Source organism: Pteronotus mesoamericanus, unplaced genomic scaffold, assembly GCF_021234165.1.
Source record: "Pteronotus mesoamericanus isolate MK-2021 breed Mesoamerican mustached bat unplaced genomic scaffold, CSHL_Meso_final scaffold_651, whole genome shotgun sequence".
Taxonomy (NCBI): Eukaryota; Metazoa; Chordata; class Mammalia; order Chiroptera; family Mormoopidae; genus Pteronotus; species Pteronotus mesoamericanus.
Genome location: NW_026555325.1, coordinates 4789546 through 4861634, shown reverse-complemented (window position 1 = coordinate 4861634; position 72089 = coordinate 4789546). Strand labels below are relative to the sequence as shown.

The 72089-nt window shown below is 34.9% G+C and overlaps 1 non-coding gene across 1 annotated transcript; it reads right to left on the bottom strand.

Annotated features, from left to right (window-relative positions):
• Nucleotides 1–48989: 48989 nt before the first annotated feature.
• On the bottom strand, nucleotides 48990–49181 carry LOC129061984 (U2 spliceosomal RNA). Its single transcript, XR_008528232.1, has one exon. It is a non-coding gene; the product is annotated as a U2 spliceosomal RNA (small nuclear RNA).
• Nucleotides 49182–72089: the final 22908 nt, after the last annotated feature.

The window sequence follows — 72089 nt, the reverse complement described above, 5'->3', positions numbered from 1 at the left end:
TAACAATATTTTAAATTTAAAAATTTGTTAAGAAAGTAGATTTAAAAAAAAAGAAAAAAAAGCAAGCCCTGGCAGATGTGGCTCAGTGGATTGAGGGCTGGACTGCAAAACAAAGAGTCACCGGTTCGATTCCCAGTCAGCGGACATGCCTGGATTACATGCCTGGTCCCCAGTTGAAGGAACACAAGAGGTAATTACACATTGATATTTCTCTCCCTCTCCTTCTCAGTCCCTTCCCCTCTCTCTATAAATAAATAAATAAATAAATAAATCTTTAAAAAAATAAAGATCTCAAGTTGTGTTCTTATCACAGTAAAAATAAATAAGGAAGGAAGAAGAAAAATAAATTGTGATGTCAAGAATGTTCTATTTATTCTATTTCTATTTGGTAAACTGTGTTTACTAGTATTGGAACTTGGGTATATGTAGATTATATTTTGATTATAAGGAGGGAACATGTTTGTAATTATTTTGTTTATAAATTCTTCAAATCAGCTATGAATCAAATCAAATGTTAAAGCAACTTTGCACATCAATATTCACAAAGGTGAATTTGTTTGACCTAGCTAGCTTGCCAGGTTTACATTTTCCCTCTCCCTAGCCGTAGAAAACTATGGGTACTTTTTAAGAATTAGAAAAATAAAGAACACCAGCGAGCTGATCTGTGATCTCTGGCCTCTGGCCTAGCATCACATTTCCTGCTAGTTGAAAGCAGGATTGAGCTCACAGTTGAAAACCTTGGCAAGAAAGTAGATTACAGTTTGGGTGGCCTTCCTCCTTGATTAGGTAGGGTCAGGGAAACTAAGTTGACCACAGAAATATTAATAATAAAAAAATAACTCTCTGGTTACAGAAATTTCAAAAAATTGTCCACACATAACCTTCATGTATATGAAAACGCATTCCAAAATGGCAACCTGAACAGCTACGTGTGAAGGATAACCTCCTCTTAAGATCATTTAAGTTCAGCAACCTCCGTGTCTGCAGTGTTAATCTCTTGCTATGAGGTCAATTCTGCCTAACAGAAATCCATGCAGGACAAGAAGATATCTTTAAACTACAACAAGATTAAGCTTTAGCATTCAATGACCTTGTCTTTTTTATCCACCTATTCATTGTAAATGACTTACAAGATCATAGTTGTACATTTTCTTCTAATTACTTATTGAGGGAGAAATCATGTGCAATAAAGTGAGAGGTCCTCTAAAGGTTAAGAGGCAGTTCTGAGGCAGGGCAGAGGAAATGCCCCTGCCCTATCAGTGGGATCAGTTAAAGCAACCCCTGCATAGGGTCTTATGTATTAGAAAAGGAGTCACAGAGCTTTCCTAAAAGAGGAAAGAAAACTCAAGAAGCAGCTCCAAGAGCTGGCAGAAGGTGCCAGTGGCTTATCTGGGACAAGAGAGGTATGTCATCTCTGCGAGTCACTCAGGCTGGGAAACATCTTCCCTTCAAAATATTACTCTTCAAAAACAAATTGGTTATATAATTGGCTGAAAATATTTTTTTCTTTCTTCCATATGGATGCAGTTTTAAGAAAGTAACATCTAAATGAAACATTTTAATTATCTGTCAAAAGGGAAAGACACTAAAAACTGAGATGCAGAGGAGACACACTGACATAGCTGGGAGGCCAAAAACTGCAAAGGCCCAGAGGAGCCCGCCTGTGCCTTGTCAGCCTTCGTTGTCCCTATTTTGAGACCTTTCAATAGAATCCTCACTTTAAGTCATGATTTATTTTGTGAGGCTACTTTTTCCTGCCTCTTAAATTTTTTTTTAATCTTGGAAAGATTAATATCGTACAGCATGTGGATGTTCAAATGACCCTTCTTTAGTCTGTGGTTGAAACCACACTGACTGAACACCATTATGACCGCACTGACACACTAGTCTGACACTGTTGCCTCTTGTAGCCGCTTTCATCTTCCCCATTGTGATGGTTAGTTTTATATGTCAACTTGACTGGACCAAAGGGTGCCCAGATATTTGGACAAGTATAATTTTGTATGTTGTTGTCCGTGTGTTTTTGAATGAGTTTAACTTTTAAATTGTTACACTGAGTAAACCAGATTGCTCTCCTTAATGTGGATGGGCTTCATCCAGTCAGTTCTTAAACTGAATGGAACAAAAGGAGTTACTTGTCCATGAATAAAAAGGAATTTCTGCTGCCTGACTAGCTTGAGCTGGGATTTTTTTTTTTTCCTGCCTTTGGACTCAAACTTAAACGTCAGGTCTTCCTGAGTCCCAAGCTCATCAGCATTTGAACTCTAACTACACCATTGGTTTCCTAAGTCTTCAGCTTATCAACAACAAATTTTGGGGCTCATGTGCCACGACATCATGTGAGTGAATTTCTAAGAATAAATTATATGTACATATACATATTTGTATATAGAATTCCCTCAATATCTGTGGGGGATTGATTTCAGGTCCCCTTGTAGAAACCAAAACCTGCAGGTTTTCAAGTTTCTTATATAAAATGGCACGGTATTTGCATATAACCAACACACATCATCTCATATACTTTAACTCATCTCTAGATTACTTTTAATACTTAACATAATGTAAATGCTATCTAAGTAGTTGTTATACTATATTGTTTAGGGAATAATGACCAAAAAAACCACTCTATATATATTTAGTACAGATGTAACCATCATAGACTTAACTACTCATATTTGCCAGGTATAATGCATGCTTTTTCACCCCAATTTTTGAGGGAAAAATAAGGATGCACATTGTACCTGGGCAGTACTAATTCCATATCTGTATAAACGTTTTCAATTCTTTTATTTATGTTTATGCATTAGAAGTGTAACTCTAGAAAGCATTAATGATATTCATATACAGGATAATATTTTGGAATACAATAATTGGTATTATACATAAATAAAAAATTGATTTAAAAAATTTAAAAAAATCTTCTGGCCAAGATGGAGGTGTAGGTAGATGCCCTTTTCTTCCTTGCACAACCAAAAGGAGGACAACAACAAATTTAAATACAAAAAATAACAAGAACTGCCAGAAAATCGAACTGTATGGACGTCCAACAGTCAAGGAGCTAAAGAAGAAACATTCATCCAGATGCGTAGGAGGCGTGAAGGCAGTTCCTCCTACCCATCTGGGCAGAAAGGTCGAATGGCAAGGTGGTGGCTGGAGGACCAGGGTGGGGGAGACAGTGGCTGGCATTCCCACATTTGTGTGTGGATAAATCAGGAGGAACAGCTGGGGAGTGAGACACGCCACGCAATCCAGGGTTCCAGTGCAGGAAAAGAAAGCCTCAAAACCACTGTATGTAAAAACCTGTGGCAGTTGCGGTGCTGGGAGAAACTTCCAGCCTCACAGGAGAGTTCGTTGGAGAGACCTACAGGCTCCTAGAATGTACACAAACCCACCCACCTGAGAATCAGCACTAGAAGGGTCCAATTTGCTTGTGGGTAGTTGGAGAAGTGATTGAAAGCTGGCTGAGAGCCGAGCAAGAGGCAATGTTCCTTCTCTTACCCCTCCCCCACATACAGTGCCATAATGCAGCGATGCAAGTTGCGCTGCCCTGGTGAATACCTAAGGCTCTGCCCCTTACAACAAAACAGGAGAGCCCAGACAAATAAATATGGCCCAAATGAAAGAACAGATCAAAACTCCAGAAAAAATACGATAAAGTAATGAAGAGATTGCCAACTTATCAGTGACACAGTTGAAAACAATGGTAATCAGGATGCTCACAGGAGTGGTTGAGTATGATCACAAAATAGAGGAAAAAAATGAAGGCTATGCAAAAAGAAATAAAGAAAAATATACAGGGAACTAACAGTGAAGGGAAGGAAACCAGGACTCAAATCAACAATTGGGAGCAAAAGGAAGAGATAAGCACTCAACCAGAACACAATGAAGAAACAAGAATTCAACAAAATGAAGAGGCTGAGGAACCTCTGGGACAACGTTGAATGTTTCAATGTCCAAATCATAGGGGTGTCAGAAGGAAAAAGGAAGAGTGAGAAATTGAAAGCCTATTTGAAAAAATAATGAAGGTGAATGTTTCCCATCTGGCAAAGGAAATAGACTTCCAGGAAGTCGAGGAAACTCAGAGAGTCCCAAAGAGTTGGACTCAAGGAAACATACACCAAGGCACATCATAATTACATTACCCAAGAATAAAGATAAGGAGAGAGTCTTAAAAGCAGCAAGAGGAAAGGAGACAGTTACCTACAAAGGAGTTCCCATAAGACTATCAGCTGATTTCTCTGAAGAAACCTTGCAGGTAAGAAGGGGCTGGAAAGAAATGTTCAAAGTCATGAAAAGCAAGGACCTACATGCAAGATTACTCTATCCAGCAAAGCTGTCATTTAGAATGGAAGGGCAGATAAAGTGCTTCCCAGATAAGGTCAAGTTAAAGGAGTTTATCATCACCAAGCCCTTACTATATGAAATATTAAAGAGACTTATCTAAGAAAAAGAAGAAGATCAAAACTATGAACAATAAAATTATAACAAACTCACAACTAGAAGACTTTACACCTGAAGAAACTAGGAAAAAAAAATCCAAATCTAAAATTAGGAGAAGAAAAGAAAGTGGAAAGCATCACACAGATATAAATGAAACAAAAACCAGAAAAAACAAAAACAAAAATATAAAAAAAGGAGCTTTTTTAGGGAAAAAATAAACCTTTAACTAGATTAAGATAAAAGAACTCAAAAAAATACAATCAGAAATGTTGGAGGGAACATTACAAGTGGAACCACAGAAATACAAACAATTGTAAGATATCTATGAAAAATTTTATGCCAACAAATTGTATAACTTACAGGATTGGATGAATTACTAGAAACTTATAACCTACTGGGACTAAAGATATAAAAGTGTAAACAGATTAATAATGAGAAAGGAGATTAAATTAATAGTCAACTATCTTTTAACAAAGAAATGCTTAGGACCAGAAGGTTTTCCAGATGAATTCTACAAACCATTTAAAGAACTAATACCATCTTTTTAAACACTTCCGAAAAATTGATGAGAACACTTTTAAACTCATTTTATGAGGCCAAAATTATGCTTCTGCCAAAACCAGGAAAGGACAGTAAAATAAAACTAATGGCTAATATTCCTTATGAACATAGGTGCCAAAATTTGCAGCAAAATATCAGCAAACTATTAGCAAACAAAACATTAAAAGTATTATAATCATTGATCAAGTGGAATTCATCCCTGAAATGCAAAGATGGGAGGAATATACATAAATATAGAGGGTCTTATATAATATGCCCACAGCTAACATACTCAACAATAAAAATTTGAATGCTTTTCCACTAACTTATGAACAAGACAAGTGTGCCAAGTCACATCACTCCTATTCAACATAATACTGGAAGACTTCACCAAAGCTCTTGGGCAACAAAAAGAAATTAAAATCATCCAAATTGAAAAAAGAAGTAAAATCCCCTCTGTTTGTATATGATTTGGTTTTATATAGAAATTCCTAATGACTCCATCAAGTAACCATTAAAACTAATCAGCAGATTCAGTAAATTAGCAAAATACAAAATCAACACACAGAAATCCATTGCATTTCTGTACATTAATAACGAGATATCTAAAAAAATAAAAAGACTTTTGGTCAAGAAAGTGGCATAGGCAGATATGGCTCACCTCTTTGCAAAACCACATCAAAATTACAACTAACACATAGCACAACCATTACTCAGAACCCTCAGAAATTGAATTAAATGGAAGTCTAACAACTACAGAATTAAAGAAACCACATCCATCCAGACTGGTAGAGGGGGCACAGACACAGAACAGGCTGGTCCCACATCCACATGTGGTAGATAAAAATTCAGGAGGGACATCTCTAGAACAAGGAGCCCCAGACCCCTCCAGGTCACCCAGCCCAGATATCCAGTGCTAGGAAAATAAGTCTCCACTGCTTCCGGCTGCAAAACCCAGCAGAACTCAAGACAGTGGAAGAAACTTCTCGAGCCCCAAGCACTTCCTCTTAAAGAACCCACACATGGGCTCATCTACTCAGACTTACCACCTCTGAGCCCCTGCACCAGGGTAACAACTTGAAAGGCACCAGTGGTACACAGGGAGAAACTGAAGTGTCTGGCATCAGGGTGAGCAGGGGCCATTGTCCCTCTTCTAAACTGTCCCCTCATAGAGTTGGCAAACTGGCGCCATACCTGAGACTCCATCAACTTGGCTGACACCGCTTGACCAACATTGGAGATCCTCAGAGACTCAGCACCCCCTAACTTACTGACTCCTCCAAGGTGCTTTACCTTATGAATGGCTAGTTTTGGCTGACACTTCTCAACATCCCAAATCCTATCAAAGAAATAATAGGTGTCCTCAGTGAGCCCCAAACCTGGCACTAGATTCACAGCTTGGTTTTGCCTGGAAATCTCAAAGCCCAGCACAAGTAGTAGCCATCTCAGATTGCTTTATAGCTCAGTCAGCGTGGCCCTGGACCAAACACAGATGGGTGCTGACTTTAGAATGCACCACCTGGGAATCCCCAGGCCAGCACACCCAGGACAGCTACAGACCACATCACAGCTCCACCACCTTGCCGCTCCATGGTGGATCCTCTACAGAGAGTAGAGGTTGATTCTAAGTGGTCATAGTCAATCCTTGCAGCTGATTGGCCTAGGTACACCGTCCCATTGATCTACCAAAAACAATCAAGTCTCAACTACAAGAGGAGAGTGTACTCAGCCCACATGGAGGGTGCACCTCAAGTACCCAGCATGGGTGATAGGGGAGTCTGTGCAATAGGACCTTACAGGAACCTTACTAAATTAGACCACATTACCAAGACACAGAGTCAAAGCAGCTCTACTTAATGTATAGAAACAAACACAGGGAGGCTGACAAAATGAGAGGCAAAGAAACATGGCCCACATGAGAGAACAGAAGAAAACTCCAGAACAAGAGCAAAGTGAAGTGGAGATAAGCAACCTACCAGATGCAAAGTTCAAAACACTGGTTATAAGCATGTTCAAGGAACTTAGCGAGGACTTCAACAGCAAAAAAAAAAAAAAAAAAAAAAAAAAGATCAAGTCAGAAATGAAGTATATACTAAAGGAAATAAAGGAAAATTTAGAGGGAAAGAATAGTAGTGTGGAAGAAGCCGAGAACCAAATCAATGATTTGGAACATAAGGAAACAAAAAACAACCAATAAGAACAACAAAAGTAAAAAGAATCCAAAAAAAAAAAAAAAGAGGATAGTATAAGAAGCCCCTGGAATAACTCCAAGAGGTCCAACATTCATATCATAGGGGTGCCATAAGAAGAAGAGAAAGAGCAAGAAATTGGAAATCTATTTGACAAAAAAAATTAAAGAAAACTTCCCTTATTTGGTGAAGGAAATAGACATGCAAGTCCAGGAAGCACAGAGAGTCTGAAAGAAGATGGATGCGAAGAGGCCTGCTCCAAGACAATTAAAATGCCAAAGATTAAAATTAAAGAGAGAGCCTTAAAAGCATCAAGAGAAAAGCAGTTAGTTACCTATAGGGGAGTTCCCATAAGTCTGTCTGCTGATTTCTTAAAAGAAACTTTTCAGGCTAAGAGGGATTAGCAAGAAACATTCAAAGGCATGAAAAGCAGGGACCTACAGTCAAGATTGTTCTACCTAGAAAAGCTATCATTTAGAATTGAATGGCAGATAAAGAGCTTCCCAGACAAGAAAAAACCTAAAAGAATTCATCATCCTCAAACCATTTTTATAAGAAATGTTAAAGGTGTTTATTTAAGAAAAAGTTGAAGTTTAAAACTCTGAACAATAACATGGCAAGAAATGCATATCTTTCAATATCTGAGTCTAAAAAACAAAGAAAACAAGAAAAACAGAGACAGAATCATAGATACTGAGAGTGTTTTGATGGTTAGCATATGGAAAGGGATGTGGGGGAATCGGTGAAGGAGTGAGGAAATTAAGAAGTACAGATAGTAACAGAATAACCATGTGGATGTGAAATACAGCACAAGAAATGGAGCAGCCAAGGAACTTATATGCATGATCCATGGACATGAACAATTGTGGGGAGATTGCTTGAAGGAGTGGAGATTGATGGGTGGAGTAGGCAAAGGGGGAAAAACCATGACAATTATAATGGTATAATCAATAAAATATAATTTAAAAAATAAAGAAAACCATCCCATGTATAATTGCATCAAAACAATAAATTACTTAATAATTAATTTAATTAAGGATGTGAAATATCGATACACTAAAATGATATAAATTTAAGAAAAATAATTGAAAAGAAACAAAAAATGGCAAGATATTCTGTGTTTGTGGATCAGAAGAACTGATATTGTTAAAATATCCATACTACCCAAAGACATCAATAGATTCAATGCAATCTCATCAAAATTCCAATTTTTTTTAATGAAATAGAAAATAATCCTAAAGTTTATATGGAGCCACAAAGGACCTCAAATGGCCAAAGTAGTCCTGAGAATGAAGAACAAACCTGGAGGCATCATACTTACTGAATGTGAACTGTATTACAAAGCTATTCTAATCACAGCAGTATGGTATTGCCATAAAAACAGACAGATTGACCAATGGCACACAATCAAGAACCCAGAAATAAATTCTAACATACTCAGTCAATGAATATTTGACAAGTGAGCCAACAATATTCAATGGGAAAAGGATGGTTTCTTTAACTAATGGTGTTGGAAAAACTGGATGACCACAAGCTGAAGAATAAAATTGGACCCCTGTCTTACAATCATCATGAAATTTAACTGAATCAGATAAAAATCTTAAATGTAATACCTGAAACTAAAACTATGAATAGAAAACAGAGCAAAAATACCCTTGATGTTGGCCCTGGAAACTTTTTTTTTTTGTATATTTCTATATTAGGCAACTATTTTTTAGATACGACACCAAGGAGATGAGCAACAAAAGCAAATTTCAGGAAGTGACACCACAGTAAACTAAAGAGCTTCTGTCCGGCAGAAGAAATAATCAATAAAATAAAAAGGCAACCTATGAAACTGGAAGAAATATTTACAAACTACATATCTGATAAAGGTTTAGTATCCAACATACATGAAAGACTTTAAACTCAACAGCAAAAAATACAATCAGATTTTTAAAAGGTCAGAGAAACTGAACAGACACAATTCCAAAAACAAATAGCCAGCAGGTATGTAAAAACATGCTCAATATCACTAATTATCAGAGAAATGTAAATGCAAATCAAAACCAGAATAAGAAGATATCACCTCACACATTTGAAGATATTGTCAAAAAGGCAATAGATAACACCTACTGGTGAGGGCCTGGATAAAAGGGAAATTTGTTCTTTGTCAGTGAGAATGTAAATTAGTGCAGCCATTATGGAAAATAGTGTGGAGGCTCCTCAAAAACTTAAAAATATAACATCCAAATAAGCAAGCCATTCCACTGATGGGTATACATCCTCCTCTTCCCACAAAACAAAATTAGTTCTTTAAGGGACATTTCACTTTCATGTTCATTGAAGCGTTATTCACAGTACAAGATCTTTACCGACTATTCATCAATGAACACGTAAGTTGCTTCCATATTTTGGCTATTGTGCATAATGTATGTTGTTAATACCACATACTGGATATAAACAATACAATATTCTTCAGCCATGATAAAAAGAAAATCCTGCCCTTTGCCACAAAGTGGATTTTCCTTGAGGAATTAGGCTAAGTGAAATAAATCAAAGAAAGACAATACTGTTTGACATCACTTATATATGAAATTTAAAAATGCCAAACTCATAAGAACAGAGAGTAAAATGGTGGTTGCTAGGGGCTGGAGGAGGAGGAATCTATGGATGTCATTCAAAGAGTACAAACTTACAAACTCCCAGTTATAAGATAAATAAATTTGGGAAATCTATTGTACAACATGGTGACTATAATTTATAATACTATGTTACATTTTTGAAACTTGCTGACAAAGATTTTAAGTATTTTCACCACATAAAAAATGGTAATTATGTAAGATGATGGAGGTGTTAACTAAGCTTACTGTGGTAGTTATTTCACAAGATATAAGTGTATCAAATCATGATATTTTACATTATATCTCAATAAGGCTAAAAAACCAACATTGGAGCATTCATTTTGTTAATAAGAAGACTCTCATAAACCTGGGATGGCAGAGCATGGAGAACGGATTACAAAGTCAATTTATATGACTCAACATAGAAAACTAAGTTGACCTGTGAACCAGTGGTTATTCATGTATGGGATCATTAGAAGAGTAATGGAAAAAAAAAACAGATTTTTTTTTAATGGTGATATGTAATCTAGTAAGCATTAGCTTCTAGGAGATAGACAATTAGAAAATTACTAGGGCTTTATTTTGAATATGGACCAGCAGGTTTTTAAATTGTGTGGATTATGTTTCTAAGGCTGGTGGTGCTTGCTTTCTGATAGAAAGATCCAGTAAGGTCTTTAGATGGTGTTTGTGGGCAGTCTCTCATACAGCCGCCTGGAAAATCTTCCCACCAGTGTGAGCAATCAGTCATGCTCAATACTGAATGGTGGCACTTGGATATTGCACGCTGATATGAATTCTTCCTTCTCTACCTTACTCCCGCCTCTCATTCCTGTTCTCTGGGATGGCAAGCACTGATAAAGTAGCAGTAGATTAAAAATTTTTTATATATTTTCTCTGAAGGGTGAGTATGAGGGAAAGGGTTTGGTTCTTTGAGGACAACTGCTGTTCTAGGGTCACGCTGAAATATGGATGGTGAAGGGCTAAGTCAGGGTGTGTGTAGGTGAGGATTTCAGTTCACCTGACTTACCACAGAATTAGGGCATCAAGGGAGTGTTGACTGTTATGACATATTTTTCCATGTACTTTCTTTCTATTGCTTGGAATAAAGTGCTTAAGCAAAATCTAATGCAATTTCCTCCTTTTTATTGTCCTAATTCAGCCTTAGCACCCGTGAATTTTCAGCAGGTGCTTTCGATTTTTATTCAGATTTGTTTCATGCAGGATGAGTTTGGGGACAAATCTAGTAAAAGGTAGTTCCAAAAGCATCAAATCTATGATATCTTCTGCTTCTGTAAATTAAAAGTAATATTTTAAATATATGAATGATTTCAAAATTTATTATCAGCATGAAGGAGAGAAAATAGCTCATTGGCTATACAAATGGAGCAAAAGCTCAACATGGAAAATCCCACATTCTGTGGTCTCATGGGTGCTGCTATTACTATAGAACTGTATCTATTTGTTGTTAAAGGGGCAAATTACCAGAATGATTTAAATGATGAAACATAACCACTAAATGCTTCAGAAAAGACCCAAGATGTAGTGGAAATTGTATTTAAGGTATTTAATTACCACAGGTTTTTTTTTCTTTTTTCCCTCTTATTATCAAGGGCATTTAACAGACAGGCCTGTAATCTAACAGTGCTTTAACTTTAAACCTGTTGATGTTATGTATACCGAAACAGCAACTTCAAGCCTACCTACCCCAAAGAGGAAAGGCTGGCTATAAATTGTCACTTACCTCATTTTCCAAGGTGCTTATGGATGTTGAACATTTCTGTCGTTCTATTACGTAAGTCAGGCCAGGGGTCCCTGAAAAGTTCCGTCTAACGATTTTCAGTGGGACTAAAAGCTTTACGCCTGTCTTTTTTGTTTTTTTCTTTTCAAGGAAGAAGGATTAAAATTCAGGGTGAGTAAAAAGGTAAGTATTTGAAAGAAACCAAACCGTTCACCACAGCTGTGTGTGGTGCTAATCCTTGTATCCATCTCTTTCTCAGGAGGGTGACTTGCCAGACACCCACTTACCCTCAGCCACTTTCTTAAGTCTGCTAAAGGCAGCTGTTGAGGAAAAATGTAGCTTTTCCATATATTTCAGCATATGCTGTCTCCATTCCTTAATTTTATCATTTTACTGAGACATTGGCACAAATTTTCATAGTTCACATTATCTGACTGTGGTCCTAATAACATACGGTCATATTTTTCTAATTATACTCCTTGTGAAATATCAAAAGAGCTCGTCTTCAGATGGCCATTTTAAGCAACACTACCTACCCACACTTTCCTAACATAAACATCTGTCTGAGATAGGTATAGTTTAACGTGCTATGCCTATATAAGTACACAAGTAACTCTACCTAGTAGGGTATTGTGACTCTTTTCTGTATTCCTCTTCAACATCTGTTTTAAAATGTTTATTTTACCAATAGCTTGGTTTTCAACTATGTTGGAATCTTGTTCTTTTAATTAAAATGAGATTTGATTGCATACAGATAATGTCCACTATCTATAATTTCATGGTACATCTTGAATTGACAGACTTGAGAAGTTTTGTTACTTGTGCCAAAACAGTAAGCTCTGCAAATATAACTCATTTCCCCACTTATTCTAATGTCTTTTAAATACTACTCTGAAGATTTTACTTCATTAACCTGTGGTTAGCTCTTCTTTTTTATGCACATCTAACCCTAGTTTTATTTGCATTTATTCAAACATTTGAAGCATTTACTTGTATTATTTTTAAATACTTAATATAAAGTAAAAGCCAAAAACCTTGCCTCACGCACTGTAATCCCCTATAAATAGTCTCAATATTCCTGGCAGAATTTTTCCACGATTTAGGCAAGTGCCAGATGCCATTTACCTAGAGCACCAACAAAAACAAGAGAATGTGAGTATGAAGAGATTATTATCCCTTGTTTTTAATATCTTCTTGGTAACTAATATACTATATATAATCTAGATGTCTTAATCACTCAAATATAATATCAAATATTCTATATATATAATCTAGATTTCTTAATCACTCCGTTGGCTTTGTTCATTTCAATAATATTGAGACATAACTTGATATAATACAAAATAACCTTTTTTGTGTGACTTAGTAATAAAGGTAGTATAAAAGAATTTTTTTTGTGATTTTGTACTAAAATTTCTACCTCAAATGTATTAATAAAGCAAAATATTAAATTAAAAAATCTTTATTGATGATCAATTACAGTTATCTCATTTTCCCCCCATTACTCTCCCTCACCCTACCCACCCCCACTTCCCATTCAATCCCCCCCCACCATTGTCTTTGTCTTTGGGTCTTTTACACATGTTCTTTGACCCTTCCCTTTCTTTCCCCATTATCTCTCTCCCCTCTCCTCTGGCTGCTGTCAATTTATTCTTTATTTCCATGTCTCTGGTTCTATTTTGCTTCCTTGTTTGTTTTGTTGATTAGGATCCACTTATAGGTGAGATCATGTGGTATTTGTATTTCATGGTCTTGGATTATTTCACTTACATAATACTCTCCAGTTCCATCCATGATGACATTAAAAAATTTAACAGTAAGTTACAATAAAGCAGAACAAGTATTAGAAATATCAGTAGGGCAGAGACAAAGGAAGTTCATAAATGGATTACGACAGGGACCAATACAAAAAAGGGCAGCTCGAAAGTACTTAGAGGCCACAGGAAAATGCTGTCAATTTAAATAATGAAAGATACTTCTAGTTAAAGATGCTATTGGATGAAGTTAATATAACATATCATTAGGATAAAGGAGTATAAAATACACACTAAAGGTGTTTTTTTAAAAAAAATAGGGACTGAAATATGTATTTCAACATTGTAACAAATTCATTGTCAGTTATCACAAAGAATGTGTCACTTTTTAGTTCCAGGGTTTTTACTGATAACTTGTATCCCACCCTAGGCAAGTTATATACCCTCTACAGGCTTCAGTTTTTCCCCTCTGTAAAATGACTAGGAGTTTAGGACTAAATATATAATGGCTAAGATTGCTTTCAGCTTTTTTTTTAAAATTTTAGAATAATTTTTAATTTACAAAGACTTGCCAAGTTCCTACAGAGAATTCCCATATACCTCACTCCTACTTTCTCCTATTGTTACCATCTTGTATTTGTGTGGTAGAGTTTTCAAAATTAACAAAACAATATCAATGCATAATTATTAACTAAAGCCTATGCTTTTCTCTAATTTCCTTATTTTGTAACTAATATCTCTGTCTATTTCAAGATCTCATCCAGGACACTGCATGTTTTAGCTGTCATTAATGCCTTTGACAGTTTTGAGGAGTATCTACCAGATATTGTGTAGAATTTCTTTTTATTTGGTCGTCCTAGCTCTCAAAAAATATTTTATTTATCAGTGATTTGTGTAAAACAATTGTTGGCACATAACAACTAATACATAGCCTGTGAATGAATGAACAAATGAATGAATGAATGAACAAGTAAAGGAATAAAAGAACAAAGGAATATACAAAGAAATGACTAAAAAACTGGATGTGCTGTTCATGTGTAAAAGGTAACACATTAATATTAATAGAGAAGTAATTCTTTGGGCTAGATTTTAATACCACATTGACAGTATATCATTCCAGTTTAATAAAAAAACAAACTTGAATATTTGATTATATATCTCTTTATAAACCAAATTTTGAAACATTTTAACAAAAATCTAACTTAGAAGCTTAATAAGAAAAAAATAAAATGTCATTGAAATTTATTTAATGGTAAGAGATGCAAGTGTGAGGAGGATGTTGAGGACATTTTTTAAAATAGTGAGTGATTCTCAAATTGCTATGATCATATCATCTTATTTCCCCATACAATAGAGAGAAGGACTGCAAATATGAAAGAAAAAATATACCAAAAGATAGAAGATTCTTTATTCCATTAGAATCAGGAAATAAATGAAATTAGATTATGCTGCCTGTAGGGGAACAATGTGTTGGAAATGGAGTTCTGCTAAACATAACCTTCCCAACCTTTATTCAAGGTAGTAGCTGAAAATATTTTTTCACATGTAATTTTATCATGCAATTATTTCAGATAAAAAACATAACAAATACAAACTTGACAGGCAGTACAATATTTTGAAGTAGACTTTTCTTTTTCTAAAAATCTGAGTCCACCAGATATAATTTCGGACTAAATATTACAATGCTAAATTCTCTGACAAGAAAATGGGTAATCACTATACAGGTTAACAATATATTGATAAATTTATTTTGCCCTAATTCACTTGAATTCAGTAATGTAATAGCTATTTACAAAGCATTTGCTGCATCACCATTACTTCATTTATGAGCTCAGGTTGGTAATAAAACAACAGGCTTTTCCTCAATGGCCTATTCATCCGTTTATGCAATTTATTTTAAATGTTAAATTAAAAAAAATAACTTGCCATCTTATTAGTTCTTTCAGGCTGTGATATTTTACCATAATATAGCAAACTAATAATTATTAATCCTTAAATGCCTATTTTTTGCAAATTAATTTCAGAAAAGCAATTTAAAAGTTTCTCCATTTTTCCCAGTGGACCACAAGATAATGTTTTTCTAATTGCAAGGATTGAATTGCCTGATACTTTCCATTTTTATTATACCATATTGACTTCTGTAATCATTATTCACTTTGCACTTTGCTACTGATATTTCCTTCACTGTTACTCTATTTCACATAAATTAAGGAACATTTATTCAGATTCACCCAAAAAATATTGTTGTGAGTTTCATTTGTGCCAGGTTCAAAAGTGCCCATTAAAGATACAAAGAGGTAGAAGTATCTTTTCTAGCCTTGCAACAGGGCTCTCATGGGCTCATGTAAGAGAAAAGGAAAATTTGTATCATAGAGCCTGAGACCCCTCCAATGTACCTATGTGACTCGTCTACAAATGCACACAGCTGATACTATTTAATATACATAAAAAGACAGAATTGAATTTTATATTAATTTTAATTTAAGTAAACTCGGTTGACTTTACTATAATTCATTCATTGTTTTATAACATAAACATGAAATAACATAAACTCCAAAAAAATATAAAGCATAAAGGGACAGTTTGGACCCCAAAATGTTGCTGTCCAGCAATCTAAAATTTTACCTATTAAAGAATACAAGAGAGAGACTAGTCATTAAATTAGAATCCAAGATACAGGAACATTCTTATGACCCCAGGTTTGCATGAAGAGTTACTAGAGAGAGTGATATGAACTAAGTGGTTTTATGATTGAAAATAATTAGCATGGGAGTACAGGAGAGTCTTATTCTCTCCTGCAAGTGCATCTCACTGATTTCAGGTGGGGTAATTCAGGAAAGTGGTGGGAAAGGTACCTGAAGTCAAACCCACTCAGAATAAAGCTCCTGATTAGAGGAAATATGGGACTTGAAACTAGTAAACTGGATCAAAAAAGACTAAGTGGAAATCATATGCAATTCAAATAAGGGCAAGGGGAATATCGTAAAGCTAGTAGTTTGAGGTTGCTGGGAATAAGGTTTGCTTTCTGCTGGAGCTCATACTGTGGTTTCATGGATGATGCAAAAGGACCTACAGGCAAGGAAGGGCAGAGTCATCATTAACAATGGCAGGACCAAGAAAAGCATTTGGTACTCAGCATTTCCAGTGATAGTTACATGCCTGCTCACATACAAATAATTAAAACCTAATTATTTAAGTTGATAAATAAAGCAAGTAATAGAAGATAAATCTTAACACTATATAAACTGGTGTTTTCTAACTCCTGAATCTAACATGCAAGTGATAATTTTTTAAAAATATTTTCAACCCTGTTAATTATTCATAAGTCAAGGTGATTTAATATGGGAATAGATTTTTGAAGGACTGAAATTCTAATCCCTAGAAAGTCTTGCGGTGCTTGCTCATTGTAAGGCCATAACCTTTTGGGCATCTTTCTTATTGGAAGAAACTTCTCACTTGGTGAAGTTGGATGGCGTATAATAAATATAGCACCAACTAAAATCAAGGGATTAGGGATGGAGAGGAAAGCAAACATGAGATAAGAGATATAATCAGAGATGTTCTTACTCAGAAAAAGTTCAGATACTCAGATCTCCCCAGAAAACCAAGTATTTTTGGGTCGGGCAACCCTAGCTTCAAAATGCAGATTTATTATGTCCTGTTATGTTCATGAGTAAGTTATTTACTTTTTTTAAAAAATTAAATCTATTGGGGTGATATTGGTTAATAAAATTATATAGGTTACAAGTGTGCATTTCTATGCTACATCGTCTGTAGGCTGCATTGTGTGTTTACCACCTAGATCAAATCTTCTTCTGCCATCATATATTTGGCCCTCTTTACCCTTTACTATCCAGCACCACACCTCCCCTCTGGTAACCACCATCCTGTTTTCTGTGTCTATAAGTTTTTGATTGTTTGTCTATTTGTTGCCTTCAGTTTTATAGCCCAGATATGAGTGAAATAAAATGAAGTTATTTACTTCTATGAATCTGTATTTTATATAAAAATAAAATTAATATTAATTTACCGATTATTTTATTGTGAGGATAAAACAATGTACATCAAAGTGCTCTGCACTAATGCAAGGATATAATAAATATTTTTAAAAGAATCTGTGTTTGTGTATTTATACTTTCCACATGTTGAGATATTATATTGTATTTATCAAAATATTTTTTTCATATTTTGGCCAAAATATGCTTTGTTTTACATATTTTCTTTCCATCTCATACAACTTCCTGTGATTATCTTTTAATCTTTCTGTAGTCAATACCTTAAATAACAATATACTGTTCTATAACACACTTGTGTGTAAGTTCTTTACTAAATGCTCCTAAGTTCCTATGACTTGGTTTCTTTGAATTAGCTTTAAAAATATTTTAATTAATGATTTCTGGACTACAAACAGTTTGTTTCAAATGATACACACCTTTAATTGTATTTATTCTTCTAATTGTACTTTCTAAATATCTCAAGCAAAATATAGTCTCCAAAAGAATAGCCTTCAAGCAAAGAATGCCAATTGCACTGTAAATAAAACTATTACCTTCAGACTATGGATTCTCAAAAATTATTAATGGAAAATCTATTGATTTTTAAAGAACCTAATTTCATATATTGTGATTTGGTTTTATCTATAAGGCTTAAGTAAAATGATTAATTTTTACTTCTATACATAGCCATTTATTATCAATATTGTGATGAAATTAAGATTCAAATCAGATCTAGTTAAGTTTAAGAACCCATGTTGTAAAACAGAAAGAATGTTGGGAGTATGGCTGATAAGATTAGTCACTTTGAACCAAAGGTACTTCTCTTACAAATACATGTGTTAGGTGTTGATTGAGAAACACAATGAAATAGTCATGCTATAATTGCTTGGAATCATTGTTAGAATGAACATATTCAATATTCTTACTAAAAATAATAAATGTGATGCTTAAACTTTCTGGTAAAGTTTATTTAACTTTTGATAATCAGGAAGAAAGAAAGATTCATTTTAATGTACAGTGCAAAAAAAGAAGACATCATTATAGCTTAGGCAGCTACTTAAAATGACATTTACCTGACATTTTCACATATATAGAAAGGCATCTTATGAATTTTTTTTTCAGGCAGTAAAGTTAAAGTGGTAATCATATAAACAAAACTATTCAAGAGTACTCTTTCTTCTAGAAAATGTCATTCAGGGGTTATTATATATTAGATGTGAACTATATTCTGACACCAAGTTTTATACACACACACACACACACACACACACACACACACACACCATACTTTAAAACTCTTGTATCATTGAAAACACAATAGAAACCCTTAGTTATGAAAAAGGAATTCTGTGAAAAATAGTAAATGTTTATGTATCATTGGTTCATTAGTTAAGGCAGTACACTTAGGTTACCTGGTTGTGGACGGCATAAATTATATGACAAAAACCAAACTATAAAGCCTAATAAAATCTTTTCAATTATTTTTATAAAACTGTATAACAGTAACACTGAAACATGACTTAGATATTACAGGAGAAATGTATAGTTCATTCTCACATATTAACAGATGTTTTTAAGCTAATTTAATTAAACAATATATTAAAGTAGTAAAATAAACATGAGAAAAATATTTTGAATGAATATATTTAATATTAAGGTACAAATTAATATAAGTTTGCAAATGAAAGGGTCAAAGGAGGAAAATGATAGAATATCTTTAGAGATGTGAAGAATGTAAACTTATAAACCTGACATTGCTGGAGCCAAGGCTGCAAGCAGTTCATTAATGCCTGTTTCAATGTGTTCTAGAATTTTTAACCCAATTAAGAAAAGCATGAACACTTATGAACATTTACAGGGTCATGTAAATTAACTGAATGGAACTGCATATAATCGGAGTGAAGATATCTAATTAAAGGCTAGTTAGCTACTGTTTTAAAGTCCAAAAATGCCCACGAAGAAAGAACTCCTGCAAGACACAGAAGTGAGCTCTAAGGCCTGAATAACCTTTCACTGTGACTGATTTTTCTTTTGTGATGGTAAAAATGAAGACTGCCAAACAGATGAACCTCTAACTCCATTTTAAAAGTACTATAAACACAAGAAAAACTTAACTTTCAGATGAAATGCTACAGGTCAATAATTTATAGCTGAAAACAAAAAGAAAGGAACAAACAGAGCCACCCATCATTTAGTTGTGCATGTGTCTGTGTGTGTGTGTTGTGTGCTTTATTCTTCTCAATTAAAACATGGGATATTAAAGAGTATAGTTATCTAAATCAGTTGGAATATTTTATTCACTAAAAATCCATTAGACCCAGCAGACAAGAATTTAAACAAATGGTCTGAAGATGGGAGTTAATGCTGTTCACTTGACAATAGTTCACACTACTGTAATTAAAGTGTACACTGTTTATAATAAATAAATAAATGAAGCCAATTAAAGCAATGAAAGTCTCAGGCTCTTTGTGCCAGCAGTCAATTATTGCCTGAGAAAAATCCAATAAAATATCTCACATTTCTTTTTAAAAAATAGAGTTTCAGCATGGCTTTCTTTCTGTAACAGCATTCTTAAGCACATTTTTATAGAAAATTCATCCTTCCACTCAAGAAAGCTGAACTAGAATGCCCTGTTACCTCCAATTTATTATATCCTGTGATATAGCAAAAGGTATCGTTGTTAAAAATGAGCTTTGGCCAATGTAGGTTGCAATACTAAAGAAGCTTTAGTCCAATGACTACAGAATTTTCTGACTAAAGCCTACACATTCACCTTCTCCTGCTTACCAGTGGAAAAAAATAATAATATGTCAAGAATTGGAAAGGAAGAGACATGAAACATATATTATTTATTTCATAAAAGAAGACTGTATAAGTATAAGCATGTTCACTATAATGACTGTTCAGTCAACTGCAAACCACATACAGATGACTGTTCACCACGGTTATAATGGAGTTGAATTTCCTGTAAGAAATAGAAGGAAATGTAGTTTAGGAGGCATTTTTTTTTTCTCTGATGGGAACAATATCTTTGGGGCTTGTCGACAGATTCGATCTCACTCACAACACCTTGGTTTTGAGTGAACAAGATAATACCCTAGTCAGTCATTGACCCATTACAGTACAGAGAAGACTCTTCTCCCAGCAGTGCATATTCAGAGAATGTTACAACCCTTCTAGATCTATCTTGATGGCCTCCAAGAATACATTGCTATAAATTACTTTTTGACAACCTAAAATCCTGTACAAGGACACAAATCCACAGGAGTTGCCTTAAAGATATTAGGTAACACTGTCATTTTAGCAAAAGCTTTCTGTGGTCATGTGGAGCTAGACTTGTAATTTGAAAATATTTTCAGGTTCTAATGACGTAAAGCATAAGTAAGTTTTACTTCTTTCATCAATTCAGTGCCAGAGCCTTTTGTGCCAAATAGGGTCAATGGAAGAAAAAGCAAACTCTCAAAGTACTGACTCCTCAATTTTACATGCTCTCTACATTAAACACCTTCTTTTAAAAAAATAAATAAATAAATACTGCAAAGTTCCCTAATCTGGCCACTGCTCCAACATGCAATAGCCAAACCACATTGCCATGACAATCCCTTATGTTCTTTCATGTCTCCATTATGATTTCTTATTCCTACTGATCCCCACTGTCTTTACACTGTCTCCTGACAGTCACTATGGTGGTGATTTGTGCCCTTCTCAGCAACTTTCTCCTTGAAATTTCCAATCAGCGCAACCTACATCCCTGTTAAATGAACAGCATTGACAGCTTTGATGCTCTATTTATGAGCCTGTTGGAAGGAGGCCAAGGGAAGACTGTGGAACAGGTGTTTATAAAGTCTGTAGCTGTGTAATGTGTAAGACCTACACATTCACTCACCACTCACTTGCTGATTCACCCAGAGCTATTTCCAATTCTGAAAATTCCATTCAGGGTAAGTGACCTATGCAAGTGTACTATTTTTTATCTGCTATATTGTATTTTTAAGCTACCTTTTCTGTGTTTAGATATGTTAGATGGTAAGTATTACACAAATATGTATCACTGTATTACAATTGCCTACAGTATTTAGTACAGTCACATGCCTCATAGTTTTATAGCTTGGGAACTTTAGGCTGTACCATATAACCTAGGTGTGTAGTAGGTTATATAACATCCATATTTGTGTAAATGCACCCTATGATGTTTGCACAATGACAAAATTGCATAAGGACGCATTTCTCAGTATGTATCCCCATTGTTAAATGACACATGAATATATTCACCTGAATATGAAAATAGTAGATATTTTAATTTTGCTTATTTTATTACAACATGCAAATCTATTTATATAGTTTTACTTATAGGCCTCATAAGAAAGAATCACTATGAGTAAGTTTTGGGAAATCAAGTTTACATCTGCGTTAGCAAGAGTGATATTGATCATTTATATTTAAAGAATATGTATATATTCATATATGTATAGATTTTTATACATATATGTACCTTGAAAGGTTAACACAGTGTAGGTAGAGGAAACTCCCAGGAAAAAGTCAACAGGGGGGCTCAGTCCAGTTTCCTTGTAACATGCTGGTGACAGACTTCTTGGAATTTAAAAAGAATATATATTACTAGCAGGGGAATTCCTATATATGTAAGGCTTTTAGCCTAATATAGCTGGGTTGTCCAGTTAGTTCTTGTTAAACCAGCCTGGAATCTATGTGTATATGGGACATGGCTCCCTGGAAACTACCCTCGCACGCCATGCATGTACCAGGCAATAAAATGGAGGTGTTTCATGGGATAAGCCTCCTGTTCTATCTAAGTAAGGGGACTACACTCTTCATCGAGAAAATTTATCTGTTAATCCAGCCAGAACAAGTTATAAGAAAACACTAAATCTGAGGGGAGGTTTGGATTAAAGGCTCAAAATACTTCCCTGATTCCCCTCAAAGTAAATACCTAAAATCTTAACATTGTTAGCAAAGTTTGGTACTGGCGGAGATCTCTGACTCTTGAGAGTCTGATTTAACAAACTGACCCTCTCGGTAATCTTGGATGTTTCCAAGGATGCTAAGTACAGTAGAGCAATCAGCCTTTTTCATAAGAAAAAGTTTTAAAAGTTGACTTATGAAAACCATACCTTAGTATCTCTAAAACTCACTTTGTTACTGAACAAAAAGGAAGTTCAGCTGCCTGTCACCAGAAAAGCCAAAGTCATGAGTTAGGAACTGGTACAAAAATAAAGAGGTTTTATTCATGTGTTGTACAACCAGGGAGACTGGTGGACTCCCATCTCAAAGACCATCTCAATCTCTCTGCTCAAGACTGAGGTTCTTACTGGAATGGGAGGGGAGGTTTAAAAATTTTTTTCCATCCAATTTTCTTTCTAGCTTTTGGTGTGATTGGGGCCCTATCCATTAGTCTTTCCAGCTTTCTGGCACTCAGTGTAAGAACCTACCCCAGTTGCCATCTTTTGGTCAATACAGTAGGTTCTACAGTGCTCCAACTGATTGTCTAACAGCAACAATTTGGTATATTACTAAAAATAAACATTTAGTTTTATGTAAAAGGTTGTACATTATTTACCCTTGAGAATTAAGTAGAAGGTTTGGCCTTTTTGAGTTAATTGGGGCATGCTTAGAATGACCCATGAGACTATTTATTTATGTATTATTTTTTAAATTCTCATGCTACGATATACTTACTGATTTTAGGGAGAAAAGAATAGAGAGAGAGAGAGAGAGAGAGAGGAGATATGATGTGAGAGAAAAAAAAGATCAATCTGTGCCTCCTGTACGTGCCTTGACTGGGAATCAAACCTGGAACCTTTTGATGTACAGGACAACACTTCAACCAACTGAGGCACCAGGCCAGGATCCATGCAACTTTTCGCTGCCAATGAGCATTATCAGATGAGATCATGCTGTGAGCATAAATTTTATAGCCAATTCAAGCCTCACATATTAATATAATTTTACTGACAGAACAGTGAAATTCAGATATTATATAAGATTTAAATATTTTACTACAAATATGAGTGAAGAGTCAGATTTATGAATTGAGAACATAATACTAAAATATTTAGTCAATCCTAACAACCATTCAAGTATTTATTTTTCAAAATATGCACATATCATGAAGCATTCAATATAGGAAATGGAAGGGAAAGTATCTTGGGCAGTAAGAGATATAATATTATACAAGAAATTGGGGTTAATCAGATCATTAGAAGGGATGGGAAAGAAGAAATATGCAGTTAATGGCATGATTGTACATAGAGTCAAGAGGCCAGGAAGTGGTTGCTGCCTCCCAGTGGTGAGGACAATAAAAGAAATTACTGTCAATTTTTTGACTGTCCCAAAGCCTGATTGTAGCTTTGTGGTGGTACATCTATATCAGCCTCCATAAAACTTTTCATCTGTTGGATTCTGCAAATCAATCTCCACTACTATTGAGTAAGGTCCTCTGTACCTCCTCTGTTTTCCAAAGCACATGTCAGTGTATCTCATTGGCAGATCCTAAATCTGATCTACCGCCCTTTTGACCAGAAAGTTTGGAAAATGTAGATTTAAATTTTCAGGACTATGAGATTTTTAATAACATTTTTGTATTTGGTAATAGTAGCATCTGCTTTATTATTATAATATTTATGTAGTACATTGGCTTACTCTAAAAGATTCCTTTTAATCAGCTTGTAGAACAAAAAAGCTGCAGAAATATATTCTCAAATATTCAATTCATAGCAATTAACATTTAAAAATTTTGTAAAAATGGTAACTTGTATAATAATATCTGCATTTAGAGTTAATAGATGTTAATTTTTATAGACCCATTTTAACTATGAATAATATTGATTAATTTTTATATTTAATTTTCTGAAAATATAGGTTTGACTAAAATGTAGATTTAAAAAAAATCTAGGAGAAACAGTGGATCTAAAGCAGGAACATGAGATTAAAGATATTTTTAGCTTGATTCCTGATTTAACATAAATGTGTCTTTCTGACTTAAAAGTCCCTTAACCATGTAAGTGTATAGCATAAAACAGTGCCTTTTGTGAAATGAAAAATTTAGTAGATAATTAATCACGTCAATTGTTTTAAGATGGATATTCACTTTCAATGCATAATTTGAATAAAAACTACTGAATTACAGAAATAACACATGAAATCATTGGCTTATAGGCATTTGGGGAAAACTAAAGAATAGCAATGAGCATAAAACATTCAGAAGAGATCACTTCAAAGGCTTTTTTTCCTCATAATAGGGAATTTCATCTTGCTTAAGTTCTGCTTGTATTCAACTGGCAAAAAACAAGTCTTGGGAAATAGGATATCCCAAAGCAAACAACCATGGCATGACTGAACACTGTGTGGATTAGGTAAAAACTGAGTAGGATAATCTGCAGTGTATATTAAAATTAGCAAGAATTCATAGATAAATGAATTTTATAGATAGCTATTGAAATGATAAATTATTGGTTTATCATTCTTAATTCTTGACATATTTTTATTGGTGTTGGTTTTTTAATAAGCATGATTTTAAATAGCTCTCTCTCTCTAAAAGAATCACAAACTTATGAAAAAGTTGGAAATACAGCTTAAATATTGTTTAAAACTTTGGTCCATCATCCCCAGATAGATACTTTAGTATTTTCTACAAGCAAGGGGATTCTTTTAATAACCACAATAAAACCATCAAAATCAGAAAGTTGCCCTTGACATGTGACCGTGTTCTAATTATCAGACTCTATTCATATCTCACCAATTGTCCCAATAATATCTTTTGTAGCAAAATGTTTCCATTTAGAATTACATGTTACATTTAGTTGTAATATTTTTCTTGTCTCTCAGTTTGGAACAATTCCTTAAATTTCACAAGATCAGTATTTTTGTAATAATTGTCAGTTTTCTCAGGTTGGTTTTTCTGATGTTGCCTTATGACAAGATTCAGGCCTGCTTCTCTGGTAAGAATATCACAGAAGTGCTGCCGTATTCTTCTTATTGTACCCTATGCAATGGCTTACCATTTCCATTTGTTCCATTATTGAGGGTGTTTAATAATTTGTTTAAGTGGGTGTCTCCTAGTCATGTTTACAATAAGGTAACTTTTTTCTCTGTGTAATTATAGGTATTTTATAAAAAGGTAATTTGAAACTAGGTAAATATCCTATTCCTTATCAAAATTTCAAATAATTTAGTTTTACCCTCTGTCACCTCATGGTTTCTTTTGTTTGTTGGATTATAATCTGTACTGTCATTTATTTGATTCTAAAATTATCTAGATTTGGTCAATGGGAGCTTATCAAACTAGGTTTTTAATTCTTTTATACTTTGTTATATTTTGAGCACTTTTTTGCCTACTGCCATAACAAGATATTCTAGGCTTGTTTTATATTTTCCCTCCCCCAGCCCTAATACCAGCTATTTCTGCAAGGTGCGCTTGTTTCTTTTAATGGAAAATGGTAAACAGAAACAAATATCTGAGTACTAGATATATTCATTGCTATTGGGTTAGCAATTGTCTCCCAAGACCACAGTGAATAGAACTTGGAAATACATGAATTGCTTTACATATATATTAGTTTATTATATAACTACCCATTCATCTATTCCCCCTCTATCTCTCCGTTGAGAAACCATGAGTTCATACTGATTCCTCCAATGCTAATTCAGTAGTACAGGGCTATTTTAGTTTCTCCATTTCCATATTTACCACTATTATCTTTAACAGTAAGAAACAAAAATATCTTCAATATTATTTAATATATTTACATATTTGATTAATAACTGTATTGTAACCAATGTCCACGTGCACCGCCATTCCATTCCCCACGTAGACGCCTTCATGTCCTGGCTCTGAAACACTGTTTCTTGGTCCTGCACTGTATTGCACCGCCTTCCTGTTATTTGGATCATGAAATCTTACACTAATGTGTTCCTCCATACAAGCATGCAGTTTCATTAGTAGTATAAGTAGCTTATGGAAGAAGTTTGTTAAATCTATAAAAATATAAAGTGAGTGCACCTCTTCTTGGAAACCTTTCTTCTGCTAAGAATTTAGCCTACATCAGTACTCATACAAGGCCCTCCCACCCCCTAAAAAACCCCACAGAATTATCTTCTGGAGGACAGCTCCCTTGTAGTACAGGCTTCCCCTACTAAGTGTTCTAGGAACCCATCTGTATCAGTGTATCCGCTGGTGTTGTTGTGAGAAGCTGCATTTGGCTTCAGTGAATTTTTTTTAAGACTCTTTCAATGTGTATGTCCATTTTATTATGGGTGATTTATGAGAAAACCTGCTCACAATACACTGAGTGCTCAGCAGTTTTTTGACCGAAAACGACATGACCCCTAGCACCAAGGAACTTTTTTTTTTTGTTTACCCCAAATGAAAAAGTCCTCAAAGGGAAACATTTTGCTGATGTTGAAGAGGTGAAACAAAAAACAGCAGAAGCACAAAAACACATCAAAATCGATGAGTTCAAAAACTTTTTTGACAGTGGAAAAAACATCTCAATAAGTTTATTACATCAAATAGAGAGTACTTTGAGGGTTCCTTAAGTTTAAACACGTAAGAATAAATACAAAATTTTTTTATAAATAAATTCTGATTTTTGGGGTCCCTGCTCATATGTACAAAGAGATGTATGTACAAGAATTTAGTATAGCTACAAATGCAAAACCTTGTAAAGCAGTCCAATATGGAAAGGAGAAATTTAAAATATATAAATTGAAATTAAGTACTTATTAAGATAGAGTAAGAGAAAGGCATTTAAGATGTAAGTTGAAAAAAAAAAAGAATAACTATAGAAAAAACTGCCAACAAACCAAAACTTTAGATAGGTAAATAGCTAGAAAATTAATAAAAGAATGAATGGTTAATAGGGAGATAAATAGACAACACAGGAACACAGCATAATGAAAATATACTTAGAAAAACTATTCTCACACTAATACAGCTCTTATTGTGATAGACATATAAATCACCTACATACTCTGTTAGCTGTACTGAATCTCTTCATAGGCTTGTCTTTACTCTTTGCCTTTGCCAATTTTATGCCCTCTTTCTGTCTAGAACACACCACACTCATCTTTTCCCTATCCCCAAATCCCAGAAGCCCCATAGTTCTCAATTTGACAGATTTTTTTTTTTTGCCATAGCACTTGTCCTTGACCTGCTCTACTTGAAAATACTGAGTGCTCTGTTTCCTTTTTACTGATGTAAGCAAATTTGCAATGTAAGTCATTTCTAGAACAGAATTACCTGTTAACTTAGAATTTAAACTTTAGCTGATAATGACACACCTGATTACCTTTCTTAGACCATATTTGCCTATTAACAGGTCCCTTCTATCCTTCACCTTTCACCCAGGGACCAGGACAGAAGCAGATAGAGGAGGCAAATCCTACTTCCACTCTTGATAGGTAGGATTCCATATGGACTTATTACATTGTGTTTGGTAACTTCTTAATCAAAATATGTAAATAGTAAAACAAAACTTCAAATATGCATCCAGTAAAATGTAATGCACATAATATCCCACATTTTTTTATGTACTTTGAGATTTATTTACTTTCAAATACTACTTCAGTTCCAGGAAATAGCAACATGGTATCTTGACAAAGTATATTCTCATAGCTCAGAATTTCAATGTCCTTTTCCAATGAAACTCTTTTTTTTTTCCAAGTTTTGAATGTGGAGTGGCAAGTTCCACATTCCACAAGAATGTGTCATTGAATTCAAAACATAAAATCTTTATTCTAATTTGCAATCCTCTCTGTCACAAAATGTTTTTAGCATATAGGAACACCTATTTTCTTCCCAGGAGAACTTACTATTGTAACTAATTATAGTTTTGGCTGTTTAGAGAAATACAACTTTCCCTGATGTCTCTAGAAATGAACAAATTTTCTATTTAAATCTCTCATTCCTCCCATGGGGAAAAATTTACTTCAGAGAAATCAAGGAAACATCATTTATTTTAAGACCTTTCTTCCTTATACTCACAAATGTGGTTAAATTCTTAGGGGTTTATAGAGGGTTGAAACATTAGTTTGGTGGATTGTTCAGAGTGGAAGTTCCTGGTTTTGTTCATAGTCATCTTCAATCTAAAATGCACACATTATAACAGCCTCACTTTCATGTGTCTTATCTTTATTGTCCCATGCAGATAATCACAGCATATTATATGTTCTGACTACAAATCATCATCATGTTTCACTTTTTTTAGCTACTTCCTTGCCATTCTTGGACCACAGGAGACATATAACTACATTGGAATTTTGAGGCTATGCCAAACCCACCTGCCAACATTGCCATTTTTTTCATTCAGCCATTGCCAGGAACTCCACAGAGAGGATGAGGAATATGTCTCTAATTAACTCTCAGATATTCTAAATCTATCTGGATTTTCTATTTCTCACCACTTCTCAACAGGGTGTTAGTGAGAAAGAGACCATGGGGTTTATTCTCGAGATCATCAACTAGCATTTAATTAGCTGTATTATGTTATTACTCTTTCTCTTCCCCCAAATTGTGTAATTCTTAGCTAGTCTGCGGTCAGAAGGAAAGGACACTCTATGTCAGATGAATATGCATAGTTTCCAATAAACTATGTGACCCTGAATCTTAATCTTAAGAATTACAAATGTCAAGGATTTAATTATGTTCTAAATCCTTCTGTCCCTGAGTCAAAGAATCATTGACACTGGTGGGAAGGATAACTGGGTTTATTAAAGAATAAAAAGAAAAATTCCAATGAGTAATATTAAAAAATATATTACTTCACACATAAAGAATTCCTAAAGGATCTAGTAGCAAACTTTCCTTTTGTTGTCTTTTACGACTTCCTGTGTTTATGCTCATTCTCAAAGCCACTTTTTAAAAGTAACTGGACAATGTGATTTACAGCTTTCAACCTCAAAAATGTAAAAGAAAAAAAAAGCCAATATTAGGTCTTACTGTAGGAAGTTTAAAACATTTTAAAAACCATATTGCTTTGCTCCACCAAACTACCTGCTTCAATACTATAACTTCTACCCCAGGGGGCTGTGGTGACGATGATTAGTAGCAAACCCAATACTTGCCTGGAGAGTTTTTTAAATATGCCAATTCTTAGACAACAATCCAGAGTTATAGTATTATATATTTATAGAAGAGAAGTAAATTGGTATTTATATTTATTAAACAATCAATCCATATGATTATTTTCTTCAGTTTGGATTATTCTATCTGAGAAGATAGTATATATCATATGTGAGATATAATTTTTTTTAAAATTATTGTTAAAATTTAAAATTTTAATTTACAAATTTAAAATTTAACAAATTAAATTTACAAATTAAAACAATAAATTTTATTTAAATGAAAACTTGCAGATAGGGATCATTTCCACCCAACTTGGGCCATGTGAGAAAAATTGCTCAAATGGATAATTACAAAGTTTCTCAAAAAATATTAGTGATTTCATTTTTATGCTCACACACTAGAAAAAATAGCATAATAGTACAAATCAATGTTGCTAAATATTTACAATCTAACCTCCATTCATGATTTCAGAGAATACTTATCCTTTTACTTAGACTATGAAACAAAGGAAGAAGAGTAAATGGATGACAAAAACTAAGCCAAAATATACAATAATAGTGAACTATTGGTTTAAGTAAAGTTGTTTATGAAATTCTAAGTGGCTATTAAAATTAATCTAGTCAACAAATATTTATTGAATTTTTCTGAATTAGGCAGTAAGCTAATATATTAAAAATCATGTTTCTACATCTATTTACATGGAAAATTGCTCATAATATATTCTTAGGTATAAAGGTTAGAGACAAATAGTAGGCACAATATGATTTATGTCAAAAATGCACATAGAGATACAAGCTTAGATGGACACAGAAACCAAAACCTTTATACTGATTATCTGTAAGTGTAAAGATCCTAGGTGATTTTTTTATTTTCTTTTTATGAGTTTTAGTTTCTTTTCAATGATGTTAACCACTCTACCTTACCTTCTCCAGTGGACATGCCATGTGCTACCTTCTTATATTTATTTTTTCACATGCTCCATTTGGTTTTTATGATATATAGTCTTGAGAAATGATATTCAGAGTGGTAAGGTGCTGCGACCCGCCAGGAGTGAAGGACCCTGAGGGGGGCAAAGGGAGATTGAGAAAGAGACAACATAACACAAGGACACAACACGACAGTTTAAGGAAAAGCTTGGGCCAGGTGGGACATTGACCTCTGATCGAGAGACAATGACAATGACCATGTTCTCTGCATTTATTTTATGGGGGTTTGTTAGATGAAGCTCAAGGGCATTTCTGCAGCTGCAGGCTAAGATTATTTGTTTCCCAGGTTACCTAAATGATAAAACTTTGTTCTGTCAAGGTTGCAGTCACATTCACCTGAAGCTTGCAGTTAACTATTTCCTTCCCAATCCCCACGGGCTCAGGCTGCCATCAGATGCAAGGAGTCAAGCATGGCCTTGCCAAGCACTTAAACTGGTTTTTGACACCAGCTGTCACCATCCCCCACAGTAAGGAGTATGATAATTAGGTAATCTTTGGCAGTATGTAGGGTTTAAAAATGACAACTATGATTTTTAAGAGAAATATGAAATTGTCATTTAGATAAAAAGGGTTTTCTATAAATAAGTTAGTCTTCAGAAAATGAAAGTTCTGCTTGTTTAGATAATTTAGGAGAGAACATATCCATAGCAGAAAGTCTCACTCGCTTGTCCTATATTTTCCATGGACAGGCACAGAGACCACCCATGTCAGGACCAGCAGAGAAGGATCTGGAGTCCATCCTTGTCATGGGAAGATCAGCAGACATGGTTGTGCCAAGAAAAACCACCGTGCTTCTTATTTCCACTGAACTGGGTGCACTTCTTATCTTGAAATTTTTCCAATACTTTGTTGTTTTAAGAAAAACAAAGTATTAATATGCTCCCCACCCCAAGTTCTAAAGGTGTTTTAAGCCAAGTCAATTACCTAACCATTCTCCTCTAGCAAACTAGAATGCTGAGGCCCCAACCCCTAACTTCCTTTATCTGCCCTATATACTAAATTTGCAATTCTTCAGAAAGAGTTGATAAAAGTTACATGGGTTATTTCAATGATGAGGAAAAGTTGACATTGAGGAAGGGCATACATCGGGGACCCTGGAAAGCCAAGGTTAGTTAAAGGGCAGCAGGGAATAAGAGATGAGAAGGCAAAAATGAGAAAACAAGAAAAAGCAGGTAAGTTTTAGTGAGCATTCATGATGGCCCCCAATAAAAGAAAGCCTAGGCAGCAATATCCTGTTTCTTGTGTCATATGAGAGGAAATAAGACATCTAGATAGGAAGACAACTTCATTTTTTTACCCATCCCAAAATATAATTTTCTGTATTAAATCTCATTTGTTTGAAACACTAACTCTGCTTTCTTACTGGTACCTAGGCTTATTCTTATGTATGTTAAACAGAGAGAAAAAATAAATATAATCATACAGTTCTAAGACGAAAAAGGGAAAAAAACACTACTTATGTAAGCTCATAACAAGTGGATGAATCTATCTTAGGTTCTGGATAGGCCCAGATACATTTTGATGAAAAATTGCATTTATCTACACTTTTGTCCTTTTGTGGATGAAAAAGGAGCTTTGTAATAAATCTAAATGAAAATAACATTACAAGCTGATCTGATCATAAATTCCTAACTGGGCAGGTTCTGATGGTAGTCAAGCTTCAGGCCCTTAACTTCTTGGCAAAAGGTTTACCTTTACCTTAAGCAAGCCTTGCATATTGTTTCTGTGCATTTATGTTAACGTAACTTTGAAATGCTTCCTTTCAGAGCTCTGGGAAGTATAACCACCCTCAAGGGAGCACATGATTTTGTAATCCAGTCCTGTAATTCAATCCTTACTTTGCTTTCTCCCATGTTCATTTAATCTTCCTTATGTTGCCTCCTTAATTTCAAATATATATAATAAATTCCACACTCATTCTGGGAAGTATTTCTCTCAAGTCTGTTGAGATCTTAGTCCAGGTTTGTCCTCTGATTAGCTTTAACAAGCTCAAATAACTCTTAAAAATTCTTCACAAGTTTGGACATTTTTTGATGCTGTTAACCTGAGGTTCTTATGTACTTAGTAGGCTTCAATTTCTACTCCCAGTCAATGAGTCCCATACATTTATTACTTGTTTTGGCATCTCCCTTATGCTGTATTTCCTGGATATTGTTACCTGCTTTTATCTCAAATTCAATATGTTCAGAAATCTTATCATTTTCCCAAGTAAATCTTTGTTGCTTGTTCCTTCACCATATTTCTAAGACATCAGTCTCTGCATTGAAATGGGAGCCAAACACTCTAGTTTATTTTTATTAGACTTATTTGGATGAATACTACTGCTAGACATCACAATACATTTCCTAGCTTGTAATTCTCTCTAACTCAGGCTATCCAAAACACACTGACAAATAAACCTTTAAACACAATTCTGGTTGTGTTGCTCCTTTTTACAAAAACCTTCAGAAGCTATGTACAGACTAAAATTCTGACATCAAGGCCAACTATGAATTACCTATAACCATTTTTAAAAATTTAATCCCACAATTCTTCTATGATATGATCATATTGGACCACTTGTACCTTATCAGATGCTTCTAAAGCTTTCTGCCTGCATGATTTTTTGTTTAGACTATTTGCTCCAAGGAACATATCCTACTTTTTACTTTTTCTAAGTCCACGCATTTTTTATAATTATCTTAAATTTCATATCATCAATAAAGGAATTTCTGGTGCTTCTTGAATGATACGTATAATTGCTCTGTTAAATGTTCACTGTGTTTTTTTACCTTTGTGCAGTTCACATGACATCTTTCATATGTTGTTTATGTGACTTTAATATCCTCTTACTCCACCTTAATGCTTGGAAATCTCTCACTTGTCTGTGTAATTCTTAGTGCATATGGTAGGTGCTCAGGAACTACATCAAAATCCCTCTAGTCAGTTTAATAATATAGAGAGAACCATTACAAATGGTAGCATTTGGTAGGTGATTACAGTGTAGAAGGTAAATTTACCTTTGGTTTGAGAAGACTTGAACTCAAAAGGTTAATTAGTTATCATACTGGTGCCATAGAGATATATGTGAACTGTGCTCGAGGGATAGGCTTAATAGTCAAGTACTTTATACTTCAGAACTGCATCATCGCACATGCTGAAAGTAAGCCAGGTGTTATCCTAAAATTAAATATCCAAAATGAGAGGCAATGAGTGTTTATTAAGGATAAAAGAAATAGAATTTTGGGGATATAGAGTCACATGAAACACAAATAGTGTCTCAATTACGGTATGAGAGCAAGGTATTGCTTTTAATGAGAAAAAGAATGAAATAATTACATTCATATAGGAAAGAAACTCATAGTGGTATTAATAAGCTAAGTTACTCTTTAGTTATACATGGCTGGTTACTGATTCTATCTTCAAATAGAAAGTCCATAATTACAGGTCCTGCAGTCAAAGTGCCTGGTGTTCTGCTGGCTTTATAAACTGGAAGGCAACGTTGGTTTGACCCAGCCCAGAGGTCTGGCCCAATTTAAACAGTTCAAATTTCAAAGAGCAAGACTTCAAGGTATTTCTTCTGGCTCCATTTTAAAACGTCTCCAGTTAGGTTTACTTTCTCTTGGGAAATTAGTTAAGTGCAACTTTCTTTCACCTTGCTGCACTCTCAGAAACAATTCATTTGATAAACAAAAAATTTTCCCAGGTCAATCTGTTATCACTATGATGATTGCTGGAGAAATTTAGTAAACACTAAATACAAGCAGAATTCTTTTCCCAGATATCTTTTACTCTTCTTTTTTTACATTGAGTTCTATTGACCCTAAAATCTGTCATTTTACTTCTCCTCAAATGATGCCTTAAAATTTATAAGAGTATAGTTAAAATTTCTTCACAAACCATCAGATACTTAAAAACAAAATTTTTTTCAGATCAAATTTCTTGATGATCAATAAATAATAATCAGTACACACTATGACTAGAGGAAGAGAAAGATTAGAAACTGCTTCATGATGATTTTTTAAATTAAAATCCCCTTTTAATATTAATTAGGTGACTTTAGATGAATTAACCTCTTGAAGCATTAGATTTCATACCTGTAAATTGGTAATAATGATATTTCCATTCATGATCTATTGTGTGGATTAAAATATATATACATAATCTATATGAGGATTTGTGTGTGTGTGTGTGTGTGTGTGTGTATGAAAAAATTCAGTACATGCCTGGTACGTACTACACATTCAATAAATATTTGTTGAATAACTGAATGAAAAACAGTAATATTCTTTTAGAACATCTGTTTTCATATTGCAGGGTTTCTGAACTTTGACATTAACACTTTGGATTGTACAATTCTTTTTTTGTTGTTGTTATTTTAATTGTTACTTTAATTTTTGTTGAAACTAAACCTGTTTTTGTATATTTCTTGCCTATTTGTATTTTTTTATTTTTTATTGTTCCTATACATTTGTCTCCATTTACCCACCTCCACTCTCCCCTGCCCCAACCACCCCTCATAGTTTCCTCATAGTTTCCCTGTAGTTTTTGGTAATTCTCTTTGAGCTCACTGAGCTTATTGAACTTCCTTAGAACCGTTGTTTTGAACTCAATATTTAATAATTGACTTGTCTCTGTTTCATTTAGTTCTCTTTGTAGGGATTCCTCCTTTCCCTTTGATTGTGGGGTGTTTCTTTTTCTTACCATTATTTGTAAGACTTTGCTTCTGCTTCTTAAATTGATCTGTCTTGATTTCTTGAATTTGTGGTGTGAACTTCTATAGTAGAAGACCACTTTTCTTTCTTTCTTTCTTTTTGGATGCACCTCTAACGATGTCAACTGTTGAACCCATCTGACCTTAGGCAGTCAGACTTCCAGCAATCTGCTGTCTCTCTCCTCCAGGTGTTAACCTTGTCACTCTGCCCTCAGCATTCAGGGCTGGGCAGAGTCCCTCATGCGGGTAGGACTATTGGGTCCTTTCATGCTGCTGCCACTCAGGGGAGTGGTCTGCCTGAGCAAGATGGCTGCTGGCATATGGGGGAGGAGTCAGCACTGGAATCCCCGCCAGCTACTCTCACCATTCTCTCCCCAAAGCCTCCTTTCCCAGCCTCTCCTCAGGTGACTCCAGCCCCTTCTGCTCCCGCCTCCACCAGAGCCTAGGGTAAGTGGCTGCCACTACAAATTTTTGTGCTGGCCTTTTAAATGGCTCCTTGAGTCTCCATCTGCCTGTCTCTGGTAGAGAGCAGCCCTGCCACTTTTCACATCTGGCTGTTATCTGTGTACTTTTTGGAATCTGGTGCTGTAGGCTTGAGAGCCATGCTTATGATTTAGACTCTGCTCTTCTTGGGGCGGGGGGTGTCCAACTGGCAGTTTCAATATCCCTCTGGCACTGCTGCCTGTGGGTGCCACGCCTGCCTTCTAAAGCCTCTACTGCACTCCTTACCAGTTAGATTGTGCTAAAGCCGATTCCTCTGTCTGTCCGAGGTTTTAAGGCTTCTCTCTTGCTATTGTTCAGTTGTTTTCCAGGTGATTTCTCCACAATTTAGTCTAGATTGGTCCTGGGAGGAGGTCAGTGTGACTTCCACTCACTCCTCTGCTGTCTTGAATCCATTCTTCATGACGATTCTCACCTATGATAATCAGCTGTATTTACCAGAGGATTTAATTAGATAGGATAAAGAGGATAAAACTTGAGTTTTTCAATTCTTCTACCAAAGGGGAGTGGGAGGTGGTGGGAATTAATCATTTTGGCTCTTTATGTCACTTGATTCCAACAGATGAATTTCCTCCAGCAAGGAAGGTGGTATGCAATGTGTAATAGTCTTTCAACACCGCCATAGCTCAGCTTTAATAAACTATCTCTGAAAACAAAAGTCTGCAGCTCAATCTCAAGTTTCAATGGCGGCAAATAAAAATTCTGTTGACAGGAACTATACAAAGGAGTTTTTATATTCAATGTAGTCAAAGGTCTTTCAATTCATTTTTCTTACTGATTTTATAAATTTTAGTTTGGCTTTTATACAATCATCAATAGAAAAATGAATCAAAAAGAAAATAAATGATTTTTCTATATAACATTTACACAGAAATGTGTATAGTGATTGGATGGATGATGATTCTCTAAGCTAACAGTATTAAAATGATTAAAAATGAAATTAAATGGTAGAAAAAAATTAAAAATGAAATAAGACAGGCAACTATCCCTCATCACTTTAATTTAATCCATAAAGATGACATCTTCTCTAATAAATATATTAAATGACAAGAATCTGGAAATGACAGGAATCTGCAAACCAGTATTCTGTTAGCAAGAAGTGAATTTAAGCACACATTTATATGAAAAAGAAAAGAACATTTTGCTTTTTGCTTTCCATATGGGCCTGGAATATTTCTAAAATACAGTTTCTCATACTCATATTGATAAAACAAGGGATAGAAACTTCAAAAGCAGAAGAGAGAAAAAAATGGACATAATCCTGACTGGGGTTAGAATAAACCTTAGTAAGTTATAGTAACATTTTTGTTACCTTAAAGAAAAAAGTGTGGTTTGTCCCTACCTTATGTATTTTCAGCCATGACTTAACATAATCTTACAACTGAGCACAAAATCTAGCCTTTCATTTACATTCTTATTGACTTATGTTTTCAAATTGATATAAATTGTCACTCTAATTAGAATATAAATTTATTAAATAAATATATCATCTTATTTATTTTAATAGAATAGAGAATTATGCTTAAAAATAGTAATTATTTTCCATAGTTTTAGATGAAAATAGATGTTTTATTTTTTAACTTTTTTAATTCTCGTTTATTCTATAACAGGTGCTCCAATTTTCCCCATTTACTCTCCACCATTCCACCCCACCCCCTACTCTCGCAGTTCATATCCACACCCTTGTCCATGTTCATGAGTCATTCATTCATGTTCTTCTTTTCCACCATTCTTCTTTTTCCCCCTGTCTTCTGGCAGCTGTAATTCTGTTCCCTGTTTCCATGTCTGTAGTTCTGTTTTGCTCATTGGTTTATTTTTTTCATTAGATTCCTCTTGTAAGTGATATCATGTGGTATTTGTCTTTCATCAACTGGCTTTCTTCACTTAGCATAATAGTCTCCAGTTCCATCCATTCTGTTGCAAAGGGTAGGGATTCCTTCTTTCTTTCAAATGCATAGTATTCCATTGTATAAATGAACCACAGTTTTCTAATCCATTCATCTACTGCTGGGCACTTGAGCTGCTTCTAACACTTGGCTAATGTAAATAACACTGCTATAGACATCAGGGTGTGTAAATTCTTTTGAATTGGTGTTTCTAGATTCTTAGAATATAGTCTCAAACAGCGGAATCACTGGGTCAAAAGGAAGTTCCATTTCTAATTTTTTGAGGAAATTCCATATGAAATTTTCCATAGTGGCTGCACCGTCTGCATTCCCACCAAGGGTGGAGTAAGGTTCTCTTTTCTCCACACCTGGCCAGGACTTGTTTATTGATTTACTAATAATAGCTATTCTGACAGGTGTGAGATATTATCTCATTGTGGTTTTAATTTGTATCTCTCTGATGGTCACCGATGTTGAGCATTTTTTCACATGCCTATGTGCCATCAGTATGTCCTCCTTGGAGAAGTGCCTATTCAGGTCCTCTTCCCATTTTTTGAATGGTTTACTTCTCTTCCTGGTTTTGAGTTGCATGAGTCCTTTATATATTTTGGAGATTAAACCCTTGTCCAAAGTATCATTGGCAAATACACTCTCCCAACTGGTCAGTTCTCTTTTCATTTTGATTATGTTTTCTTTAGCTGTGCATAAGCTTTCTAATTTGATATAGTCCCATTTGTTTACATTTCCTTTTATTTCCCTTGCCCTCAGAGATATATCATCAAAAATATTGCTATGTGGGATATCTGAAATTTTACTGCCAATGTTTTCCTTTTTGGCTTTTATGGTATCATGACTACTATTTAAGTCTTTTATCCATTTTGAGTTTATTCTGGTGTATGGTGAAAGTTGGTAGTGTAGTTTCAGTTTTTTGCATCTACTATTCCAGTTTTCCCAACACCATTTTTTGAAGAGTCTATTTTTACACCACTGTATGTTTCTGCCCCTTTTGTCAAATATTAATTGATCAAAGAGACATGGGTTTATTTCTGAGCTCTCAAATCTGTTTTATTGATTTATGTGTCTGTTTTTATGCCTATACCAGACTGTGTTGATTACAGTGGATTGTAGTATAATTTGATGTCAGGCATTGCAATTCCTCCATCTCTGCTCTTCTTTCTCAAGATTGTTGTAGCTATTCAGGGTCTTTCTTGATTCCATATAAATTTTTGAAGCATTTTTTCTAGATCTGCAAAATATGCCATTGGTATTTTAATAAGAGCTCTGTTGAATATATAGACTGCTTTGGGTAGTATGGACATTTTAATGACGTTTATTCTTCTGATCCATAAACAAGCTATATGCTTCCATTTATTTGTGTTTTCTCAATTTCTTCCTTCAGTGTTCTATAGTTTTTCAAGTACAAGTCTTTTACCTCCTTGGTTAGGTTTGTCTCTAGGTACTTTTGTTTTTGTTGCTATAGTAAATGGGATGTTTTTCTTAGCTTCTCTTTCTGATAGTTCATTGTTGGTGTACAAGACTGCCATTGATTTCTGAATATTGGCTTTGTATCCCACTACTTTGCCAAATTCACTTATTAGTTCGAGTAGTTTTTTGGTGGAGTCTATAATGTTTTCTATGTAGACTACCATGTCATCAGCAAATAGTGACAGTTTTACTTTTTCTTTTCCAATTTGGATTTCTTTTGTTTCTACTTCTTATCTGATCACTGTGTTTAGAACCTCAAGTGTTATTATGAATAAGAGTGCTGAGTGCAAACACTCTTGTCTTGTTCCTAATCTTAAGGGAAATGTTTTTAGATTTTGCCTATTGAGCAGGATGTGACCAGAAGGTTTTTCATATATGACCTTAATTATGTTAAGGTATACTCTCTCTATTCCCACTTTGATGAGCTGTTGTTTGTTTGTTTTTTAAATCATAAATGGGTGCTGGATTTTATCAAATGCTTTTTCTGCATCCATTGATATGATCATGTAATTATTTTGTCTTTCATTTTGTTTATGTGATGTATCACATTTATTGATTTGAGAATATTGTACCATCCTTGCATCTCTGGAATTAATCCCACTTGATCATAGTGTATGATCTTTCTAATGTGTTGTTGGATCCAGTTTGCTAGTATTTTGTTGAGGATTTTTGCATCCATGTTCATCAGTGATATTGGCTTTTAATTTCCTATATTTGTTGTATCTTTTCCTAGTTTAGGGATTAGGATAATACTGGCCTCATAAGAAGAGGTTGGGAGTCTTCCCTATTCTTGAATCTTTGGAATAGTTTGTGAAGGATTGATGTTAGATCTTTTTTGAATGGTTGGTAAAATTCACCTGTGAAGCTATCTGGTCCAGGGTTTTTGTATGTCCATAGTTTTTGGATTACTGCTTCAATTTCACTAGCTGTTATAGGTCTATTCAGATTTTCTGCTTCTTCCTGACTCAGTTTTGGAAGATTGTATGTTTATAGAAATTTATCCGTTTTCTCACGTTGTCCATTTCCTTGGCATGTAGTTGTTCATAGTAACTTCTTACAATCCTTTGTAATCTGTGGTATTAGTTGTTATTACTCCTTTTTTGTTTCTGATTTTACTTATTAAAGTCTCTCTTTTTTCTTGGTGAGTTTGGTTAATGGTTTGTCAATTTTCTTATCTTAGCAAAGAACCAGCTCCTGAATTCATTGACCCTTTGAATTTCTTTTTTGTCTTTATGTCATTTAATTCTGCTCTGGTCTTGATTATTTACTTTGTTCTGCTTGCTGGAGGCTTTGTTTGTTTTTGTTCCTATAATTCTTTTAGATGTAGTGTTAGGTTGTTTATTTGAGATTTTTCTATCTTATCTATTAGGCCTGTATTGCTATGAACTTCCCTCTGAGTTCTGCCTTCGTTGTGTCCCATAGGTTTTGCATTATTGTATGTTCATTTTCATTTGTTCCCAGATACTTTTTAATTTATTCCTTGATGTAAATGTTAACCCATTCATTTTTTAATAACCTCCATGTATTTGAATGTTTTTGAGTTTTTTCCTTGAAGTTCGTTTCCAGTTTCAAGCTGTAGCAATCCAAGTAGGTGCTTGGTATGATTTGAATTTTTTTGAATTTGTTGAGTCTGTTTTGTGTCCTACCATGTGTTCTATCTTTGAGAATAATCCATGTGCATTAGGGAAAAATGTGTATTTTACCTTTTTTGGGTGAAATGTTCTCTCTCTATATATACCCATTAAATCCATTTGATCTAAAGTGTTGTTTGTTCAATTCTGCAATATTTTGTTGATTTTTTGTTTGGAAGATATATCTACTGTTGACAGTGGGGTGTTAAAATCCCCTATAGTGACTGTACTGCTGTCTAGCTCTTTCTTAAAATCATCCAAGATTTTCATTATATATTTAGGTGCACCTATATTGGGTGCATATATGTTTACAGGAGTTATATCTTCTTCTTGGACTATCCCCTTAAGTATTAAGAAGTGTCTTTGTCTCTTGTTATTGCCTTTGTTTTGAAGTCAATTTTGTCTATTAGTGAAATTATCCCAGCTTTTGCTTTTATTTCCATTTGTGTGGAATTTTTTTCCATCCCTTCACTATCAGCCTGTGTATACCTTTTGTTCTGACGTGGGCCTCTTGTAGACAGCCTATATGTGGGTCTTGTTTACTTATCCATTTAGCTACCCTACATTTTTTTAATGGAACATCTAATCCATTTACATTTAATGTTATTATTGATAGGTTCTTATTCATTGCCATTTTTCCCTCTGTACCTGTGTTCCTTTCTCTCTCTCTCCCCTTATTTCTTTTTCTTAAAGCAGTCCCTTTAGCATCTCTTGCGGTGTTGGTTTGGTGGAGTTTTACTATTTGATCTGTCTTTTGTCTGGGGATCTCTTTATTTTGCCTTCCACTTTAAATTATAACCTTGCTGGATAAGTAGTCTTGATTGTAGGTCCTTGTTTTTCATTACTTGGAATATTTCTTGCCAATCTCTACTGGCTTGTAGTGTTTCTGTTGAGAAATCAGCTGATAACCTTACCAGAGTTCTCTTGTATGTTACTAGCTATTTCTCCCTTGCTGCCTTTAAGATTCTTACTTTCGCTCTAAAATTTGCCATTTGGATTGTAATGTGTCTTGGAGTGGGCCTCTTTGGGTTGATCTTGATTGGGACTCTCTGTGCTTTTTGGACTTGCATGACTTTTTCCCTCATCAAGTTAAGGAAGTTTTCCATCAATGTTTTTTTCAAACAAGTTTTCTATCCTTTGCTCCTTTTCTTCTGTGCTGAGTGAACAGGTTTATAAAGATTGTGGCAAGGGGATTTCCAGAAGTTGTGGGGAGTGGTATCCCACAGAGTAAGGTGATTTATTTTTCTCTGGGAGAGGCTAGCTCTTCTCAAAGAAGATGGTTGTTTTGTAGCCCAGGTGTATTGGGGCCCCCAAAATCCCACAGCTGCTTCCCTAAGACTCTCTCCAGTACCTTCCACTCCAGACTCTCCTCTCATGATTCCAGACTATACCCTCCCTTCACTGAGGCCCAAGGTGGGCAGCCACACACACAAAATCTGTGCTTTGACCCTTTAAAGGAGAGAAAGAAACCCCAAAGGTGGTGGATTCATTTCCAGCAGTTTTCCTCTCCCCACCAAAGCAGGAGCCCATTTATTTGTGGGAAATTTCTCATCTGGCTGACTAAGGGGCTCAGGCCTTACCATGACCTCCTCTATCCTAAGAGGGCTTCTAGGTGTGGGTTGGATCCCTAGTTGGGACATGTAGAGGAGGGCAACTATCCACACTTCTCCCGCATACCTAAGCCTCTTTCCTACTCTCCCAAATCAATAGATCCTATTCTGTATGCATTATTTCCTTTCAGTTCTCATATAATCCTGATGGGATGGGAGAAGGAAGGGAAGAGTCCAGCAGTTATACAATAACACAAGGCTGCGGCAGGGGTGCTCACACTGCTCCCCTCCAGTGGATCTCAGCCTCAAGCTCTCACCATTGAGCCACTGTAGCTAAGTGGCTGCATTCCCAGGGTGTCTCAGCAGCTAACCCCGACCTGGCTGCCTCTGTCGGCCCTGGCCTCCTGACTCTCTCCCAGCTCCTTGTCCAATCTGCAGCCATCTTAGTCAGACTCTGCCCCATTCTAGGTTCCTGTGGTGCCCTGGGTCAGGAAAGCAACACCTACCTCCCCAGTAAGTACTGTGGTCTCCAAACCCTGGCTCCTGGTAGTGGCAGGTTCTGCAGCTCTGCCAGGGGCAGAGGACACAGAGACAAGTAAGGGCACCCAGGTGCAGGCTCATCAAAGGCTTCTTCCTGAGGAGGATATTTTAAATTCTTCAAAATGGCCCCAAGTCTGCCCCTCCCTCCACTCCCAGAAGTGACAGCTGCTCTGCCAGGAGAGCCTGGGCCACACTTTCACTTGCTCGTGTACAAGCTTACTCACACTCACTTACACTTAGCAGGATTTTTGAGTTGATTGCTCTGTGGTTTAGTTGCAGCACTGGTCTGGGCCTGGGAGCAAGTGGATGGAGCTTCCAGCTACTCTGCAGCCATCTAGGAACTCAGTTTTTCAACAATAGATATTTTAATATTACTTTTACATTCTACTCGATTCCTGTCAGGAAGGTTGTTGACCCTTTCTTTCTTTTTAAAGCTATGTATCTATTGTTATAACATATTTCCCCAAGTTTTATAGTCAGTAAAAAATAAATTAACCAACTAGATTGATTCAATGGATGTTTTATCCTTTTAGGATACAATGTCTTCAAAATATATTCTTCAACTACACAGAATGCTAAAGAATTTGTTTGAGAATACAATTTTATAATTTTCAGGGTGAAAATAAAGATTCTCTTGTAAATATTCTACATACAGCCAAAATACTTTTGGAATGAAAGCAGCAGAAATATAGTGTCAGAAATTAACAACCTAAGAAGTTTACCTCTTTGGTTAAAAAAAAATTATGGTGGAAATATTAGAAAGATACCATTGTACTCAAGAAGGTTGTAATGAAATAAAAGTAATTACTAAAAAGAAAAAATTCTTTTGTGAATAAAATAAGGATACAAGTAATCTTAGGAACTAAAGTGAATTCAATATAAATACAAAAAACATTTACATTTTAATATAATGTAAATAGCAAACAATTGATAAACAACAATTAAATGACAAATCTCATGAAAAATGCTGACTACCAAATTGAAACAAGGATAAATTAAACTAATAAATTAAGACCTACCACCAAAACACTCATTGCCTACTTTGATGACTTAGCTTTATCAATGACATGCATTTTAATTTCATATAAATTATTTCAGAATGTACAAAAAGATCATGAAAACTTTGTTTCTCAAAGAATGACAATCTAAATTCTCTGAATAAGCCTCTTGCCAAAGACAGTATTAACATTGAAATTCTCATACATACACATTCTATTTGTAACTGAGCTAAAAAAGAAGTATGGGATCTTTAGAGACCAAAACAAAGTGAAAATAGGGATCTTGGAATATAAATGAATTTATCTTTGAACCTATGATTTGTATTTTCTTGGCTTCTCAGAATATGTTTCAAGAAGATGTGTTACATTTATGGCCTAGGTATAAGGTGAAAAATGCTGCAAGAGATTTACACATAAAGCTGGGGTCCTGTAGAGTCATGCCATCTATGTAAAGCAGAATGAGAAATCAAATACCATGCCAATGGGGACAGCAAAGAAACTCACTGCTTCAATGTTGGTGATGAATGAAGAGCAAAAATTTTTATCTTGAGAATTTGTAACCATGAGAAAGACTTCCAGTATGTCTGTGGAGTAAGTTCAGTTAATCTTTTTTCGCCAGAAATCTTTGTAATTTGTCCTTGGTTTTGATGTTTGACTTAGGACAGCTTTCAAATGCTACAATTTCTCTCTCTTCTCTTGCCCTGTTAAACAACAGTAAAACAAACAAACAAACAAAAATTCTGCATTTTTCACCCCTTGGTGCCAATGGGAAGTTCAAATTGTGCAAACCCCAGCCCTCAAGTGGGAACTCTGCCCTACCTCCTAACCGCATTCTTACTTCTAGTCACAGTTCCTTCTTGACACCTGAACCAATGTGCATGTGCCCTCTTCCAGAAGTCTTATGGTGTGAATAATAAACCTTTGCATGTGCTCTTGTTACATGTGAAGTCATCAGTTTTAATGTCTGGACTATTCCATTAGAAAACTCCTTCCCACCCTCCATAGAGTGACTTTAAACACTCACACCTAAAACAACAATGGAATTATAAACTTAAAAAAAATGTTCTGCACTGGAAGCCATTAGTTAGTGGTATACCAGGTCCCATTCATAAGGTTGGTGTGCACAAATGTTGTAACTTCAGCTGCTGGTAGCTGACAGTAGTCCTCTTCTCCAAAGAGCTGGTCATCATTAAATGGGAAAACCCTTGCCTGGGAGATTTGCCCCCTCCGAAAGTAACCCTCAGCCAGTGATTGACTGAAACTGGGGGTAGGGGATATTAACAACTATAAGAAATCTGCAATTTTTACCCTCCTTACAAGCTAAAAAGTTAGCTTGCCACAGTTTTATGAATGTTTGCAAAAGGCACAAATTTCATGATCAAAAACAAAGAATTTTACTACTCACACTACTAGCAATAGCCAGCATACTGATGCTAGTTTCAAGGGCCCCTGTTCCCATAGGGAAACATGAGAAGGGCCAGGTAATAATTGTGCATGAAGTGAATCACGTTAGAGGAGAAGAATCTTGAGCTTAGGGAACAGAATTTTTTATAATAGCCTATAAGCTTACATTACTTTTGACCCAGCTAGAGACAGTACCTTTATAATTCAGGACAGTAAATAAACCTCTCTTTCACTCCAGAAATAGACATTATCTCCAGCTTTCCAGGCTGTTCACTATAAAAACAGTTTTAAAACATAGTCCAGAACACAGGCAGTCAGTGCTTCTGCTCATAAGAAAGAAACACAAGATATCTATAGAAAATTGGCTCCCAATAGATTGTTTTATGTTACTAATTCACCATTATATATTTTGAATTTTTTTATAATAAACAGAAAAATATCAGCAATTAGTATTAATATATAGAGAGTGAGCTCACCAATTCAAACAGTAATAATGATCAGGATGATAAAAATTTCAGCTGTGTACAATTTACAAGTCATACAATATACTAAGGAAACACACATACACATACAAACATTTCCAATAAAATTGTAGAAAAATTTATGCCAGGCAAATATAAGGTTGGGAAAAACTAGGTTTATAGTTGTGAGTACATGAAACAGAGTTAATAAAGCTATTATAATAATCATAACCTGCATGTCTTTTTATATGAACAAGTATAAAACCCACTATTGACCATTTCTGTATTTACCAATAGAAAGCTAGCATTGCTAGAAATAAGAAAAAATTTGGTTTTGCATATAATAATAATGTTTCTAAATTTGTATGCTCTCAGATGGACCCTTGAAATACATTAAAAACACTGATTTTTCAAATGGTGTGCTCTGGCATACTGGTGTGCTGCCAAATACTTTAAAACATGCAACACTTGACTATTTAGTCAGGGGCACTGACCTCTTTTCCTTTGTATTGTAAAAAAAAAAAAATTACAACAGACAACACAACAATAGCCATCCAGTGTGAATGAATAAAAATATTACCTTTTTTTTCCTGTTATATTGGCAAAAACATATATTTTTGGTGTGCTGCAAAATTTTAGTAATTAGTTTATATGTGCCATGAGTTGAAAAAGGCTGAAAATTGTTGAATTTAAAATGAAATTAACAAATATATTAATATAGCAGGAGATGTTAAACACATTTGTCTAAGTAATCGAGAGATATGACAGGCAAAAAATCTCTAAGCATCTGTAAGATTTGAATACAACAGTTAGCAAATTTAATTTAATGGACATAACAATGTACTCAGTGAAAAAAATAGTATGGCACATTTACCCAGTTGTCAGGTACTGAAGAGCAAAGCCAGTACAACAAATTCTAAAGAATTTTTGTCATGCAAATTGCATTCTCTATGATTCTACTGTAAGAAATTAATACCAATAAGATAACTAGAAAAATTCAAAAAGTTTATAGATGTTAGACACATCTTTAAATAATTCATGGCACAAAAAAGGAAAAAAACTCTCATAGTGAATATTAGACTTTATTTTGAAATAAGTGATAATGAAACTATTGCATATCAAATCTTAGGTGATATGACTAAGGCAATTATCAAAGCATAATTTATTAGCTTAAGTTGATAATTTTAGAAAATTTAAAAAGACTGAATATCAATGGACTTGTGACTCAAGCCAAAAATGCAGGAATCATGCAATTTCCTCAATTTCCCTTGAGTTTCATAACCAGTCCATCAGAAACCTTTAAAACTTTCCCCGTATCTCTTAAGTTTTCTCCATGTTCTCTGAACCACTGCAATCCAAGTCACTCTTTTCTCTTGCCTGCAGTACTTCAACATCAATGGTCTTCCTTCTGCCTTGTTACTTTCCTAAAACCCATTTCCCCTGGAGCATTTTCTGTGATCTGTGAAGTATAGGTCAGAGTGTAACTGAGCAGACAGGGGCTCATTCACGTGGTGTCTTGGTGAATGACCCAACAATTAATGTTGGAAGAGACAGGTCTTTATTTACAATATTCCAACCTTGGGGGTTGGGCTCAGAGCACTTATGCTTGGAGCACTCCATTACCACAAGACCCAGCATTTCCCTTGTTTCCCAAAAGACTATAAGCCAAAAGCAAACCCAGTAGTTCCCCATATTCTTATCTTGAGCCAGCTGCACAAACAGGTCTCCAGTCTCCCTGGAAGGAACCAAAGACTCTATCCTCACACAGAAGCACTCTCCTTCAGGATCTGGGGGATATTGTCATCAGTCTTCATGTAATAGTCCAGGAAAAAATATGCCATGGTACACTGGATCATGGTGAAATTCAGGAAAGACATAAGTCTCAAGAACCCAGATAAAGTCCAGGTTTGCACAACAGCAGGTCAGCATTTTGCAAGGAAGGATCCTTTGTGGTTTCTGAGTCAGCTAGAGCAGGTATTGTCAGAGTACCATGCCTGCTTTCTTATTAGCTCATGGCGGACCGGCTTCTATAGCCCACATGGCTCCTATCTAACTCCCAGCAGCCTTCCAGAATCTACCTTCACTACCAGCTGAATCATGGCTCTCTCAGGTCTTTCCTACTTCCTCCCAATCTGCATGGCTGAATCCCCTCTCATGGCTGCCTGCCTTGGTTTAAATCCTGACCCAGAGCCTTCTACATGACCCCATTTCTGACTCCTCTCACAATGGGCTACATTCTGCCAGTCCTCTGTACAGTTTACATTCTCTTGGCTGTCACCATCCTTTGTCAGCGTAGGTGTACCTCGGTGACACAGGAGAACTGCCTCCCTGCTTCTCATGAAGGTACTGTAAGCTCCCACCCCACACATCATAAGTCAAAGTCAAGTCCAGGGCATGTCCCAGGTCCTGAGGAGCAGCACAGAAATCAGCATAACTATTAAACTAGCTAAATTGCCATAGATTGCAAAGTGCCTCTCAATTGCAGTTCTCCATTTCCCCTATCCACCAAATTATGGCTGTGGAGGTTTTCTCTGACCCTTGCTCTATACCCTGTTACAGGATCACATAACTAAAACTGTTAAAACTGTCAGGAATGCCCTTCTCTCTGATGCAGGGCTGGCATTTTTTAATTATTCCCATCTCTATTAGTTTTCTATGCTATTATTTTCTCCCGTCGAGTCTGAAAAGACTACAACCCAGGTGCTGTCTGGTCTGTGTTCTCATCTGGAGTTCCTCTTCCAAGATGATGAGACTGGTTGGCAGAAGTCAGTTTCTTGCAGGTGTGGGACTGAGGTTTATTTATATGTTCTTACAGGCTGTTCCCAAGAGACTTCTCTCATCTTCTTAAGCTTGCCCTCAGGTCCTAGCCGTGCAGCTGTCTCACAATGGGCTTTTTTCCCCTCAAAGTCAGTAAGATATCCTCTTTCTACATGGTGAACATGGAAGCTTATATAACATAATGCAATCAAGGGAGGGACTATGCCAGACCCTTTGCTATATAACAGTCAGGTATTCAACTTCAGAACTAGTCTCCAAACATGTGATTCTGTGGTGTGTGGATTGTTTTGAGATCAAGGAAACCAAGGCTCTGCTGGCTCAAGAGACACTCCTGCCCTTCCCTTATCTATTGTACTTGGCAGTATTTAATTTCTGGAACTCGCCCATAAGAGATCATCAGGGATAACCTTTTTTGACCTATCTATATGGCAAAATATACATTACTGAACATCTGTTCATCTTATCCTCCTGCAATGACTTTCCTCCCCAGGGAAACCCCAAGATGGCTCCCCTACTCTTAGCTCAGAATAGCATACATGCCTCATGTAACTTTCTGCCTCTGAACCAGTCATGTATGTGAGGTCTCTGACTGTCTCATGTGTTTGGGTTTCCTCTATGTACAGATATAATTAATTATGGTTATTTTCTCTTATTAATCTGTCTCATGTATACTCAATGATTAGACTGGCTGAAAAAAAATCTTGAAGAGTAAAGGAAAGTTCTTCCCTTCCCACACAGAAGAGCACCTATGCCATCATATTCACAGGTCTCACTGACAGTGAAAGAAAAAGGCTTTTCCAGGGTGTGTGTATCAGACAATGAGAATTTCAGAGATATCTTAGAATTCTTCTTTCCAACTGAACCTATCTTTTTCTAAATTGATAAGAACAGATACTACACTTGACTTTAGCCAAAAGGCTGAGAAACAATAAACCTATCTTTTTTTAAAAATTTGTGTTTAATATTTAAAATAGCTATCACCCCATTACTTTTTTAACTGAATTGTTTAATTTATTTTCTGTTATTCCTTTTTGGATTCTAACCATTATTAGAGTAGATACCTTGTCTGTCTTTTCCACTGCTGTCTTACCATGCTTAGTGCAGAGCCTGAAATATGGAAGATATTCAATAATGTTGCATGTGTGAACATATGATTTGATTGTGGCTATAAAAATATAGCCACTGTAGGGGTGGAAAAATAATTTTCCCTTTACTTTTCTAGGTTCTTAGCTGACACTTACCCTTTAATAAAAGACAGATTAAGAGGATAAAAACAAATAGAAGTTTAATAACATGTATCTCTACTGTAACAGGGCACAGCCGAAGGGTATTTGTAATGGGATCCAGATTGGGGTGTCCAAGAAAAATATATTCTCCCCACCCCAGGGCGGGCTGTCATGGGGGGATGGAAGCCTTGAGCAGGGCCATTGAGAGTTTTGCATGTCAATAACAGGATAGCTTCATTCCTCATATGCAAAAAGAGTTATTTTTGCCTATCACCAAAGCTAATCAGGAAGGCTAAAAAAGACTTAATACAGAATGTAACTGGGAGAAAAAGAGGAGAGACAGGGACCTGCAAGAGAGAAAAAGGGTCACAAACTCTGGGGAACAGTGTGAAAACCATGTGGGAAGAAAGAGGAGAGAAAGAACTCTTGCTAGTGGGCCATGAGAAGGTGCCACATGGTTATGGATCAAGAGCTGGAGATCGCGGCGACGCAGTGGACGGTGCTGAGAACCGCGAGAGGCCTGCTTAGCCGAGCTCCGGACTTCTGTTCTTTCCTTTCTGAAGGACGGTACCCCTGACTGGCCTGACTGGCCTAACTGGGCGAAGGGGGGAAGGCAGAATGTTGTGTGTGCTGGTGATTGTTTTAAAGGGATTTTGAGGTTTAAGGGTGACATTTAGCCATTAATCAAACCTGTGTAACTTTTGAATAAGTAGTTCCTTTCCTTTTCACCAAACTCTGCCATTCAGAGCCATAATTCCAAAGGCAGTGGGCAGAGGACCCACAACCAAGGGATCCCAGGGAAGGAGAGTGTCGTTGTTTTGGTAATAGCATCTGGGCACCCCACCTCCCCCGGCCACAGGTCTTCTTGTTCGGTAACACTACTGTATAAATGGGAGGTACCCAGGAAAGTTAAGTAACTCCCCCACAATGACCCAAGTTCCCACCTTAACTATCACCTTCAACTAAAGAAAAAGAAGATATTGGGGAAGTGGGAAGGGCAGTTAATGTGAGGTTACCAGGAAAAATAGAAAAACAAAGGTAAGATTTCTATGCAGATTTAAGTCATTGCCTTTTCCATTGATAAGGAGCTTCTGGAGCTTTAGTGATTTTCCTCTTGGTATAGAGAGAGAAACATACTTAAAATGGAGTTTTCCCTCATAAATGCAAATATGTCTTACAAAAGAATAATTGCTACTTGGTGTTCAGAGATTTCCCTGTATCTGCTGTTTCTTAAGAATAACTAGCCCAAAATAATTCTCATGCCAGAGAAGTATATTTTGGGGTGGCATAGTCTGCTTCCCTTCAGCATACGTTTTGGGAGAAAAATAATTTTGTCTCTACCTTATAAGTTAACACTAAAAAAAAAAATAGATATGTGATGAAATGTGTAAGGACATAAAGCATGCATAATACAAAGTATACACACACCTACTTACATTCCTTATTAACTGGAGATATATCTATGAACAATGCTAAATTGGGAGCCATAAAGCATAAGTATAAAAGATTTGACTACATAAAATATTTCTGTACAGTGGAAAACACCATGAAAATGTTTTAAAAATATAAACTACAAATTTATAAAATATTTATTTTATATATTTATTATGTATATAATATATGGTATATAATTTTGTAACTGTGGATCCTAGTATCATAATTTTATGACCAAATATCTGGACCTTTGTTTAATTTGATCTTTGGCCCAGCTTGAGTGACTAACCATTTTGAACACTGACTCTGTCCATATGACATTCCATTGTACTCCTTGTATTCTTCATTTAACCACAAAGCTTTTATTACATGTTTATTTTACAGTCTCCAAGAAAAAAGTGATGTGTTGATCTATATCTGTGACTCCTTGCTGACCATTCTTACTGACACCCACCTGCAGCATAACCCATGACTCCAGCTGCTGATCATAAGTTAGCTAAAACTGGGAAGATGAATTGCTTCTAGCCAATCAGAAAATGTATAGTGTATACTTCTGGCCTTATTTTCCTTACCAACTTCCCTCTTAAATGTCAGCTCTTTACAGTTTTTTGCCTTTAAAAACTCTTCTCTTTTTGGAACCACTTCCAGTTCATACAAAAGCTTTGTCTCCCTGCCCTATAAACTTATTTCTTATGAATAAACTTATCTTGATTTAAGTTTCAGAGTATTGAAAATTAGATTGTTAATGGAGAAGAAATTAAGAGTTAATACTCAAATACAAACAAAAGTTTATTTAGAAGTCACAGAGGTATAAGAAGTGAGCCATGGAAGAACTGAGCCAGCTGGGCTGTGTGTGGGCTCAGAAAACAAGTTACAGAGGCAAAAAGAAGCGTGTTTGGAGCTTAGAAGAAAGAAAGCAAAGTATGTGCCTTGAGGGAAGAAAGGGGGAATGGAAGATATGGGCATGTTTGTTTATGTGTGAGAGACAGAGAGAGAGGAAGAGAGAGAGGGAGGTCATTCATTTTAAAGATTTTTAAAGGAGGTGATTTTAGGGGAGAACCTCAATAGAATATTCATCAGCTTTATAGCTGTGTTTTTTCAGGGTCATGGTCTCTACCGAATTGTTGGCACCAGGAGAGAGTCATTAGTCATTGCAGCTGGTCCTAATGTTGACCATGGTGTAGCTTTGTCTGGTTTTGCTGCTTTTCTGTGCCTAGATCTAAAACACAACTGAAGCACAGATATTTTCTTTAGTTTGACCAAAACTCCATCTCTGTGGTCAATAGACCCGAGGTTTTGTTCCTAAGATTATTTGATGGGTTAGAACTTCAGTGTCCTGAGGTATTAATGCTTAAGGAGGTGGTTGTGCAAGGGCTTATATGGGAGTCATATGAAGCTATTCTCTGACCCCCTTGTTCCTCCTGTAAGAGGATTAATTACAGGATGAGAAACATGCTAAAGGAGAGAAGGGCAATGGAGGATCTGACCTGTATGACCAGCAATATGCTAGAGGAGGAAAGGTCACACCCTGGGAGTAAGGTCCCACCCTACAAATACTTGTTGTCCCAGTTTTTTCTATTGTTAGGCATCTGTGGCTTTCTGCCCTGGTGACCTTTTGTACATGGCCTCTTATTCTTACTTTGTTCATATCTGTCTAACTGTTTACTCTATCAAGTTGGCATAAGAATAATAAATAATAAGAATATACAAAGTTTTAAGAAAAAGAGAAACATCCTAATTTTAAAAAATTGGACTAAGATCATTCATATCAAAATCTCAGAGGAAGAAATGCAGAAAACCATGGTTAATAGCATGAAAAGTGCTATAGTTTTCTATCAAGTTAGTAAATGCTATGACAGTAAGATGCCATTTTTTTCATCTTCCTATTAACAAAGGTAAAAACGATTATGCTTTTGGACATTAAGATAAAGCTTCTCAAATACCATCAGTAGAGAAGTAAATTGATACAATATTTCTGAAGAGAAATTAAGCAATCAATAATATTTCTTTTCACCTACCAATTCAACAGTGCAGAACTAATTGAACATTATTTAAAATTATTGTTCTAATAGAAAACATGAATGACAAATCATTATGGATTAAATTGCATGCTAGATTTAAAAAATGCAACATAAATCATTTATTTTATTTTAAAATAATTTAATTTATTCAATTAAATTTAAAATACTGATAATGATTTGTTTGAATGGAATGCCAGATATTTGAAATATACATATATGAAAAATCATATAAATAGATATTTATAGCTAGTTAAATATTCCCCTACTTATCTGAAAGATGAAAGAGGTTTTTGGATAATTTTATTCTAGCTCTAATATTCTTTTGTTTAATAAAAAAGATAAAAATGACCGCCTACCGAAAGTTTAAATAATCTGCTTAATGTCTTTTGAAGTTTGTATAACATAAACTCCCCTGGTTAAGTTTATTTGACAGCCTTCCCAAAGTCTAAATTTTAAGAAACTTTTTAACTAAGAAATGACTTTGAGTTATTCTAGTGGGCCCCTGAAATACCTTAAGGATTTTTTCTCTCTCTTTTATAACAGAGAAGTTTTTGAACTAATTATACCTATTTAATATACTTAAAGTATGTGGGAAGCTTTGTCAGATATGTAATAAGTATGTTCTATGTGTATATACATATTGTTATTACTAAAGTAGATATTCTAGAGATTGTATAAGTTTGATACACTCATTTGTAATTTTAGTTTTTATCTTAAAATGTTGTTGTAATAAAACAAATTCCTTTGTCAATTGCATTATAACCAAATATGTGACCATGTCATTTGAAGTTTTGTCATTTATAAGCACTCACTGTTTTCCCTTGATACATTTAGAAATATATGTCTTTGGAGGGATTCATGGAGAAGACTCTGATTTGTTTTCGATTGCATATTTCTGAGAATGGATTTTTGTATCATACCTTTGAACTGGGCGAAGACTACTAGAGCTCTGTGAAATGAACGGATTCATAGAGGTGCTTACAAATGATCAGGATAGATAGAAATTGATTATGGGACATAACTAATTGAAGACAACTGTAGGTTTTACAACTTTTTTGTTGAAAACATTGCTAATTTATAATCATCTATTTTTCAGATGTAAGAAAACTTTCTGTTTCTTAAAGCAATTTGGTAAAGTACACTTTCATAAGCAATATTGAGGCATTTACATTTTTCTCCTTACCTGATCCCTCTGAAATGTGGAAGCTCTTAATGAGTATTATTCTTTCCATAGCAATATGTTAGTTTGAATAAATCCAATAGGGATCTGATTTCTTCATAACAGGATATATAAAGTCAGTTTCCATTTGTGATTTTTATCAACAAACTTTTTGTCCGGCATGTCATGATCAAAGGAGTCTTGCTTGAATTTTGGATGTTATCAGGAAACCATAAGGAATTAAGATTGACTTAAAAGCCAATAAATCCTCTTGGAGAAATGGCCTGGTACCTTGCTTGGTCACATGGTTAATGACAGTCTTTCCAGGTAAGGAGCAAAAGTTGATTTCCTGAAAACAATTGGCAGGTACTGCAGGCAAAGCATGTGGCAGCTATGTGACTTGGCTTCCCAGCCTTGATGGGCTAATTAAAGCTCAATCTGGGAATTCTTTGTAACCCCCTAGAAAGTACAATAGGCTTACAGAAGCCCATATAATTGATTGCTATTCCTGTTATATTTATGCAAATAATCAGGCCAAATTGAAGCAGGACTTAATATAGCAAGTGAACAGATCTTGATTTGGCTCTTTGATAAAAATGAGGGTGATTTTAGAGGAAAAACTCTTTCAATAAAATCTGTTATACACAGTCATGGAAAGTAGACTCTAATTCAATGAATTGCCTGAACAATTTTATTTCTAACCTATGAACTAGGCTGGATGCTAGTGTTTCATTTTTTCTTCATACCTTGATTTGGAATTATAAGAACTGCTGATGCAGTATCAACCTTACAGGATATACCTGAGTACGTGGTGATATGACCAGAGATATTTAAACTGCAGATAAAGAGTTTATATCAGATTGTCACTGCTTAATTTCATTCCAGCAAGAGCCTTGCATTTGGAAGTCTTTTCATTTGACACTTCTGCAGCTTCAGAAACTGGTTTATGATTGGCTGTCTTCATTAACTTTTGTGTTCTTTCTGTTTTTGAGGAATGTATCCTATGACCTTGTTTACCTGGTTTCTCTTTCAAATTCTTGGGGGTTGTCTGGTTGGATTCTGTGGAACCAACACCTTCCTGCAATGTGTGTGAATGTTGGCTGGTGTGAGTATCCACTGAAACTGTTGCATCTGCACAGAGTTCCCACCACCACCTCTGCTGAAATGCCATCGTGGATATATCCTGCAAGTCAGACACACTGGAACTGGCTCCCGCTCCTCATCCAGACATGTGACAAGTTGTCTGCCATCAGGATAAAGCAAGCTAGCTGCTCTAAGCCATAGCTCACTTACACAGTTTGGGATAGCATTACAGATAAAAGTATGACAGCCTGTACCCATAAGTATTGAACACAAGAACAGGAATATAAATGAAACTACGCAACTCATGAGATGATTGGCATCAACCTTGTGCACCAATATTATTGTACTGACTGCTACAGACTATTGGTGGCATTCCCTCCTCCTAGGTCTCACTGGTTTTCTCATTGCACTTTTAGTCTTAGGGTGTATCCTCTACTGTATTTATGGTATATAAATAAAATATGCCAATGCTCTTACCACCCAGGGATTTCCCATCTGGAAGAACTGACATGAAGATTGTGAGGTGGAGGAGCAATGTCGGGGTAGAATGTAGGGTAGCTCAAGACATGGCTCCTTCCACCACCCATGTTAGAAGGCTGGCCAGAGAGCCCCTGGCTAGAAGGAATTTGTATTGTTATGGAAATGGGTTGTAATTCTCTCCTTATCCCCTTCTGGGAGTTACTTTCTGTCCTGTGACTATATCTTGACCTTCTCTTTCTACATGTACACACTGAGGCAGTGATGCTTAGTGTTGTATGTATGTTCCTGGCAAAGTTTGAAAATAAAAATTAAATGTTCTTGAAGTATTTTTTATTACTGAGGAAAAACAGTAAAGCTTTCAGATTAAGTAAAATTTAAGTGCATAATATTGTAATTAAAAAATGCTTTAAGAAGAAAGATGAAGACATTTTGTGCCTTTGAAAAATTAAATAATGTGATGGAAGAATTTATTTTAATTAAATACTTTACTAGTGAGAAAAGATCTCAAAATTACTTTATACCAAATCAGATACTCCATTTTCACTTATTAAAACACAATCTTCTGTTTGTAAACAATAGTTCTAGTAGAGAATTGTTATTCCAGAGAATTAAGTTTTTCAGTACTTTAGCAATTTCCAGCATATTATGTACACCTTAATAATAAAATTCTTTGCATATGTGGGCTGTGTATTCCTCTTTTTAATTATATAAATACTTCAGAAGTTAGGGGAAAAGAGAGATTAAGTAGAGCCTTAATAATTTTATTTTTGTGGGAAAGTATATATTAATTTCTGATTTTGTTAATTTTATAACATAAATTGAATTTTAGAGTGGGGATTTATAAGCAATGGAGGATAAAATGGATCGAAGAAAATGGCACTCAGCACCCAAAGAAATATCAGGGGGGACCCAAAAAATGGAATTTATTTATTAAAAAACTGTGTATTTATTCTCATGTGTTTAAACTTCAATATCCAAAGTACTCTCCATTGATGAAATACTATTGATATAGTTTTTCCACTTCTCAAAACAGTTTATGAACTCATCTATTTTGATGCCTTTTATTGCTTCTGCCGTTTTTTATTTCATCTCTTCCACATTTACAAAATGTTTCCCTTTGAGGATTTTTTCATCCAGGAAAACAAAAAGAAGTTGCTGGAGGTGAGATCAGGTGAATAGGGATGGTGGAGAATGGGGGTCATGCCATTTTCAGTAAAAAACTGCTGGACACTCAGTGGTGTGCAGGTAGGTACACTTGTAAATCACCCACTAAGCAATGGGCAAACACATTGAAAGAATCTTCAAAAAAAATTCACTGAAGCCAAATGTAGCCTCTAACAACAATACCAACTAGTACACTGATACAGGTGGGCTCCTAAAACTCACCTAGAATGAGACGCTTGCACTACAAGGGGCCAGCCCCACAGAAGATAGTTCCTTTTTTGTTTTGTTTTTTTTTTTTGCAGGGGGAGTCCCCCTTGTATAAAAGTGATGGCTCCTAGAACTCAGGCATTTTCATTGGAAATTCTGTTTGGCATTCATGTCAGATCTTGGAGAATCACCTGCAAAATCATCCTAGAAACAAGGAGACTACACCAAGTAATTGATTACAGTACTCTGTCACTTGGGTATGCATTCTCATGTATTATAATCAAAATTTTTACTTAAATAAAGAAACTATCCCCACCAGAACAATTATAGATTTGTCAAACAGGTATACAAAGAGTTCATTGGAGGAAACTGGAAGTTTGAAGTGTAGTGGCTTTTCATTGGCTGAGTTGTGACACTTTCTCAATAGCAGAGCTGTTGTTAGGCAAGGAGAGCAAATTCCTTCTTCCTGCTGGAATAATAAAGTAGAAAGCATCTTTCTGTTGGAGAATCAAGGTAGGTACATCTGTTTCTCTTTGGAGTAATTGATGATGAGTGGTAGGGCATAAGAGTTCTCCCTATAGGTCCTGCTGACTCTACTTTAGTTGAGGTTTCGTTTATTAATTTTCACAGACGGGAAAATCTGTATATTGAAAACTATAAGAACATTGGTGAAATAAATTGAAGGAGACACAAATAGAAAGATATCCTTTTTTTAAGAATGAGAAGAATTAAAATTATTAAAATGTCCACACTACATTTTAGAAATTCAATTCTTATCAATTCTTATCTCATTTTTCACAGAAATAGAAAAAAAAATCATAAAATTTGTGTAGAACAATAAAAACTCCAAATAGCTGAAGTAAATTTAAGCTAGAAAAACAAAGCTCAAACATCACACACTCTGACATCAAATTAATTGCAAAGAGTAATCAAAACAATATAGGGTTCACATAAAAACTGGCACATAGACCAATGGAGTAGAATAGAAAGCTCAGAAATAAATTCACATATTTAGAGTGTACATATTTTTGACAAGGGTACCAAGAACATGCAAAAAGAAAGAATGGTCTTTTCAATAAATGAGGTTGAGAAAGCTGGATATCCATATGCAGAATGACTGTATTATACCATATACAACATCTCACACCATATACAAAAGTCAGTTAAAAATGAATTAAAGATTTAAATATAAGACCTGAAACCATAGGACTACAAGAAAAAGACATAGATTAAACAAACAAACAAACAAACAAAAACTTCTTGACATTGGTCTGGGTAATTATTTTTTGGAAATTAGAGCAAAAACACAGATAGTAAAAACAAAACTAGACAAATGAGATTATGTTGAACTAACAATCTTCAACACAGCAAAGAAAGTAATCATCAGAGTGAAGAGACAATGGACAGAATAAGAGACAATATTTGCAAACCACATATCTGCTAAGGGGTTAATATCCCAAGTATATAAGGGATATATGAAGAACTCATGGATCTCAACAGAAGAAAAAAAAAATACCTGATTCTAAAGGGCCTGGATTTACATTTATTCAAAGAAGACATACAAATGGCCAATAGGTACATGACATGGCTCAACATCATTAATCATCACAAAAATGAAAATTAAAACCACAATGTGATATCATCTAACATTACATCTGTTAAAATGGTTAGTATTAAAAAGACAAAAGGTAACTGTTGGTGAGGATGTGGAGGAAAGTGAACCCTCCTGCACTATTTTTGGGGATGTAAATTGGTGCAGACACTATGGAAAACAGGATGGAGCTTCCTCAAATGCTAAAAATAGAACTACTGTATAATATAGCCATCCCACTTCTGGGTATATATTTAAAGAAAATAAAATTAATATCTTGCAGAGATACCTTAACTCCCATGTTCATTGCAGAATTTCCCAAAAGCCAAGATATGGAAACAGCTTAAGTGTCTGTTTACATATAAAAGAGTAAAGAAAAAGTGGTAAAAATACACACTAGAATGTTATTCAGCTTTAAAAAGAAGTAAACCTTGCCATTTGTGACAACACAAATAAACCTCAAAAGCATTAGGCTGTGAATGAAATAAGCCAGACAGAGAAGGACAAATGCTGCGTAATCTCACTTATATGTAGAATCTAACACAGTCAAACTCATAAAAGCAGAGAGTAGAATGGTGTTTACCAAAGACTGGGAGATGTGGGATATGGGGAGATGTTGGTCCAAGTTCAGTTATACAGGATGAGTAAGTTCTAGAGAACTAATATACAGCATAACTGTAATTTATAGTACAGGGTTGTATACTTGATATTTGTTAAGAGAGTGGACCTTAAGCGTTCTTACCACCCAAAAGAGAATATGTTAACCACGTGAGGTGGATGAATATGTAAAGAAGCTTGATTATATTTTTCTCAAAAATAGAAAAAAGTGTGTACGTGTATCAAAACATCACATTGTGCACCTTAAATATATAGTTTTTATTTGTTCATTTTCCCTCAATAAAGCTGGAAAAATAAAATAAAATATATAGCACAAAAACATATATTAAACATGTATGTAAAATGTATAGTACAAAAATACACTTAAATATGAATATATTTTCAATAATATGTTTTTTGCATTCTATTACCCACATTTTTTTTTCATCTCTGGGGAAAAAGTCATGTTAAAAGACAATTAAAAAAGGGTGACTCTTACAGATGTAATATTAACACTTATACAGTTTATTTAATTCTATTAATGAGGGAGCTGTTAACATATTAACAACTCTTTCAAAGTAGAACCCCCCAAAAAAATACATTCAAAGATCAGGGATGTTAAAGTGAATATACAAATGGAAGCAAAATTGGTTTCTTCCACATTGGGAAAGGAAAGTAAATTGAACCTCTCTACAGAACAGAATTAGCATATCTATAAATAAGATTTGCATTGTTATCAATGATCTATAATTTAGAGTTCTAAAATAGCTCTAAGACAATATAATGCTGGAATTGGTAACCAAGACGTGTATGCTCTGACCAGGCATAATTTTCCACTGAAGCACAAATATCCTCCTATACAAAAAGTGGAAAAAACATTTGATTACATCTATCAATTAAATATTTTTTGGTTTTTTCTAATAGAGTACCCATGATAACAATTAGAATTTCTTTAATGTTTCATAACATTTTATCTAAAAATTTACACATGCATATATGCACACAAATACATTCTTTTCAGGGTGTAACATACAGAACATTCTTGTTATTACTACTTTCTATTAGAATTGAATACAGTAAGCTGATGCCCAGAGACCTACAATGTAGAACCTATAATTCTAAGGTTCTATATCTAGAACTTACCTTCCCTGAATGATGGCACCATTTTTTTCTACTCCTGCATATTCTGAATTGAAGACTGGTACAGAATGAAGCACAACCTTGGGAGAATAGGAGCTCCTTAGATTGGTGATTCCTAAGTGCTGATCTGGCAGTTAGGCCTCTTCACTGTCTTTTATAAGTTTTATGCTTATAAATATTGAAGTGTAGTAAAGAAAAAGGTAGGAAGTAAAATGAATATGACCTTGTCAAAAATATCTACCAGCCTCAAAGGACATTCTACTAAATAGGAACATTGACCTGAGCCAAAGCTTCTTTGTGCTTACTTGCTGGATCTATTGTTCAAATAAAGCCCAAGCATAGGCAGGATCTGCAGGAGTTGCCTTATGTCAGGTCTGACCTTGAAATGATAATCCTTGATAGCCCTTCTGTTCATGTTTAGTCTTTACATCCTGATGCACCCAAATTTGCACTCATCTAGGTGGAATCAAAATCTAGAAGTCATTTATCGCACTGAACAAACTAGACATATTCTTTCATAGTACTGTCCTATTTATTCTACTTCATCTCTAATTTCTACCCCTAAAAACAAAAGAATAGATGACTGAGACAAACAATAAATAAATGAAATCAACATCTTAATAAAAAGAGTTTAGATTTAAAGACAAAATTAAGTTCAAAAAGAAAAAAAAGGCAATTAATTTTATTAGCATTTCAATAGAATTTAGGCCTTCAAAAAGGGGTGGAGGAGATTCCACCAAGCATCATTGAAATAAACACTTTAGAACTCTTGACAAGCTAGGGAAGAAGGTAATAATTTTATTTAATTTCTTTTTAGGCTCACTCATGTAAAAGAATTAACAGTACTACTGCTTTTGGCAGAATACAACGGTGCTTGCAGCTTTTGTATTCAGTGCACTAGAAATACCAATGAATGCTCCAACTGAGAGTGCCATATTAGCAGTATTTTCAAATATTATATGCTTATACATATCATTTGTCTTCTCTGCCTTTTCATAGTTCAATTTTGATAAACTTTTAAGAAGTCTTAAATAATACAATCATCCAAATTATTATCTCATAAAAGTATAGATACAAAACAGTCTGTTAAGTCAACAATCCACAGTTGATGTTACCCTAAGCACAGCAATGTGTGCTTATGTGGTTAATTTTAAACACAGCAGGATTTAATCATGTCTACATTAAGAGGCTACACAATGCTGAGAAGGTGGTGCTTGAGCATGAAAATAAATTATACACTCCTTGTATAATATAGAGTTTCTTCTTCTCAAATATTTCCCCTATTCTTCCAGGATAGTTAATAATTAAAGACTTCATTAATTGCTTATATATAGCAATTTGGGAATTGAATTTCATTCACACGATGACATAAACCCATATGAATACTCTAAGTTGCATCTATGTAGAATATTTTCTGATAGATTCAAAGTCTGTAGAGTCTTTTTAGAAATTCCAAACAATACAGAAATATTTTGTTTTTGTTCTGCAGAAAAGCTAACTATAGTGTTAACTTTATCAGAACAACTACACACTTTTTTCTTGACAGGGAAATAATAATTTAAAAGAATCCAAATGGAGTCATGCAGAGACAGTGCATATAGATATTCTCATTATTGTGCATCAAGTCTTAGCCATTTGAGTAAAGAACAAGGAAAAATGAAAGATAAAAAGTATATACATAATTATATAGTAACATGGTATTAATATAATTTAATAAATATACTGTTATATTAAAAGTTTTGTAAATGTCCTGTTTAACATCTATATTTGAAGTGGTAGAAATTATATTAAAAATGTTTAAGTCTATGTACAAAAACTGAAAGATTAAGAGCAAAGATAAAAATTGATGCATGAGAGCATAAGCATTATGAATGATCTAGCCATTTTAGTTTGTTTCCCAATGAAAATAATGCCATTTGAGATCTGATGAAGCCCATCCTTTCCGATCCTTCTTAGGACATGAATATTGCCTGTGATAATATTTAAATTCAGTAATTATTTAGTAAACATCTAGTATTGTTCTTGATCTTTTAAAGACATAAAATATGGTATAAAATGCCTGCCATAAAAGTTATTTCAGTTTATCTTAGAGAACAAAAACTTACTTTGGGCTATAACTAAAAATGCTACAAAGAAATACTTTGTTTTTCATTTCTTCTCAATCAGTTATCTGCGGTGTTATGCAGCTGTTGTACACACAGCTATGAGTGCCTTTCTACCACCAAAATAAGCAGAACCATAATATGCCCATGTTAAGAAGGGAAAAAAATTTCCTTTTCCCCTTCTAGGTTCTTCTGTTTCAATAATTGAATTGACATGACAGGAGAAAGTCAAGCATACAGTGGTTTTATAGACATGAAACCTAAAGAAATAACCAAAGGAGGCAGCTTCTATACTTTTAAGAAAAGGAAGCAATAAATCTGTCAAGAGCTGACAAGACAAAGAAACTTACGTTTGGGTACTGATTAGCGAAGAAGCTAAGAAGAGTTTACTTACACAGCCTTCTCAGAAATAAGGTCTTATGGCGATGAGGACGTGGATTTATCTCCTGGTGCAGGGAGGTCACTTTTCACATGAGAGATTTATTTCCTGCTTCCAGGGGGACAAAAAAGAGGGTCAGAGGGTCCTTCTTGCAACGGCTGTTTCTCAAGTAACTTGAACTCAAAGTAATCAATATGTCAAAGTAATATATTTTGGGTGGCAATTTTTCTCCCCTAAAAGCTAGTATTTAAGTAATACTTGCTATGTGCCTGGCACCTAGTCAAGCATCTTATATGCATTATTTAACACTCACAATAGATGTGTGAGTCATTTTCTCATCCCTTTTAGTAGGAGAGGAAAATACAACTTGGAGAGGTTAAGCACATTTCCCTAGGTCTCATGGGTATTAAATATTAGAAATAAGATGTGAATCGGGCTCTATCCGAGTCCACTCCTTGTGCCCTTTAGCACTCCGTGAAGCCGCTTCTGCAGAACACACAGGATCTTGGGGTGGAGTGTGACTCTGGGAAAGGACAGAAGGGAAGAAGAAAGTGAAGGGAATTGGGTGGGTGAGTGAGAGGAGGAAAATAAAGAAGAGGCACTAAAGATCCAGAGAGGACCTTTTGCTCATGTGAGTTAAATTCCGTATGAACAGAAAGATAGCTTGGGAAAAAGAAATCTTAATACATTATATTCAAAATGCTGATATGCTCAAAATTTACTAACATTAACAATAATTTCTTTCTGGCAATGCAGTTTTTTTTAATGTGCCATCAGATGGGGAAGTATCTGACTGAAGGCCTAGAATACTAGCAGAAAATTCAGGAGACCCAGTTAAGGTCAGAGTGGGCCTGCAGGTTCCATCCCGACCTCTTGAGTGTTAATCTCAACAAAACTGAAAGTCATTTTCCAGACCAAATATTTCTTTACTTCTTAGGATTTGGGTCTGTCAAAACCTAATTTAAAAAAAATGTAATTAATGATTGATTACATGATGCTTACATCAAGTTCACACATGTCTAGGCTTTCCAATTTTCACCTCTACCACGGATCTATTCATCAATAACACATAGAGACCAAAATATTTATTAAAAAACCCAGTGAAATCTAGGATTTGCTTCAAAACACTCAAGGAAAAAAGTAGTAGGCTAAATGAAACAAGAATGGCAAATTATTGATAATTATTGAACATGCATAATGAGTATACAAAGGCTCTTTACAACTTTTTAATTTTTGTAATAAAAAATAATTTAAAAAGATAATGTATAGGGGCAAACGGAGAAGCCTAATCAAGATTTATATAGGAGCCCTGGCTTGTGTGGCTCAGTGGATTGGATATACCTGCCTGCAAACCAAAGCATTGCCAGTTTGATTTCCAGTCAGGGCACATGCCTGGGCTGTGGGCCGGGTCCTCAGTTGGGTGTATGCCAGGGGCACCAGTCAATTTATCTCTCACATATAAACGTTTCTCTCCCTCTCTTTTTCCCTCCCTTCCCTTCTGTCTAGGAAAAAATAAATAAAATCTTAAAAAAAAATCTGTATTGGATCTATATTGGATCTATATATATATGGCCTGTCCAGAAATAGCCCAGCCATTGTTAATATTACAAAAACAGTTTACATGGTTTACACGATATCAGTGTAACTTGCCAGCCAAGGAGAGCGGACTGCAGAGAGCATATGTGAACAATGATGACTTCACTGTACTAGTTATAGCTGTGGCAGTAGATGCAGTTGAGCATGTGTACTGTGTGGCAGTCACATTCAAAATGACTGAGCAAGTAGAGCAAATAATGTGCATCCCATTTTGTGTTAAGCTTGAACGTTCCTCTACAGAAACTATTGGAATGATTTAGAAGACTGCAGCTGTGGACAACTGGTGATTGGCGGCTTCATCAGGACAAAATGTCTGCTCATGCCTCAGGTCTCGTAAAGAGTTTTTTGGCAAAACTTCAAATCACTCAGGTGACTGGACCCCTTATGGACCAGATTTGGTGCTCTGTGACTTCTGGCTTTTCCCAAAACTAATATCACCTTTGAAAGGGAAGAGATTTCAGACCATAGATGGGATTCAGGATAATATGACAGGGCACCTGATGGCAATTGGGAGAATGGTGTGAGGTCCCAAGGCGCCTACTCTGAAGGAGCCTGAGGCATCACTGTCCTATCTACAATGTTTCTTGTAGCTTGTATCTCCTTCAATAAATGTCTCTATTTTTCATCGTACACGGCTGGATACCGCTGGACAGATACACATATCTGCCTATTCTGAATAGACCATGATTATCTTGAACTGTTTTGTAGTGTGTGTATACATATTTGTTGTTTGAAATATGTCATGTTAGATCAGTCCGTTAGGAAGCAGACTTCTACCCTTCGTACTTTAATTTAAATTTGTATCCCATCTTGTGTGCTCACTTTTGTAGAAACAATGTTCTCTCTTTTATTTGATATTTTGATACTGAAACTTCACATTATGAATAAAATAATACATAAGGGAAAATAGAGTTGTGTTTCAGAAACAAGACTAAGTCCTCTATAAGCTATTTTCTCAACAATTTTAAGTTGGAGAGGATTTAAGGATTTATGCTGCCTTTAAGCTTTAGTTTCATAAATACTTGCCATGTTCTTTTTATGAATAAACAGAGAACTCCTTTACATAGAAACACAACACTTGAAGTGTTCTAGATTTTGCAAAATATTTTGAAGGAATGCAGCAATTCTGCCCCTGAAGCTTGTTATTTTAAGTTTAGACAATTTGAACAATTTAGATCCAGTATTCTCTGATTAATAAAAAAGTGGGATGTTCTGAAGATCTCTTGATATGGAACTACTTACTTGAAGTTAATTTTTTTTTAAACTTAAAAAATTTAGGAGGAAAAGCAATGACAGTATATATATATATTTAAAACAAGAGTTATAAATGATACACAAAATGACAACTGGGGCAGAATAAAAGAGAAATCTACAGAGGAAGAAAACTGACTATAACCTGGCAGTTATATACTGAGTCAAGTTCACTGAACTGTATAGCTCCCCCTGCAAGAAAGAAAAACAGAGAGAACCTGCGGTGACGAGGCACTGAGCCAGCGCCCTTCTCCAGCCCCGTGGTGTGTTGCACATTACGGTGACCCAGTGTCAGGGAAACATTCTTGGTTATCTCTAAAGTAAAATATTTTACAAATACAATTTGGGAACTATGGTGTGTGTAGGATAGGTGGAGGCAGTCTGGCTTCCTCACCCAGATGCGCGGGTAACTGGAGAGAGCAGCTCCTCACAACCTTGGAGTCTGATAAAGCGGTGTTCCCACGGCCTTGAGCCCCGTGCGTGCGATAAACTGCCCTGCAGTCTTGATTAGGCTCAAATGTGCAGCTCGTGATAGTTACTGCACTTTCTGGCCTGAAGTATGCTTTGTTTGGGGCTAGTATTTAAGGGGTAGGAGCTTTGGGCAAGGCAGGGAGTTGGGGCGCCGACTTGGATATGGGCTTGTGGCCTGTGTGACCCTCCTAAATAAAAGCATGTCAAGCATCCTCAAGGCTCCACGCATCTTCTTCCATCTACCTGAGCCCCTAGTGGACCTGCCCAGCCTAGAGAGAGGCTGCAACACAGTGGGGTGTGTGTGTGGGGGTGTGTGTGTGTGTGCTTCCCATTAGCACAAAATAGTCATACTTTATAAATATTTCAGTAACACTGAGACTTAAAACTAAGCATCAATGACAATTTTTGTATATCTATTAAAAATGTGGACCCCAATCTTACCGATATGACATAAATTGCTCTGTGGAACTATTTTCAGTAGATGGGAGATTTAACGATCTTACGACATTTAAGAGCAAATGGGTACTTGGCTATTATCTAAATGAAGAACTAGGTACAATAAAAGCAATTTGATTTTTTTATATTATATTAAAATACTTTGTTTCTTTACAGATTCTTTCATTGCTCAAATCAGTGTAAATTGGCCATTAAAACAACAATAATTGAGAGAGAAAAAAATATATGTAAAAGTTTCTAAATCACACACACACATAAAATACAACTTTCAGGTACGACTCAGTGTTTGTAGTCTTGGATTCTGAGCTTCTCCGAGCAGCCAAATTATTAAAATATGTGAGCCTTAAGATAAAGGAAGTTAACATGCAATTCATTCAAAATAATTCAGTGTTAATAATTATGTACTGAAAAGAATTCTAGACAGATCTTTTGTTTCAGGTGCTTATCAAGGGGCTAGATTAAAAAAAAAATCATTCCAGTGGTTGTTTGGCAAGATATAACAAAAAAGTGAAAAAGATGTCAATTATCAGTGTCGAATGCCAGCCACACTTTATTTTCAATCCACTACACCAAGGAATATAATACACTAGCATATACCTGAAGGTCAATTGCTATTTTATTTATTAAATTAAATCTGTAATTAAAAATTTTTAACTCAGAAAGGTTTTACTTGAATACTAAGAGATATATATATATATATATATATTTGTTTGTTTTTTTAATTTTTAATTTACGTCCCTAGTTGTCTATTGAATGCCATTTTGTTATTGTTCAGTATTTTCTGGTCTAACCCTCTTTCTAGAAGAAGAGTAATGTGAGATTCATAACATAATTGTGTAAACCTAATTGGTGTGGATAAATTATACATTAGTTGTGCAATTTCTCAGCATCTAGGGCTCATTTGACGTAATTAGACTTCAATTATTTAATTGCTGATTGGAATTAAATCAGGTTATTCTGGTCTCAAAATAATACACAGGAAATACTTCACAGAATACAAAGTCAGTATTGTTTCCATGCTTTTGATATTTATAATATAAAAACATATTATATATCAATTAAATTAGTTAGGATTATGAAGTTAAAGGACAGTAGTGAACATCTCCAAACAATTAGTTTATACAACCAAAGTGTCTGTGTCCCTTTCTAATTATTTGCTTTGAAGATATTACACATTTTTCATTAGCTTATCATCATTCAAGAGTATTTTAAAATTTCCTTACTTGTTTTCCGTTGCACAAAAATAAAACCAGATTTATTTCTTTAGAGTGATATCTTCTTTTGACCAAAAGTTGTATCAGCCAGTTAGATCTAACACATTCACCAGGATGGCATCCAAATTGTGTTTGGGTTTTTTAAGGACTAGGTCAAAAACTGAAATTCATCTTTAAAGAATGAAGATATGTCAGCCTCAAGGATATTATATTGATTGTGTGTCAGGTTTTGTTTTAGCTGAGGTAAAAATAAGAATAAATATGACATCCTTTTAATTATATAATTCACAGTCATTTAATTTGATCTTGAATATAACAAATTGAATCTACATAGTAGAGAATTTGGTGAAATTTCAGATATTATTATATCTTCTTTAATATAAAATTGTACCTTGCACATAGTAGATGCTTGAAAAAAACCAAGTACTTGTCATATTTAAACTGATAATTGTGTGCCATTGGATTTTTGGAACTCTGAAGTGGTGAGTATAGAAGATTCTGACTTGCTCACAGTCATCTAAAGGTGTGACTATCCTGCTCTCTTTCCTTCTGTATCTATGACCAGGACACACAGACACACACATGAGTAATGTCAAGAAAAAATCATTCTGTTATCTTTAATGAAAGTAATAAGTGGTGTACCAAATACACCTAGGATGGTATTAATTGCTTTGATCAAAATATATGATCAAAATTGTTATCCAGTCATCTGAATTTGCTTTACATAGATGAGATGCTGATTAAAATACCAATTTATTCTCTAACTATATTCTTCATACTATCTTTCAAGGCATGTAAGAACTTATTTGGCTATATGCTATAAGATAATTATTACCACAGAATTAATTTTTGCTTGGGGTAGTGCTCCTATGTTATTAATTCAAATAACATTTCCTTGGTAAAATGTTTTGTGAGTAGATGTCACGTTTGATGGATTATATGCCCTGTGATTGGATGTATTAAAGACATTGTAATAGAATGACAGTTTGTTTCTATACTTAATAGAAAATTTAGAACTTGGTCTAAAGTAAAACTGAGTTTTAGCATATTATCAAAATAACTGAAGAAAAATTAAAAATTATAATTAACTCAGAATTGTCTATGGTGCTACAAACAAATTTTATGTTTATCAATTATCTTGTATAATGTAATGATATTATTTTTGAAATGTAAACTAGCTTTTAAAAACTAAAAGTGGCCAGGTGTTTTCTGGTCATAACTTTCTGTGGCAAAAATTATTATTTTAAAATTTTTAGAAAATTTTCTCTAAGAAAAAAGGGAAAAACTCCTGTGATGAAAAATTAAAATAGTTTCCCTTTGATTAGAACCCAGAGTGCACATCATGGTAAAGAGTTTTCACATTAAGTGGTTACCTTAAGGTTTTAGTTTCTATAATTCTGCCACAAAACATAAGCTATAGTTCTTTAAAATGCAAATGTATATGTACATCTTCATTAAAACTGCATATTTTGTAATATTAAATAATTCATATGAGATATATACCAGGTGGCATACAGTCTTTCTTTTCCAGGAATTTAGATGCAAACTTAAAAAGAAAGACAGACGTTAACTTAAAAAAAGCATTATCATGCTCTAAATATTACTCATACATATACTCAAACCATAACCCCTGGTGTTCTCTGTCCATGTATGGAATCAGTCTCCAGTTCAATGCATCCACTTCAGAAGCAGATTTATTCTTAAACTAATTAAAATTATTCTTAGGACCCGTCATTTGCCCAGTCTCTTCTAAGGTCTTGGAACAGGCTATAGAAATATGAGGGGGAGAGGGGAGTATTGCAAGTTTGTGTTAGGCAGTTAATAAGAATATTACACTTTTTAAAACATTTTAATTCAATTTATTAGAGTGACTGGTTAGTAAAATTATATAGATTTCAGGCGTACATTTCTATAATATATCATCTGTATATTGTATTGTGTGTTCACTACCCCAAGCTAAGTCTCCTATCATCACTTATCCCTCTTTTATCTTCTTCTACCTCTCCTCACACTCTTTTCCCTCAGGTAATCACCATGCTGTTGTCTATGTCTATTAATTTTTTTTTCCTAAATCCCTTCACCGTTTCACACAGTCCCACAACCCCACTTCTACCAATCATGAACGAGGATGCCTTTTCCTCCCTATCCTTGACAACAGTTGCTTGTTGATTTATTGATGATAGCCATTCTGAGGGATGTGAGGTGTTATCTCACTGTTGTTTTAATTTGCATTTCTTTGATTATTAGTGATGTTGAGCATATTTTCATATGTCTATGGGCCATCAATGTGCCCTTTGTGGAGAAGGGTCTGTTCGGGTCTTTTGTCCATTTTTAAAAAATTGGATTGTTTGTTTTTTTGATGCTGAGTTTTATAAGTTCTTTATATATTTTGAATATTAACCCTTTATCAGATATATCATTGTTGAATGTGTTCTTCCATTCAGTGAGTTGTTCTTTTATTTGGCTTATGATTTCATTTGCTGTGCAAAAACATTTTAGTTAAATGTAGTCCTATTTGTTTCTTTTTTCTTTTGTTTCCTTTTCCCAAGGAGATATATCAGAAAAAATAATGCTATGAGAAATATTTGAGATTCTACTAGCTTTGTTTTCTTCTATAATTTTTATGGTTTTGAGTCTAACATTTAAATCTTTAACACATTTTGAGTTTCTCCTTGTGAATGATGTAAGAAGGTGGTTTAGTTTCATTTTTTTGCACTGTTCAATTTTCCCAACATCATTTATTGAACAGACTACCTTTTCTCCATTGTATGTTCTTGCCTCGTTTGTCAAATATTAATTGACCATAAAGGTAAGGGTTTGTTCATGGGTTCTCCATTCTGTTCCATTGATCTATATGTCTGATTTTATATCAGCACTATGCTGTTTTGATTACTATGGCCTTATAATATTGTTTGATATTAGGAAGCATGATTCCTCCAACTTTGTTCTTCTTTCTCAAGATTGCTGTGACTATGTTGGGCCTTTGTGGTTCCATATACATTTCTAGAATATTTATTTTCGTTCTGTGAAATATGCCATTGGTATCTTGATAAGAATTGCATTGAACCTATTTTATTTTAATAGGTTATTTTAATGATGTTAATTCTTCCTATCCATGAAGATAGTATATGCTTACACTTATTTGTATCTTCTTCAATTATTTCTTCAGTGTCTTATAAATTTTTAATTACAGATCTTTTACTTGGTAAAGAATTTATTCCTAGATTTGTTATTGTTTTTGATGCAATTGTAAATGAGTTGATTTTTTTTTTTTTGGTTTCCCTTTCTTATAGTTATTAGTGTATCCAAATGCAACTGATTTTTGGATATTTATTTTTTATCCTGCTACTTTACTGAATTCATTTATTAGTTCTAGTTGGTTTCTGGTGGAATCTTTAGGGTTCTCTACATACAGTATGATGTCATCTATAAAAATATTACATGCTTTTAAAAAATTCTGTGGTGTTTGTGGTATTTATCATTCCATGAAAACAGTTTATCGTATTTGTTTCTCATGCTAAATAAATGTTTTTCCACTTAATTTTGCATTTTTAGTTTTGTTCATTTTTTTCACAGATATATAACTTATATGAACTTCAGCACTCTTAAAATTTGATTTCATTGCCTAAAAGTATACTTATTCTACCTTCTTTATTTCTATTCTAGACTTATTCCCATTTGATTTCCATTGTTTTCAGTATTGGTCATCTTTGACCCAACTTCTTTTTAAATTGCAAGCATGAAATTATTTCTAAATTACATACATGGTACCATGCTTAAAAATAATAATAATGAGGGAGGGAAGGAGGAAGGGGGCAAGGGAAAGTGGTGGGGGGGAGGCAGAGACAAATGTATTTAAAAAAAAATAAAGTTGAAACAAATGGAAAAAAATAAAGAAAGAAATCAAAGGCATTTTTGTACACCAACAATAAAATATTGGAAGCAGGAAAAAAAATAATAATGTTCCAATAACCATGGAATAGGGTATCAATCCATACATGTTTATATTTATTTTGGTTCTCAATGCTACTATAATAATTAGCACACAGTACTTAAATAACACAAATTTATTATCTTACATTTCTTGAGGTCAGAAGTCGTAAAACCAAGATGCTAACAGGGTATTTGTACAGGCTCTGGAGAAGAGTCTGCTTCCTTGCCTTCTCTAACATCAGAGACTACCTGCATTTCGTCACTTGTGGTGCGTTTCTCCATTCTTATAATCCGAAGTGTAGCAGCTTCAAGTTTTTTCCTTTCTGAAATCCAC